Source organism: Kryptolebias marmoratus, linkage group LG8 (assembly GCF_001649575.2).
Source record: "Kryptolebias marmoratus isolate JLee-2015 linkage group LG8, ASM164957v2, whole genome shotgun sequence".
In the NCBI taxonomy this organism is placed as follows: domain Eukaryota; kingdom Metazoa; phylum Chordata; class Actinopteri; order Cyprinodontiformes; family Rivulidae; genus Kryptolebias; species Kryptolebias marmoratus.
The window spans coordinates 8280576-8350510 of record NC_051437.1 but is presented as its reverse complement, the minus strand read 5'-3'; the positions used below and the strand labels follow the sequence as shown (position 1 = coordinate 8350510).

General features: G+C 40.6%; 5 protein-coding genes across 6 annotated transcripts; 2 read left to right on the top strand and 3 right to left on the bottom strand.

Annotated features, from left to right (window-relative positions):
* Nucleotides 1–1220: 1220 nt before the first annotated feature.
* On the top strand, nt 1221–7955 carry LOC108237621 (transmembrane protein 198). The gene is made up of 5 exons (XM_017419162.3): nt 1221–1396; nt 2556–2859; nt 5116–5691; nt 5773–5897; nt 6030–7955. The coding sequence occupies exons 2-5, from the start codon at nt 2706–2708 to the stop codon at nt 6177–6179; spliced, it is 1005 nt and encodes a 334-aa protein (XP_017274651.1). The 5' UTR covers nt 1221–1396; nt 2556–2705; the 3' UTR covers nt 6180–7955.
* Nucleotides 7831–13017, bottom strand: LOC108237607 (matrix metalloproteinase-19). The gene is made up of 9 exons (XM_017419147.3): nt 12759–13017; nt 11538–11626; nt 11324–11454; nt 11035–11247; nt 9905–10150; nt 9713–9811; nt 9429–9593; nt 9184–9311; nt 7831–9101 (listed from the first exon to the last, which is right to left on the bottom strand). The coding sequence occupies exons 1-9, from the start codon at nt 12873–12875 to the stop codon at nt 8862–8864; spliced, it is 1428 nt and encodes a 475-aa protein (XP_017274636.1). The 5' UTR covers nt 12876–13017; the 3' UTR covers nt 7831–8861.
* A 3804-nt stretch (nt 13018–16821) lies between these two features.
* On the bottom strand, nt 16822–22047 carry pym1 (PYM homolog 1, exon junction complex associated factor). The gene is made up of 3 exons (XM_017419142.3): nt 21787–22047; nt 19186–19279; nt 16822–17906 (listed from the first exon to the last, which is right to left on the bottom strand). Exons 1-3 carry the CDS (start codon nt 21815–21817, stop codon nt 17366–17368), a joined length of 666 nt encoding a protein of 221 aa, XP_017274631.1. The 5' UTR covers nt 21818–22047; the 3' UTR covers nt 16822–17365.
* A 1830-nt stretch (nt 22048–23877) lies between these two features.
* On the top strand, nt 23878–43400 carry spats2 (spermatogenesis associated serine rich 2). Its single transcript, XM_017419261.3, has 13 exons — nt 23878–24025; nt 26969–27245; nt 29043–29122; nt 29796–29904; nt 30318–30367; nt 31832–32054; nt 32673–32852; nt 33074–33209; nt 34986–35044; nt 37274–37383; nt 37572–37674; nt 41925–42070; nt 42161–43400. The coding sequence occupies exons 2-13, from the start codon at nt 27221–27223 to the stop codon at nt 42419–42421; spliced, it is 1482 nt and encodes a 493-aa protein (XP_017274750.1). The 5' UTR covers nt 23878–24025; nt 26969–27220; the 3' UTR covers nt 42422–43400.
* Nucleotides 43401–47199: 3799 nt separating this feature from the next.
* On the bottom strand, nt 47200–56972 carry pan2 (poly(A) specific ribonuclease subunit PAN2). Of its 2 annotated transcripts, none has more exons than XM_017419100.3 (26): nt 56844–56972; nt 56320–56625; nt 56050–56219; nt 55812–55932; nt 55632–55709; nt 55285–55555; nt 54357–54702; nt 52962–53058; nt 52660–52779; nt 52405–52524; nt 52183–52311; nt 51890–52089; nt 51627–51775; nt 51433–51539; nt 51257–51355; nt 51075–51163; nt 50788–50932; nt 50558–50695; nt 50411–50470; nt 50239–50329; nt 49997–50154; nt 49171–49314; nt 48833–49012; nt 48602–48695; nt 47573–47776; nt 47200–47477 (listed from the first exon to the last, which is right to left on the bottom strand). In XM_017419100.3, the coding sequence occupies exons 2-26, from the start codon at nt 56605–56607 to the stop codon at nt 47443–47445; spliced, it is 3633 nt and encodes a 1210-aa protein (XP_017274589.1). In that variant the 5' UTR covers nt 56608–56625; nt 56844–56972; the 3' UTR covers nt 47200–47442. The 2 variants fall into 2 exon arrangements, with proteins under 2 accessions (XP_017274589.1, XP_017274591.1); XM_017419102.2 differs by having other exon boundaries at nt 47585–47776.
* Nucleotides 56973–69935: the final 12963 nt, after the last annotated feature.

Here is a 69935-nt window from a genome sequence, read left to right as displayed (position 1 = left end):
CACTCACAACAGACTCGTTGTGTGACATTTTTGTTTAAAACTGGTGGCGTTAACTCTGTCTGTCTGTCTGTTAACACAATATCTCATGAACCGCTGGATATATTTCAATGAAATGAACATCTACAGCTGATAAACTTTTGGAGTCAACCCAATTCAAGATGGCAGCCACAGCTAATTGACCTTAGCCAACACAAAAGTGGTTATAACTCTGCCAGTTTTGCAGATATTGAGCTAAAATGTGATAATGTAGTAGCTGAGTCATTCACAACACATCCTAATGAGATAAGTGTGACATATTATCATATCACATGAGATTGCACAAAATGTTATTTTTAAGGTTTGACCAAAATGGCTCCAACTCTATCTTTTCTCAAAATAAATAGATCTTAGTTTAAATTCCTGGCATGAAAGATGATGGGCGATATGCATTCCTTCACGCTAGATGCGAGGCTTTAATTTATTCCTGCTTTGTTTTTTGTTTTTTTCTGATTTAGACTTTAACTTGGCCCTTTGACTTTTTTTTATCAACTTTATGATGTTTTGGGGGAAAATAATCTTTTTAGAAGCTATAATAAAGTCCTTGTGCCCTTTTTGTTTTTGCAAATGTATGCAGATGTTTACATGCTTAGCAGTAAATCATTATCCAGCTGCTGGTTGGCTGGAAATGGCTTCAGTTTGACTTTTACTTTTGTGCTCAAAAACAATTCAGTGGATCAGCACTTTTCATAAAACAGTTTATAAGGTGGACATTCAGTTTATTCAGTCCAGATCAGAAAAGTCAGTTTTATGGTGAAACTAGAAAACAAAGACTTTCTTTAACTTTTATTTCCAAACATATCTTCATCAAAAAAATGTTGTGGCCCATAAAATATACTGCCAGCACTAAAATTAAGCAACTGGCTCAGCTTAAACACATACCCAGAATAATTTTCTTTTTACAGGCTACAGTATAAAAATGGCTTCAATTAAATTGTTTTGGAAAGTTTCAGAAGCGCAAAAAACAAATCTGTGTTCAAAAAGGCTACATCCTTTTTATCTGGAGCTGCTTTTTACCTTAATGAAAACTCAAATTGAATAAAACAATGATCTTACTGGGCTTCATGCAGAGTTGAACTTACTTGGCCTTGGACTTGGCAGCAGTGTGGTTCTAACGCTGGGGGCAGATGGCCTTCCTCTCAGGCGTCAGCTGTTTACAGGCACAGATGAGAGACTTACAATTGGACACTAAGTCAAACACACACACAGTTCTCAGAGGGAAAAACCACACGGTCAACACAAACTCCTGACAAGCTCCTGACTCCATGCTCCTTCTTCGCTGGAATTAAACAAACCAGTGAAGACACGTTTGTTTTCTCATAAAGTTTACATCCCTCTGTGAAGATATGAGTCAGTGCAGGTAGGTCAAAGGATATTTCTTCAATCTATATGTTCATTTCACACATTTACCTGTCAAAACTGCTCTTGAACCCTTGATTGTAAATAATCATACTGATATTACAGAGAAGTTTCCCTTTTTTGTTTTTCATGGTGGAATTTCACCAAATATTCAGAAATTAATAGAAAAAATTTTAAATTATATTTGCATTTTATCTTCTATCGTTAACACTTTTTCTTGTTACTGTATAGTCATCGGAAAGTGTTGTACAAAGGAATAGAGCTGACAGAAGAGTCACTGCTAAAGCTCCTCTAAGTCCATTTACTGAGTGTAGGGTCTGCCTGAACAGCTTTACAGTAATAAAAACTGGAGCTGAAGAGTCGTACTATCAGCCGAAAGAAAAAAAGTGTGTACATCTGACTTAATATGTCTGGTTTAATTGAGAGCGTTATGAATATTGCAGAGTGGTAAAGTGTGATTAAGTGGATATACTTGTACTTATTTTCATACCTTAAAATATATCAGTCTTCTGTTATTTAATTCAGAAACGTTGATAAATTTAGTTAACCCAGTCAAAATTACAGGTTATTAAATAATTATAGGTTGTTAAATGATAATGTATTTTTTGTTATAGGCATAATAAATATTTAATGCATTTATAATAAGGTTTTCATATGGGCTGCTGCTCTGCATAAGTGCTTTAACTTAATAATTGATAAAACATATCATTTTGAATGCAGGAGTCTGATTCTTTACTGTGGTTTTTTTATTATTATTATTTTTAATTTAATCTCCGAGCTTCCATCTCTGTCTGTCTGTGTTTTTATCATGTTGTCCAGTAAACAGATGACCAAAGCACATGCTCAGAACAATACATCTGAGCAGCGATGGCACTGAGTCATTTCCTCGTCTGCATCCTGTTCTTGAACACAACACAAACTTGGAGGGGACGCGCAGTTTCCCTCCCTGGTTCCTGGTTTGGGGAAAATGAACATGAAAAAAAAAAAAAAAAACATATCCTGTCATATATTTCTCCTAAAGAGCTACAACTAATGAGTCACCTGAAAACATGAATAAATGTCAAAGCGGAAGTGATATTTCTCCCCCCCCTGAGAGAAACTGCTATGATTTGTTACTCTTAGGTTGCATTCGCTGACTCTTGTGTCTTTTCTTTTTGCAGGTGCACAACAGGAAACATTTTAGTGCCTGCTTTGAATCCAGGAGCTTCCTCTTTCCTCGGACTCCACATTCAGGCCGTTCCAGTTTCTCTTCCCCAGTGAACCAAACAGATTCATGTCCGAAGCAGCTGCTGAGCACAGAATCCTCCAAGATGGCGGTCTCTTCACTCTACGTCACTGAGGAGCCAGGAGCTGGCTTAACTGAAGTAGATATCTGTACTTTTGAGATTAATCTGCGATATGAGGCGATCTCGTCTATTGTCTGCTCTGTTTGCCTTTCGTTTGGCCTCATCTACTGCTTTTTTGGTACGTATCCACAATGACGTAAAACCTCCATCCCTGGCGTCACAGTGACGACATGTAATAACATGCAACTGTTTGAAATTAATTCCTTTAAAACATTAGCTCACCTGGAGGTTTAAATCTTCGGCGTCAGGTGTTTGCAGGCTGCCAGGGGTTTAGTGTGGATAATCCCAAAGCTGGAGGAGGCAGATGGGAAGTTCTGTCTCTGAATTTGATCGAGGCAGCATCCATGAACCACCACCTGTTACTCTGAATGAAATCCTGCTGCTGTCAGCGTGCTAAAGCTGACAGCAGCTCATGTGGACTCAGTGGTTTTGTATTTGGGAACGTAAAAAATCTATTTGGATGCATCTGAAACAGATAAACTTCTGCCTGCTTTAACTGGGGGGAAATATGGAGTCAAAATCAGAACCCTGCTTCCTGAAACATGTGACACATTCTCCCACAGTGTGTTAGAGTCGCCTGTGATGACTTCTTTACGTAACTTCTGATGTTATCGTGTCACGTGTATCCAGTCCACATGGACACCAGAATGCCTGCTGTCAAATATGAACATAAATAAAACAAGCAGCGAGACACTCAGAACGATTTGCATCCTAACATGCAGCTCAAGTTTCTTATTGTCATTTATTTAGAGGATTCTGTTAGAAATTAAGGACATTTTTCTGAGTGTAGTTGCTCAAATAAACAACACGAAAAGATGCCAGTTTTTTTAAATTTGGCTCTTACTAAAAAAAATGTTATATATCTGAGTGGAAAAAATGGTTAGAAGTTGTTAAATGAGAGATGCTGCTACCCAGTAATACAGGGGTGTCCAATCCTGGTCCTGGAGGGCCACTATCCTGCATGTTTTCCTTGTTTCTCTTCTCCAACACACCTGATTCAGTGGTTAAATTACCTCTTCAAGTTCTGCAGAAGCCTGTTAATCACCGATTGATTCCAATCAGGTGTGTTGGAGCAGAGCAACAAGTAAAACCTGCAGGAAGGTGGCCCTCGAGGACCAGGATTGGACACCCCTGCAGTAATATCTAAAAAAATGAACAACTTGTAAAATAAAATGCACTTTAGCTGAATGTCATCTGCGTGTGCACAGCCAGCTTCTGTTGGTACTCCACTACAGATGTTTGTAGGCATTTATCATCAAAGAAAAAGCCGCCAGGAGTTTGACTGAGTTTTACTGAAGCTCAAGTCCTAATAATCTTATTTTCAGCCCCCTCGCTGAGACAGTTGTTACAGCAAAGCTGTCTTCTGTAGTATCACAATAAGAATTCCTGCAAACATATAAACAAACCAAATGATTCATTTGACTTGTTTAGGAATAGAAGGTGTCTCACTTTGTTTTAAAAGGGGTGATAAGAAATGAATTATTGTTATTACTATTGTTGTAACAATTTCTGTTCATTTTGACACCCTGCAGCTTAAAATGACTTTTGGTAGGAAATTCACAAAAAATGTGAGATATTTTCCCACGCAGAAGAATGGGATTTTGACTAAACAAGTGAGAAACCCCAGCCCTCTTTGTTGCTCTTTAACTCAACTATACGTCACAGTAGAAGCATCATTTAAAATGTAAATGGGTCAAAGAAAGCTGGACTTTACAGGACTTTAATTTTAACATCCTGAATACTTACTGCACAATCTCTGTTTAGGTTTTGTAACTTTTGGAGATTTTCATCTGACAAAGGTCTATGTTACACACTCACTCTTCAGCAGTTTAAACTGTCCCAAGTTTTGCAAACAAACTCTTCTTATGCCCACAACTTTTTTGTACATGTACAAATTATACACAACATGGATATTTTTGTTTTCTTTGACTCAGCGTATCTCTCAGTTTGCACTGTTTGAGTAAGGCTTGCATTTTGGTCTGTGTTTCTGCCTGCCTCTCTTAAAAGTGCAGTCAGGGAGTGAGAGACGCAGGTGTGTGGTTACCATGGTGGCACTGATGAGCCACTGGCAGCAGCTTTAACATTATTTTTTTATTTTATTATTGGTCCACTTCTTGTAAAGTTAGAATAATGAAGGCATTTCTTCTTATCTTTAACTTTCAAAAACTTGATGTTATAATTGTAGGCAATAGCCACGTTGGCATTCTGCAAAATGTCTTTAGAAAATTTCTATTTTGTTTTATTGTCACTCATGATGGGACTATTTTGTGCCTAAAAGTATGAATGGAGCTTCAGAAAATGTTGCAGATGATGCTGAATCTGTATGTACCAGATGAGGAGACATTTCCATCACAGTTTTCCTTCCTCTCCCCAGGATATCGCTGTTTTAAGGTGGTCATGTTCTTTTCGGGCTTCATGTTTGGCTCAGCAGCCGTGCTCCTGCTCTACCATAATGAGCCTAAACTTAACAGCCAGCTGAAAGTAGAGACCAAGGCGGGCATCGGTCTGGGTGTGGGAGTGCTGAGCGGACTGATGACCATGACGGTGTCCACCTTGGGACTCCTCCTCAGCGGCCTGCAGCTGGGAAGCCTGGTCTCCGTCTCCCTGCTGGTGATTATTGGACAGTTTTACAGCCTGTCGCCGGTGTGGGTGCCTCTCTGCGCCATACTGGCTGCCAGCATCTCCACCGCTGTGTTCATGCTGCAGTGGCAGAAACTTTTCAGCGTCATCTACACATCTGTGTTTGGAGCAACAGTCGCGATGCTGTGTGTGGACTACCTGCTGGGGACGTTCATGCTGCCTGATCAGGTGTACGATATGTTTTGTCAAGCCGCTCCTCGGCTGCTCTGCTGGTTCAACTGGGCGATCACTGGGATCTGTCCTGTTCTGAGTATCACAGGCGTGCTGGTGCAGTGGTGGCTGACTGCAAAGGGAGTCTCACACACGGAAAGTGAGTTTTGGTACATCAGTCTCTTGTTATGTGTAATGTTGTATTCATCTTTTAATTATACCGCCTTTGGCTGCTCCCCAGCTGCACATGAAAAACAGAAGAAACATCTGAAGCACAAATGTAGAGAATCAAGGAGAAGACCCCGACCATACCGCCAGCGCAGGCCTCCACCCCTGAAACGTTACGCTGGGGATGTCCTTGCACCGGTGAGTGACTGAATGAAAATGTAAAATGCAAGTCTTTGAATTTCTGAAAAAATAGAATCATGTTCAAGCATTGTCCTGTGTAGCAGATATTCAGTAAGGTAATGGTGTTTCTCTCACCTGATGGCCTTCCAGAGTTATCTCCAAAGACTCCAAGAGCATCAGATGGGAACAGGCTCCTCCACCAGCAGCGTCAGCACCATCACACACACTCTGATTGACTTTAACTATGAGACGGGCTCCATGGTGCCTCTGACTGCTGCTTCCCCCGTCTTTACAGTCTGAACAGACACAGCTGCGTCAAGAAGCTGGAAACAGCACAAACCTAAGAAACCTGTTGTGAGATCCTGTTGATTAAATATTGATTAACAATTGTTCAATTTCACAAAAGCTCTTCAAGCATTTCAACTCTTGGCTTGAATCCTGTCTTATTTTAGATGTGTGAACATCACTTCATTAGTTTTTTATAAGACAAACTGATGCAGCTTCGGCAATCATTAAGCTTATGATTGCAGTTTGTCTCTGTCTTCAAACTAGACAAACAAAATCCAACTGCATTAAACCTTTTTATTTTTTAAATTCTTTCCATTATAAAGAGAACTGTCCACTGGACTCATTCAGCTTATAGATTAAAGACATGTCTACATTTACTTGGTTTAATAAATACATACAGGAATGATGAGTGAAAATAAAAGGATATGGGATATGAGCAAATATTGTCTTACCTGTTGCAAATAGTTATTTTAATAACCTCAGTTTGGAGAAAAAGGGTTTAATTCTGACCGGACTGATGAGCTAACAGCTAATCTGAACACAGTCGAGACCAAAGTGGAACTCCAGTATATAAAATTTCACAGCCGTTCCTGTTTCATCTACCTTTACACCACCATCAGTTCCTCATGACATAGGTTTTTACAAAGAATTTTGTGGGAGGTTTTTGAAATTGGTTGTACCTCTTTCTGTGTAGCCTGGAGTCACTTTCAACAGGAATTTCTTAATAATTTTGTAAAATATTGGTGTAATGTCAAATTGAAGGTGGTGTAAAAAAAAATTAAATTGCAAGAATCACTCTAAAACTTTGAAGAGTGTTTTAAGATGGCAAAATCTGATTTGAAAGTGCATCAGCTCAGACTAGTTATTATTTGCCTACTTGTACTTTCTGAGATGGTCCACTTCCAAAGGAATTTTTCTCTCTTAGAACAACTCAGATCTGTAAAATTTTACAGCAGTTTGTGCAAAGATTATGATGTAAAGCTTTGCATCACCATATATTTTGCATTACACAGTTATTCTGGCAGAAATATTATGATATTCCTGCAGGAAGTGGCCCAGGATGCACTGGAAGTGCTATGTACTGCTGCTATTTGAATTTGAAAATAATCATAGAATTTTATGTAAAAATAGAAAAATGCATAGAAGATATGTGAAATTGATAGTGGTGTAAAGGTCTGTAAAATAGCACAACAGCAGTGACACAAACCACTAATAAAATGTTAAATTGGAGTTGTTTGAAGGTGGAAGAAATCCACTTTGTGTGCAAACAAGCTGTTGGTTCATAATTCCAGTCAAAACAAACCCTATTGCAAACTGAGGTTGTTCTAAGAGCTATCTATAACAGGTAAGATATTAATTATTCATAACCTTTCCACAGAACTGCACTTTAAAATGTTGTTGTAGAGGTTTTTTTATTGTTTATTTAAAAGTGAAGAAAAAACTCACCCTGGTTATGTTTTTGTTTGGTGTTTTAATATGCAAATACAAAACTACAAAGAATACATGAATATTTAAAAATAAATTGAGGGTTGAAATCTTTAATGGTTAACATAGAAAAAACAAAACAGATTCTGATCCAGTCCTCGGGAAGCTCACAGTTTGGAAATTGTTTTTGTGCTTTTTGTCTGAAGAAGAGTCTGTTGCTTTAGCAGCAGCTATCTGCTTTTTGTTTTGTTTTGTTTTTTTCTTTTTATGTCTGAGTAAGTCCAACATTTCCAATTATCATTCAAGAACTCAGGAACAAAAATGCCCATTTTATTTTTTAGAAGTACCAAACTTTCACTCTATTGTAACTGCAGAAAACCCATTTACCCACTTTGAAGAGAAATTATAATTGATCGTTTTTGATGCTGACTCGCTTTTACAATTCATTCATTCATTTATTTTTCAAGTAATAGAGACACAAATACACTCGAGGCTTTTTTCATTATATGTGGATCGAAAAGTGCAGCCAAGGTAGACGCAGACATTGGGAGTCTGATTTTTTCCTAACGGCCTCAGGATTCATCCAGAGAAACCTGCCAGCTGATCCAATCCGCCTGCATCAGGTCCGTCTGTTTACGTGTGTGAGGCAGACTTTCTCAGCAGGTAATCCTTATCCCTTAAAGACCCTGGATCCACCCACTGATTTCAGCTAAGCTGACCATCTGAGACACCTGCTCAGGTGAAAGTAGGATGGACAGCAGAGAAATCTGTGTGACCGTGTCAGACATGTTCTTTTATTTGATTAACTGATTTAAAACCACCATAGGATTAAAGTTTGCCAAAGCAGCTTACTTTATTTCCTGCTCCTGTTTTACAAAGTGTCCAGAAAATATATTTCTTATTGTTCACATAAACCACATTATAAATATGCATACACTAGTACAGTAAACATTCACCAGTTGCCTCAGTGTAACACATGGAAGTCTGCTACAGTCTACATAAAAGAATCTAATAAAGAGATCAATTAGTATTATTTGTCACATGTTTGATTATAAATGATCCACTGCTGCTACTGTTTTTTATGGTAATAAGCAACAGTCTGTGTTGATAGCTTTAAAGGTATATCTCTCAGAAACATGACAAACTATGAGTCAAGAGTTAAAAAAGGCAGATGTTAACCTTCACACCCACACTTCTCTCCTAACTGTGGTTAAACTGGATCATTGTGTGGCTCAGGTTAGTGTCGGGTCTCTGCTGTTCTCTGGTGGCTCAGTCATCACACTGCACCCAGTGTGAGGCGGTGTCCACAGGGTAGTTCTTCTCCACCGCCTGCAGCTTCTGGTTTACGCGCCAGTGCTGGCTGCCTTTAAACACGTAGACGTAACCATCAGTCCACGTTACAGCAGCATCAGCGCTGCTGGGGACCCCCTTAAAGAGCTCCTTGATAGGTCTGGGGTAAGAACGGAGGTTTGTCGGACTTATTTCATCCCAAGGCCAGTACCCTGAACCCTAAAATAAAAAAAGGAATTATTTTAAAATGAGGTAGATGTTCAGTCACAAAAAAATGTATAGAAATAAATCTATTTCTTACTTTAAAAAAGATCAGCTTTTTGCTTTTAGGATGGTAAAAGGCAGAGTCGATGTTTGCAGGGATGCTGGTCAAACGTTTGGGGAAGCCGCTGTCAAGTCTGAAGCCGTAGTACCTCCACACTTTGTCTCCTGTGAAGGGAACGCATGCTGGTGAGACACGTGGTATGAACACTGCAGCGACTGAAAAAGTTCTGAAAAAATGTAGAGATTTACATAAAAGCTTGCCAGCATCAATAATAGATCCACCTTTCAGAAAGTAGGACCTGCCAGTCCTCCGAGAGTAAACGGCTGCATCGAGGCTCCCCGGCAGCTCCCTCCACAGCGCAGAAACCACAGTGGGAGGGTTGTATCCTGAGCTGGACATCGTCCACACGTATTGTCCACTGAACATGTATGTTTTATCTGAAGGACCTGCAGGAGGGAAAGTACCAACAAAGTCACCTTCCTAAAAAAGGGAAACAAATGTTTTCTAAGGTAAAATATCAAAGGAAGCATGTTTCATTTCAGTCTGACAGTGTTAGACTCTGTACCCGACATCACTGCATCCAGAGAGGCCTTGCACGGATCTCTGGGAACTCCTTTTGGTACCACCTGGTTAGGATTTCTGGGCGGAAGACTCTTTGGCTTTCCTGATAAAAGGAACAACTACTGCATGTTGCATGAATAGTGCTTCAAAACAGAAACTTTTTTTTCCTGTGTGAAAACATTCCTGCATTATTTACCGTACAAAGCCTGGATCCCTTGAATGTCATCTGGATGTAGCTTGAAGTTGGAGCGATATCCGGCGTATATGGGTGCCATAAGTGCACTGTAGTACTGGGAATGGCCCAGGCCTAGAGCGTGGCCAATCTCATGAGCTGCCACAATCCTCAGATTGGAGCCGGAGCTCTTCCCCTCCGTCCACAGTTCATCCTCATCAAAGTGCACAAGACCTGACTCAGGGGCATCGGCATGGGCTAAAACATGACCTGTAGGCAGGAAAACACTTCTCACTGAATGATTCAGGATTATTTATTGATTACTGTGCTTAAGAGGTTTCTTTGTTGAAAGGGATAGTGTAATTATTTTTAAAGTGATGTTCTGTCAAACAGTTATCAGTAGTTAGTCTCTTATCAGCCGTGACATCAGTCATAGAGAAAGAGGCAAAAGTCTTTGTCCAGGCTAGGCTAATGGCTAGCCAGACTATCAAGGGCCCTTTTTTAAATAGTTTGTTCAGTCTTATAAAATAATTCTTTCTCAAAAGCAACATCTACACTTTTGCATGACACTGTTTAGTTTGTCACTGTTTTCTCCACCAAACTTCTGTGTTACTACACAAATGTATCTGTGTGAACCATAAATAGACCATAATAGTTATAAGCCGATGACGTTGAGGCTGTGAACTTATCAGGCCGCCAGGAGTCGAGTAAACCTTTGGACGTGTTGATCGGGCAGACTGATACAATCGCACAGCCTCGGTACCATCAGTATATACCTGATCTATCAATGCTTCAGCACACAAACATTTGCAGAGTAACACAAATGTTGTCCGGTTGAGAAAACAGCAACAAACTAAACCAAAGGGATTCATGCAAAAGTGTAGAGGTTTAATGTAGCATCCTTTCACACCGACCGGTATGTTGTTTTTGAGAAAGAGTTGTTGAGCCTGAAAAACAATGAACAACGTGGCTCGTCTGGATGAAGACTTTTGCCCTTTTCTTCATACTCTGTGCTCCATGATGATGCTGCTAAGGTACTAACTGCTGTTAACTCTTTAACAGAACATCACTTTAAAAGAAATATTAGACTATCCCTTTAAAGCACTTGGATAACAAGGTTGAGATGCCCTGCAGCGCTCATGTTGTTCTCGTACCTCGCCCATCGAAGGGCACGGGGCAGGACTTGTCTTTTCTGTGAAAGGAGATTTTGATGTCTGCTCGTCCTTGATGCAGCTCCCTAAACTGTAAAGGCGACACGTCGCTCCAGAACTTAAAGGCACTCTGGATGGCCTGACGCGTCTTTCCGTGACCCAGGTCAGGGGTGTAATTGTAGATGCGGTACGTCAGCATCTTCTTACGCCAGTAGCCTGTTCAGTGACAGCCAGAGTTAATATTTACAGTTTAAAGTGCAGTGATTGGAGGTTATGTAACAGAGCTACCCACCCATGACTCGATATTTGAGAGGCTGATTACTGAAAGAATCTTCCAGACCGCAGCGAGGTTTGCTCATCATTGTCAGCGTGGCTGAATCCAGTTTGCCCGACATCTGAATGTTGGCCACTTTCTGAAAAATTCTGAGGTGTACAGAAAATTAACTGTCTTTGATTGAAAGGAATCATGAGAAACAAATGATAGAAAGTACATTTATCATGGTCACCTCAGTGCATCTGTTATTTTCTCAGGTGGGTGGTTGAGATCTTTTCTGTCCAGTGAGATGTGCAGGTAGCCAAACTTCTTTAGATATGCCTAAAATGAAAGCAATCAGTGTAACAGTAGTGAAGAGCTTCTTCGTCTCTAAACCTTATATTTCATTTTTCTTTTAAATTCTGTTTTGGTTATAAATTATAGGAAATCTGAGGCAATATCATTCAAAAATAGTTTTGATCTATTTAGGGCCTTCTATAATGAAACAAGCAGGAACAAACTGTTTGCTATAGTTGAAAATAAAATGAACTTGTCTTTTTAATTTTAAAAAATATATATTTGATTTGCTAATTATTGTTTGCAATTAAAGTTAGTGTTAGTCATCCTGAAACAATAAAATCTAGCTGTTGTGGAGCTTTAATTATGTTCAAATCTGCATGATGAAATATAATGATTTAGCCATATGTGGACAATATTTCTACTCTTTACAAGCAAAATGGTGGACTTAACAGTAAAATACCAGCATCTGCAGTTGCCTGGGGTGATGGGATATATGGCTCTTTTCTGGGATCTGAATGATTTGGCTCAGATCACCAAAAAGAACCGACTCTTTTGGCTCCCAAACGGCTCTTCATTTAGTACTAAGACGAGCCGAATCAGAGCCGTTGGACCCATCACTAGTTGCCATAATTTACCGTAAAGAATAAATTATGAGAATTTATGTCAAAGTACTGTATATTTTTTTTAAAACTGTCAATTTCACATTTGAGAACAGTTAAAGCTACACTGTTATGAAAAAAGACGTATACCTTGTAAATCTGTTTATGGTAAATAACCTTTAAACGGCAGAAATATCATATATTTAATAACAGTCTTTAAGTTAAAAACATAAAAAATTAAATAGAAAAATGTAGTTGTTAAACATGTTAGGGTATTTAATTAAAAACTTCAAATTTACAGTCATTTGTGGGCAGCTGTAGTGGCCGGAGTTTTAACCTAAAAAAACATAATGACAGTATGAAACACGACAGTGTATGTTTTGAAAATGTAAATTTCACATTTGAGAATTTTTTTGCTGACATTAAATTATCATGAAAACAGTTTTTAAAAACTGCTTGTGGTTAATAACCTTTGGAGAAACAGAAATATTTGTGACGACAATGTTTTCTCTGTAAACTCAGTGCAAGTTTCTATTTTCGCTGTGGTTAAGGTTATATTTTCTCGGTTTTCTTACCACTGCTTCCCTGACGTCGTTGTTGCTCTGACCAATAGATGAGGCTGTTGTCAGCAAAACAAAAAGCACCATTAACTCCAATCTGCAGTCCATTTTCCGGTGCGAGTCTTTTTCCATTACTGAAGAAGTATCAGATTTAGATCCAAGAAAATGGGATGTTTTTTTTATATATCTCAAAGAACGTACAGCTGTTGTATCTTTCTAATCATAGCTGCAGCCATCCTTAGTCCTCCGGCACTGAAGCTGGCGTTTTAGTGCGGGGCATTGAGTTTTTATACCAAGTATTTGTCCCGGACGTGCCTCAAAACCGCACAATAAAACTTTGACAAGGAATGTAATGTGTGGACTGTCTTAAAAAAAAACAACCCTCAAACACATATTTCAGACTGCACAATCAGAACTGCCCCCACCACCATTTGGAGCTTTTTTGTCTTAAAATGTTTAAAATAACTTCCAAGAAATGTTTACAATAAAGAAAACAGATAAATTGGGATTTAAAACACTAAAAAAAAGGAAATCTACTGCCCACCAGTTAGGAAAAATGATGACCAACGAAGAGCTTTGAATTTGTGGTGGAAGAATCCCTTTTTTTGATACCAATGAAGTGGTTATACTTCACTCTTCGCATGTGTGTCAGAGAAATTCTGCTGCTGTCGCCCTGTTGTGATTTATATGTGAAAACTTTGAAGTTCCTTCAACAGAATCTTGAGCATTCTTTATTTTATAGTTACCACTCTCTGAAGAAAACAAGTAACCACATGTCCCCTATGGGACAACAGCGGCTAATTATAGTGTTCCTAATGTCAGAGCCCATAGAAGCAAAACCAGCGACGCCTCTGAGCAACCATTGCAACAAAATGTCTCAGACTGGAGACAGAGGACAACCTCTTTGTTTCAGTTTCATCACAGTAAATAATGTCTCATAAAAACTCAGAGGGGGGAGAGGCTTTGTTCTTGAAACATGGGCTCATGTTGAGGATCATGAACAGGACAGGCTCTGTTTTCTCTCCAACAGAGGTGTCCTGAGTCTGATACCTGTCAGCAGACTTCTTTAGCTCCTATAGACTGTTTGTCAACCTACAACTGATCTCACTGCTCATCAAGACCTGATTCCTTCTTTCAACTGGACTTGGGTCCGATTGAAAGATTCACCCAAGTCTTTGGGTGACTCCTTGCCTCAAGCGAAGGAGTTCAAGCATCTGGGAGTCTTTGCTCCAGCTGGTCGTGGTGAAGACGAAGCTGAGCTGAAAGGCAGAGCTTTCCGTTTTCTGGTCTGTCTACACTCCAACCCTCACCTGTGGTCATAAGATGTGGCTACAAGCTGCTAAAATGAGCTTCCTCTGTAGGGTGGTAGGGTGAGGAGCTCCTTGAGCCAGGAGGAGCTCAAAGTAGAGCCAGTGATCCTCCGAACGTAACTCTCCTGTGGCCTTCAGGTGGAACTGACACAAAGTCACAAGGGCTTCTCTAATTCTCTCTACCTCTCTCTATCTCTTTAGAGGGCTTCAGGAGGGTTAAAGCAGTCGGCTGAGGTGGTTCAGGCATGTCTGCTGGGTGTTGCCCTCCTGGGGTTTTGCAACAGGAGACCCTGAGGTAGACCCAGAACACTGGAGGGATTATATATCCTCTCAGTCATGGGAACGCCTCAGTATCCCCAAGGACAGAGCTGAAGTTTGTCACTGGAGAGAAGGATGTGTGGGTTTCCTGCTGGGCCTGACCACAGATACAAGGGAAAAAAAAGATAGAAGCATGGATGGATTAAATTAGAGCTAGTTTATATAAAAACAGACTATCCAATACATCATCTTCAATATAAATCCACGTTTCAGGAATAGTCTGCCTTCTCTCTGAGCTCCATATTTTACTGCAGCTTGTTTTCACCTCGAAAGTTATATTTCTGCACAAGTTTATACTGCAGTTAGTGCGTAATTAGTTCTCTTTTTACTTACTTATTTCATACACTGAATTTGTATTGTTTGGCATTCATTGAGGCAGCAAAGAAAGAATTTTAATGTATAGGGAAACATGCATGTGCATATGACAATGAATGGGTTAAGCTGAGTTATTTGGCATATAGCTGCCCATCCTGGTTCTGGTTCTGGTTCTGCTGGAGGGTTCTCCCTGTTCAGAGGGAGATGTTCCCCCCGCCTTGTGCTTGCTCAGGATGAGGAAATGCATTGAAGTGTAGATTTGTTGCAATTTAACTTTTTTTTTTGTGCCCGGAGATGCATTTTGTCCTGAATTGGCACAAAACAAATAAACTGAACTGAGCTAAATTTAACTGATGGTCAACTTCAACTCAGTAAAAAATCTGGAAAACCATTTTACTTTTGGAGGGATTATTTTGGAGGCTGTTCGTACTTTTCGCTGAACTAATTCTGATGAATAAAAGTGTATGCAGTTCTGTAATTAAAGCATTAAAGCCACAGTGTTAGGTGAATGGATGTTGTCTCATGTCGAGTTCAGAGCACTCTTTGGAAACTCTTTAACGGATACATTTCTGCAATGCTTTTCTATTCTTGTTGAACAGATTTTACAACACAAACCACACTCCGCCGTCTGCACACAATCAAACTCTGGTTATTTTATTCTTATGCACTAAGCGTGCAGACCACAGCTCGCACATCAAAAAAACGAAAAGAGAACCAATGCGAGGCTCAGTGCTTCATTAAAAGCACTTAGAAACAAGTATCATTTCATTAAGTCTTTGATTGTTTTACAGCTGTTTGGATCCCATTTCTATATTTTTTATTTTTTGAAGTGCTGCTAATCATTATTAGTTCTCGTCTTTCAGGAATTTTCCCTGCTGCACTTAAAATGGCCGTCATCAAACTACTTTAAAAAGAAAAACAGTCTAAATGCAGCTGTAATCTCCAACTATAGGCCCATTTCAAACTAACAATTTCTTTGCAAATACTAAAAAACTCATTACACTTAGAATAAAAATAGTTTTCAGTTTAACAATGTCAGATATTTATCAGTCTGGTTTTTGCTCTCACCACAGGACAAACTGCACACGCAAAGTTTGAAGGTTGAAGCAGTGGTGCTGTTTTATGTAATTATTCTGTATTTGCACTTTCATCTTGAGGTCCACGCAGTAAAATCTAATTCTGTCAGACCACCTACTATTTTTTCATAAAGTCAGGTAGCAAGGGCATTTTTTATCCCAGATTTGAGATTTTTTTTTTTTCACCAAAACTCTATAGTTGCATTTTTTTAAAGAGTAAGATTAGTGCTGATATTGCTTTTTTAAAGATTGTTGCAGTGTTGTCTGTTATTTGGCCAGTTGTGAAAAAGTACCCTAAGCTCGCCACTTCTGCTGTATGTTCTAATAATCATTTTTCTAACACTTTCAGCTGTAATTAGTTATTTCATGCTTCAGAGAAAGGTTATGTAACGCAATGATTGTGTGCACAGGAGAAGGCAGGACTTTAACCTTGACTCTGGCTCCAAAAATACAACATGGCAGCTTCTTCAAAACGGTTCCTGCTGGCTTCAAGTCCCAACAAGAGAAGACGGTCTACCTGAGACCTCCTCCTCTGTTTAAAGTTGGCTCTTCTCGTTTGATGTGGCTTCACTTCCCTTTCAGATCATCTTCTCTGTCTAAAATATGAACATTATGATCCTCAAAAGTGTCAAAACAGAGTTCTGTTCTGAAGAGCTGTATCCGTTGAGAAGTATCCTCCTGAAAGCTTAGACAGTGCTGAGGTTTGAAGGCGCTTCTGACAGAATAAACTAAACCCAACACCAGAAACCATCCTCCCAAAGCTGCTGTGTTGCACTCAGAAAAAGTCTTTTTCACTTAAATCAAACCGCTACAAACATTTAGCACAATCTATTTAAAAAGCACCAAACCTTAGCTCTACATAAAATACTCTTTCAGTTATTTTAGGACGAGCCTTGTTGACACACACACATATATATATATATATATATATATGTGTATATATAAAACCACATTTATTCTTTAAACACTATTCGGTTTCAGGATCTGGTGTTTCTTCTTAAAATTTTCATCCAACTTTCAAAACATGTCTTTTTCTGTGAACAAAAAAAAAGGAAGAGATTAATACTTAAAGCATCTTAAATTTTAATGAATGGAGATTTGACATTAGTCTGACAACAAAAGGCCATCCAGTCACTGACATATTGTTCATTTCTAAAACAGAAGGGTAAAAATGGAGAGAACAGAAACAAACCATCTTCAGTTTCACAGAAAACACTTTTCTTTTTTTGTTGTTTTTCTACCTCATGTGTTTCCTGATGACATTAAAAAATACAAAATAGAAAGAACAGACGTGCACAAAGACAAGTCACAATGATCGGTTTAAAGGATATTTATAAATGAGAGGCTTGGCTGATGCATCTGCAGACACAGGAACCCAGTGTTATGTAGACATCTTAAAAAATACAAGTTTCTCCGCTGTGTAGATGTAACGTCTGCCACACAAACATCCTGTCCGTAATTAGAGCTGCGTTTGCTTCCGTTGCTCATACTGAATGTCAAAGTGGCGGAATATTTATGGAAGCCATGATCTCCAAGCTGCAAATGTCTTTTCCTGTACATAATTTGTATGTTTAGTCTGACTCTTCTGTTGGCCTTTATTGCTTCAACAATCCCTCTCCAGCTGCTCTAACTCTTCTCGTAAAGCCTCGGCTCGGCCCAACTTTTCCAGCTGATCCTTTGTTGGCTGCTTTATTTCCCCCGAGTCCACTTTTTGCTGCAGCTCCTCGACCTGCCGCAGCTTCTTTTTCATGTTCTTGATCTTCTTGGCCTTTTCAGCCGCCGCTGCTGAAGAGTCCTCGGGAGACGAGACGGAGGTCAACCCCTCCGTCTTGCCCGCGGCCTCGTCTCTCTCCGAGATGGACACGTTCTCGACGGCGCTGCTCACCACCTCCACCTCTGCGTCGCCGTCCTGGTCCTCCTGCTGCTGCTGCTGCTGCTTTCGCTTTTCTTTACGCTTCATGTTGCGTTTGGCCGACTTTGAGAGACCGGCCATCTCGCTGTCCCCACAGCCGGGGATCTTCTGCTGCTGCTGCTGCTGCTGCTGCTGCTGCTGCTGCTGCTGCTGGGGAGCAGCTTCAGTCGGGTTCAGGCCGGGAGGCAGGTCTGGTTTGCTTTTAAAAAACTTGACAAATTTGTTTTCATACCTGAAGACATCAGAAACACAATGTAAATGTCAAATGCTTCACCTAGCTTTATTTTGCCACCAAAAAACACTTATTTTTCAGCTTTCGAACTAACTATAAATTTGAAAAAAAATTTTATATTTCAGAAATTAAACCTGAAGCACTTATTGAACATTTTAATAGTTTTTGCTCTTACATAGATTTAAAAGGAAGTCGTTGTCGTAAATGTACGATGTGATGGACATCATATTATTTTAGGATTTAAAAGCAAAGAAATGTTACGATGCATTCCTCTTACGTCTAAAGTCAAAACACAGCCTGGTTACCAAAGAAAACAGTTAGAAAATCCTATATTTTCGAGATGCGGCCAGAACAGAATTAAATTTAATTAAATTTAAATTTCTATTACTTGCAATACAAGCCGATTATGCATTTCTTGTGTGTTGAATTTCAACAAGGAACAGACAGCATCTTGTCAGAACATGGTGGCATAAAAAACCTATTTAAGAAAAGATGATAAGGCTGATAAACTTATATCATTACTTGCAAACAGAGACACTGACACTGAAATAGAAATACACTGGAATGAATGCCTAACACTGTTTAAACGTCAAAGTCACACACTGTTATCGCCCTGCATACTGTACGCTGGTTCATTAGTCTAAAAAAAAAAATAATGGGAATAGCCTTATTTTGCATATATCACGCATATTGTGAAACAGGAGAAAAGTGTATGATGGAATGAGCCTCCAACCGAGCCCCGTCAAGCATTAGTGGCAGCAAAACACTGACACAGTTACATCTACCATGATAAAATTACCTGTTATTTCACCACTATGTAGCACACATATACATACATATATATATATATATATATATATATATATATATATATATATATATATATATATATATATATATATATATATATATATATATATATATATATTAAAGATGAAGCTTTATTTTATTCAGACATCCATGGTCTGTAACGAAGTAGCACCTGCCAACATGGCGGCAGGAACTCTGGCCCTGTCAGCATAGACTGAGCTATGGTTGGCCATTCCAGTGTATTTCTATTTCAGTGGACCCTGACACTTAAATTTGAGGAAAAGTCAGTTGTTTATGCGTTGCTCTCTGCTTCACGCTCCACCCGGCCTCCATCTACACTGAACTGAGTCCGTCCTGCGGTGACAGGGTGACAGGGCGTCAGACGTCGACTCGTCTGAGTGAAAACAGTTCATTGATACTATGAGTGGAAAGCTGCGAAAAAAACAAAAAGAAGAAGAGGTGCACGTACACGGGGACCTCCTCCTGAGGCACGTAACCATCCTTCACTCGCCTCGGCTTCCTCCATGTCCCATCAGGTCGCTGAGTGGCAGCGATGTATTTACCTGAAAAGCAACAAGCACAAACTACTTTACTTTGGGCAACCAGTGAATCTATGACAACAAAACATTATTTTCTTGCTTGTTAGATTATTTTAATGGTTTAACTAAGACACAACACTGCACCAAGTCCCATCAGCCTCATATTCATATAAATATTAGCAATCTTTAAGTCCAGCGACGTTTATACAATTCAAACCTCTAAAACAACAACAAATTTGCTACAAAATGCCAGCTACAATTATCAACAGAGCCTGAAACATATTTACAATGAAAAATATACCCTATTTTAGCACATGAACAAAAAATATTTACACTGAGAAAGGGATTTATTAGTTATTTCACTGAGTCAAAGTAATATACGAGTTGTCTTCCACTCCTATGGAGTACAGGATCATATAGATTTAATTAAAAAACATGAAGGCTTCTTTGACTTTCATTGCCAACATGGGACTGCAACCATAAAACTGCGGCGGGTCGTAGCGCAGGCATGAAAACATGCTGTAAGTTCAGGAAACCACAAGATGTCGCTGTGCAGGAATTTGATTACATGAGGCTAATCACAGTCTGAAACCACAGGTGCAGAAAAAAGCATCTTATTAAAACATCAAGATTATTTGAAGGCAACAGGGAATCATTGAATTTTGATCATAGTAATATTTACACACAAATGGTGGGCTTAAATACACTAAAATATGCAAGAAAAACCACTTCACTTAATAGTTTTAGGGGAAACCACAATAACTACAACAAAAATCACTGAAGTGCAACTTTAAGCAGCTGATGATGCGATCTTACTCTCCAGATCAACACAAAAAAACACTAATTAACCACCAACTTAAAATAAATATGATGCAAGTCAGGAATATTTGTTCATACTTTGAGCTTGAGTGTGTTGTAATTGATATACACGTTCACTGAGCAAGTCTGTGATGTTAACTGTGCGTGAACAAACAGTAAGACGACCTCACCGTGTCAATCTGTGTTAGCCTTAGGTCAAAATGATGTTAACGTAGCCACATGATTGCAGCACATTCTGAAGGTTTTATGTGCGATTAAACTCATCTATACCACTTCAGACATTTTTATAAACTTATATTTTGTTGTTGTTCGTTTTTCTTTCAGCTGCTCCCTTCTCGAAGGGTCGCCACGGAGAGCAAACTAACGTGGAAGATTTGACAACCGTTTCACGCCGGATGCCCTTCCTGACCTGGGCTCAAACCTGCAGCCTAACGGTTACAAGACCTCGGCACCGACCACCGAGCCACCGCAGCCCCTATAAATTTATGTTTTACTCTTTGTCCGTGCCTAAAGATGCTCCCAAACTTGTTTATTTACCCTTGTTACCGTTAAGTCAAGTCAGACTTTATTTGTAAAGTGCATTTCAATCTGAAAGCAACCAATGTGCTTTCCTTTGAGAACTCAAACCATAAAAGAACAAGGACTTTATATACAAATTCATAGACATATTCACACACACAGAACCACTAAAAAGTTCAAACAAAATATCCAAACAACATGAAACCCGATTGTATTTCAACTTTTCTTTCAAACATTCACAGTGGGGCTTCTCTCAGATCTAAAGGTCATTTCGTTGGAGCACAAACACAGAAAGCAGCTTCCTCTGATTTGGAAAAGATATGAGGTTAAGTAACAACGCTGTCTTTTAAAATTCAGATCACCATCTATCACTACACCGAGGTTTTGTGCTTCATTTTTAGACTCCAAAAACAGAACTGAGATGAGCTGCGACTTTCTGTGAGTCTTTGAACTAAAGATAAGGATTTATTTATATATGTATATATCTTTGCTTAGCTGTAAGAAGCTGTGTGACATCAACACGTTAGTATCATTTACCGACACAGTACTTTTTAAATTATTTTAATGTCAAAGCATAGAACCTAAAGGTTAAAAACTACCCACAAGTAGTTTGTTACCATTTGGACATAAGACAGCTGAAGTTACAACTGAAGTTACTATTCATTATTATCGTTGTTTAACTTTTTAAGAAAACAATTTTTAAAATACAACAACTAAACAATAGATTATATCTAAAATACTGTTTATTGGAGCTCTATCATAAATAAATAATTCAATGACCGTCTTGTCAGTTGTTACTAACACACAACATTAGCACAACATTAGCTCCACGGCTAAGCTATGCTAACAGGCTAACGGAGCAAAAAAGGTGATTTAAACTCCTCATACCGCAAAGTCACACAGGTGGCGATGGGAGTGTGCTCCTGGCAGCAGGAGGTTTCATATAAAACATTATTTTTATGCATTAGTAGCTCCTGCGGCGCGACAGCAGTAAGCTAACAAGCGATAGTGGAGAATAGCATGTCGGCTAGCAGCAGAACTAAAACACAGACTGAGGGTTTATAAATCAGTAGCAATTAGTGTTAAAATGGAAAACGTATTCTGAGCTCATAGTGTGCTCATGGTGTGGTTATGTTTAGATGAGTAGATTGAGTTTCAGTTAAATAAATGTATCCCACATGCAGCAGCCTTACCCGATTCATCTGTAACATAGGGGGTTGCCATTTTGGAGTAATAATCTGCTCCGCTCGCCTCGGTCGGTCGGTAACTGTGCTCCCCCCAAACGCCCCCTGACTCGCTCTGAGCCCACGCCGCACAACAAGCTACAGTCTTCTAAACATTTGCTCCGAAGTTGTTTTGTTTTGTTTTACTTGAGGTGAAAGTTGTCATGGCAGCTGCTGCAGACAAATATTAAAGCCTGCGGCGGGCGGTGCCGGCTGGCGAACCGAGCGAACCCCTTTATTGGACTTCGGAAATGACGACGTGGATCGTGGGTTGCCAGGTTGGAAGGATTAGATGCTTTATCGCGCACCTGATGCGTTTGCTGAACAACTTTCAAGTCATTCCGTCAGGTAAAAATAAAACATTTTCACTTCAGCAGTTTACTAAATAAAAGTGGGAAAATTATGTATCAGAGTAAATTGTTAATTTCAATTTCAAAACCTCAAAAACCCTTGACAACTGTAACTAATCCCCATATGCATACATATCAAAGAAAATTTCATGCAATATTGTGAGATTCCATGCTTAAAGTATGTGTTACAAACAACTCTCAGCTACTACTACATCAGATTTTTGCTCAGTATCTGTAAAACTGACTAATTGTTATCCATTAATGTTGATTACCCTTGGCAGCCATCTTAAATTGACTCAGTAGGTCATCAGTTGTAGATGTATTAGATGTAATGATTACTTTCTGCAAGCCTCATTTGAAAGTTTGCCCAGTGGTTCTTAAGATATTTTGGTAACAGACAAACACACACAGACACGAGCACAAACATCATCGTCCCCCTTTTGGCGGTGGGTGATAACAACACACCTTACAGCCGGTGTAACATTTAAATGTCTTGTTTCTAGCACGCACCACGCTGGGCATCTTATTCATATCATGCATAGAAGGTGTCTGCAGTCGTTCAGCACAGGAAGTACTGGTGAAACTACACTTGAGTGATTCAGCTGATTCAACAAGATGAAAAAGAAAAACAATCCTAACTGGTGTTAATACAGAATTGGTAGAAGGTAAGGGATATGGGATTTCTATGAGGCATTCTGTGGTGATGCTGTGGGAGGATGGGGTACCAGCGTTCCTCCTAAGGGCTATCTGGTCCTTGTATTTGTCTCAGTCCAGTCAACCTCATTCGCGGTGTGGGTTGGACTCCGCCGGGGCTGCTCCTGGTCTCTGATCCTGTTTGTTGTGTTGAACAAGATCTCAAGGTGCAGTTGTGAAGAGGAGGGTGTTCGGTTTGGGAACGTCGTGGTCTCGTCTCTGCTTTTTACAGATGACTTGGTTCTGTTGGCGTCTTCAGGCCACGACCTTCAGCGTGTGCTGGTGCAGTTCGCAGACGAGTGAGAAGCAGCTGGGGTGAGATTCGGCTCCTCTCAAGTCTGAGGCCACGGATCCTAACCTGAAAAAGGTGGACCTGGGGTGGGTCTTTGACTCAAGTGGAGGAGTTTAATCATCATCTTGTTCACAAGTGAGGGCAGGATGGAAGAGGAGATGGATTGAGGTTTCATCTGCAGTTATGAGGATGTTGCTTGGGTCTATCATCAGTTTATTGGTTCATCTGGCTGGAATGTAAAAACAAAAGATACTGGATACAAGGACTAAAACTGGCTTCCTCCATAGAGTGGCTGGGCTCGGCCTTAGAGATAAGTTTAAGAGCTGCTGCTCCGTCAGCTGAGGTGGTTCAGGAACCTGATGGACGTGTCCCACGGGGCATCCCTCTGGAAACTTCCTGGACATGTCCCATGGGAGGAGACCCTGAGGCAGACCCAGAACTCATGGAGAAATCGTTTCTTTTCTGACCTTTGGGATCCCCAAAGAGGAGCTGGAGGGAGGGATGTCTCAAATTAATGGTCTCATAATCCTTCAGTGGTCTCTTGTGTAAACACCTACATGTAAAAGATAATTCCCTAAAAGACTCTACAGTCAGCTGAAACATTGATGCCTCGACATTAAGAGACTAACGTGGTGATACGCATTGTTTTAGTTTAGCGCAATCAGCCGTAGGACTCGATGGTATCCTCCATCGGCACTGGGACGTATTAAAAGGAGGGTTCTCCGGTTCCAACCTGGCAACCCGTGGAGGAGTCTGCTGGAGGAAAATATTGGCCACAGCAGCAGACTGCTCTGCATTAAAGACGGCTGGCTGGCTCTACGAACTGCGGTTAGCTGTTTCCAGAACCTACCGTCCTCTTTGCTGACGACTTCAAGTACGTATTTAACAATGTTCGGCCGCAGGCCCGGCGGGCTTCGTCTCGGATTAAAGCAGGATGGATTAAACAGCAGCTTGAGCTATTTTCCGTCAAAGTTGAGACAGACAGAGAGAGGCAGCACGGACTGCTATTTGCGGGCTAAAGCTAAAGCTGTGTGCAAAGGTCCACCTCGTAACAAGGCGTCTGTGCCGTGCGCTGCAGCTCAGTGCTGATGTGTATTTTATTTTAAAACAAAATGAGCATAAATAATGGCGGTCCGTGTGTGTGTGGGGTGGGAGGAGGGGGAGAAGCGTCGCTGAAAACTGAACCACGTAAATGTTGAGTGTTAGCATCGTGCTAACGGTAACCAGACTGATGAGCTGCCCTGAAATGAAGGTCCGAGGCGTTCAGTTTGTCACGTCTCTGTAAAAATAAAACAACCAAAATAATAAAACCCCGCAGCGCGTGTGAGAGCTGGAGGAAGCCGACGTGTGAGACGCTCGGCGGCGGGGTCCCCCTCCTCTCTGCCCGGCGGCCGCTAACACCAGGGGGACGGTCAGTCTTTGTCGGGGCTGCTGCTGCTGCTGCTGCCTCACAAAAGATGAGGTGGTGTTTCTGCGGGAGGTGGAAACCCCTCACAGTCTCTCCTCCGTCTGCCTGTCAGGTTGCTGCTGTGAAATCTGGACGCCAGCTCGGCTTCGGATTTCGGAAACGCATTGCATTAAATAACGAGCCGCAAAGGGGAGATTAAATAACCTGTGAAGGATTAGCCAGCTGCCCTTAACACTTCCTCTTTTTCTTGAGGTAATTATGTTTATGTAGTTGAGTTTGACTGGCTGTGAGCCGGACTTCTCTGTTCAGACACTGATGATTGGTGCTGGAGTCCAGGAGGCATCAGGACACTTCACTCTTTGGTTTTCCTGCAGTGTGGTTTAATAAAATATGCAGCTCACTCCGGATTGAATTGAATCAATCCAGGATGGGGGTGAAAAAACCCCTGTGATGTACTGTTTGACACACCAGGACACATGTCCCATGTTGTTTTAATCCAGGCTGAAGTCTGCAATCTTGCACCAAATTCACTTTTTCTTTTGTTATTTAAAACAACACAAGGTTTGGCTTGTGGTGCGTGTGGAAACCACTGAGTTTTCAAGGCCCCGCCGACGAAGCACCCAATATTTGATGACATCTTGATTTCAGCAGCTGATACGTTGTCATGAATCGGATGTTGTGTTTTTGATCGTGACCTTCATCTGTGGCTCGTTTCACCAAGCATGGCCAGAGCTCGCGTGTCACTCGCTGACCTCCAAACGAACACACAAAAAAAAGGACGACAGCGCAGCCTCTTTTACAGATATTGACCTAAAATCTGGTGTGGCAGTAGCTGAGACTCGTCCCTAACGTGTAGTTTGAGCGCTCAAAGATGGTGCAAGACACTTGCCATTAACTATTTGGAGTCAGCTTCATCTGAATTGGTCTCATGCACCTTTCAGTATCATTGGCCATACATTTACAACTGATGAAGAGTTAAGATGGGCGCCACTGCTAATCGACACAAACTAGGCTATATTTACAGATATTTAGCTCAGATTTGATGTGGTAGTATCCGAGAGTCATTCACAGCACATACTCTGAGTGTAACATCTCGCATGAGATATTAAAACCCATTTATCGCTTTACTTTTTTGACCAAAACGGCTACAACTGCATCGTTTCTCAACGTCACAAGATCTTGGTCTAAAATCGTGGCGTTAAAGGCGGCGGGCGACGTGCATTCCTTCAAAGACTGCCGTGCTTTTACTTCAGTTTGTTTAGTTTGGTTGAAGCAAACAGCTTCATTGCTTCGACACAAGTGCACCTGGCTCCCATGAATATTCAGGCACCATCCCTCTTGATAAACAGGACGCATGGCGGCGTTCGCTTGAGTCGCTTCTGCAACGTCATTTTGTTGTTTGTGCGACCGGGACTCTGACGTCCGTAAAGGTGTGGTGGAACCGGGACTGTGACATGCCAGGTCCTAGTCAGGAGGGTGTTGGTCTGCGGAGCCCTTTTTAAGTTTCTCTTTCTAGAAAAGTAGGAATGAAAAAGGAAACCTACTGAGAGGGAAACAGCTGCTCTGTAAATCTGGCTCCAGATTGCCAGAAGTCTGGTTGAAGTCTGCTTCTTTTTTTTTTTTTTTTTTTTAAAGAGGCCAGCGTGGACATTGATGAAGAGTTTGCAGGGTTCTTCTTTTTGCCTTTTTCTTTAATCAGATGTCTGTTTAGTTTTATTAGTCTGATCGCCGAGTTTCGTTTTCCAGCTTGCTGTTTCATTTACCACAGGGAAATCGAGTTGTAAAAAAATGTCCAAAGGTCAAAAACTTTTTTTTTTTTTTCACACAGAGTGCTGACATCATCAAATGGCAAACTGCACCATCAGTTATAAGTGCAGCTGAAAGCAAAAAAAAAAAAAACAACAAACAAAATGTTTGAAGTGTTTTTCTAAATTTTGTGAAGTTTTTCAAACGTGTGAAGCCAACCCAGCCGAGGTGTGGAGGTCCTGCGTCGCCCGGAGTCATTATCACCCACCACTCCTGCTGGGAACTGAAAAACAAGAAATACCCTTCAAAGCTGCAAAACACTGTCACCCTACTAATCTTTTTTCTTTTCTTCCACTTTAAAGTAAATGCAGCTTTTCTGCCAAGGACATTATTAAAAGCAGATTTTGCTCAAGAAAGCTCTGCTAGACAGACAATAATTTATTGAAATCTGTTTCTCATTTATATTTGACTGCCAGAGGAAACGGGGTTTCATTTTGTTTGCATTCAGTTTTGTTTTTTGTTTAGTTTTTTCAGATCGTGGAGGTTTGGTAATTGTGTAGTCTTACTGTGCGCAACACAACTTTAATTACCTTCTGAAGTATTTTACTTATCTTTTGCGAGATCATTTCTGAGTATCTTTTTTTTTTCTCTCTCTCTTCACAGGTTTGATTCATCTGGATCGAGTGAAGAAGGGAAAACCCTTGACTTCTGCGTAAATGTTGAAGGCCTGGATCTGAACCACCTTCTTTCTCTCCACCTGCTGGTTGTGAGCCTCGTTGGGATCTTTCTCACCAAGAACTCCAACTTAAAGTTCCCCCACATTGAAGCCTTTCTTTGAACACTAGGTTAAAAATATTTAAAGGATTAAATCCCAGTTTACAACTGAATCTTACCTGGATTCGTCTGTGGGACAACATGGCAAAGAAAAACAGCCAAAAAGGTATTTATTTATCTCATTAATGACCATATTTGTATTTTATTTCACAAATAAGTGTCTGTGTGTGAATTTTTTGTCATTTGATTCATGTTTGCGATGTTTTTTTTATTACTGTTATTATGAGGATGCACATTTGGACTTGTACAGTAAATTTGAGCTTTGGATATTTGCAGTGACATTAACCTGCTTTCACTGCATGAAGAAAAACAACTTTTCCAAGGACTCAGCAGTTCCTGTCATCTTTAAATGGCTATAGATTAACTTTGGACTATGCTCTGAGTGCTCACACTCGACTTTATAAAGAGACCTCTGAATGGCTCAGCTGTTTCATGAATCAGCTGGTTTTATACTGGCTCTGGTTTAAAAAAAAAAAAAAAATAAAACACGAGGTTTATCCTTTTGCAGGGATGTCTTTTTGAGGTCTGTTGTTTTTTAATTCGTTTGAATCGGTTGCCGAGTGTTCTGGCACAAATGTGCTGAAGTGTTTGCTACTTGTGCTGCTTACTGAAGGGTTTGTGCTTAAATGCCTCAACAACAGGTCCTTCCACCTCCACGGTTCACTGATGCGGGCATCTTCATTTTCACTGTGCCTCCGTGTGCGCACATGCATGAAACACAAGTATTTTCAGTCCGTACATCGGCACAAATCTTGTCTTTTGTGATGGGATTTAAGGCCTCATCTCACAGCAATGCTTGTTGTGAATACGTGAAAGTTTTCTACACTTTCAGCCTTCGATGCACGTGGAAACTGCGATTTAGGAGCCCCTAAACTATGTTTAGGGGTGAAACGAAGTGGGGGGAAAAAATGTTGCTGCATCTGGACAGCCAAAAGACCCCCCTCTAACCTAACCAATGACCCCAAGCATGATAGATGCATCAACAGGACTGTTCGGTGTTCGTGTTGCAGACCCTCGTTTATCAACTACAGCAAACCTTTCATATGCTGTATTACTTCAACGAACAGACGAGGCTGATTTATAATAACACTGCCTTTAAATGGAGCAGAACAGAACCCCCTCAGTACACCAAATAATCCAAGACCAAAAGGATCTTATCTTTTTATTGAATGTCTCTGTCAACAATTCAATATACAAGCACTGCAGAAAAACTACAATATACATCAGGCATACATTTAAAGAATGAGGGAAATTGGAATGGTTTTAAAATACCGACACTTGTGTTTGAACGTCACGAGGAAAACCCTTCCTGCCAGCCGTCTCATGCTGGACGCTGAAAAGTGGACACTCTGTCCGTGAGTTTGGACCGACACGACTCCCGGTCCACACTGTCCTGCACTTTTATGGTCTTGTAGTTTAACGTGACACAAAGCAGAAGCTCCACAACAAGGATTCAGTTCTTGCTCTTGTTATTTGCCAGCTGTCTTTTTCTTCCTGGTGTGTTTACAGTTTGAGGCCTACAGCCTGTGGCTCTTACCTGTAAGCTTTATGGGCACGCTCCACACCTTTTTTTATTTCCTGTTTTTTGTTATATTTATGTGGCAGCATTGCAGCGCCACATACAAGCCTGGCATACTTGGTTTACTGCAGCATTTGGGTCGTTTTCTGTGTTTCTGTTTTTTTTTTTTATCGTTTTTTAATTGAGGAAGGGGGGAAAAAAAGCAAAACGTTCCAGTCATACAAAGTTTTCCCAGGAAATCTCTGCAAAGAGGTCTGGTGGTTCTTTTGTTTTGCAAATTATGTTCTACCGTGGCTTGCAAATCCATGTCAAGGCCTCGAACAGGCAGTGGAGACGAGTGATTGTGTTTTTTGTTTTTTGTTTATTTTGTATATTTATTTGCAGATACATCCGGTGTGGTGTTTGACACTCGCTCCAAAATGGTCATGTCCCAGGGAGGAACGGCGGAGAGGATGAAGGAGAAGGTAAGACGTGCCCGGGCTGCTCGCCACTCTCTCTGCGGGCGTAATTTGAAACACCAAGTGACAAAATTTGGGTTAGCTGCTCCCAAAGCTGCACACTGCTAAGATTATTTACATTCAGCTTCACCGATCCTGAGCTGCTCTTTCCTAAAGAGCTGCAACAAAAACTCCCAACATTTGGAGCAAAGTTTCACTCTTTATGTCTTAATCCTTTTGTAATAAGAGTTTATTTACCCGTCTCCATGAATAACCTGAATTTCCTAGAAAAGTGACTTTGCTTGTGGTACAACAGTGAGCCTCTTTAGAGAAGTTTATCTAGAAAGGAGCAAAAAACAATATATACAGCAGGTAATGGTTTTACTGTGGCGGTGTGATGTTTTTATGGCTGGTTTATAGGGACTGGAAAGCTGAATGTGGATTACTTTCAGGAAACTGGGGGGAAAAAAATTAGCTTTACAAGCAAATGTTTTGTTTTAAGATGCAGAGTTGCAGAAAGCTTCAACTTTAAATATTTTAACATTTTTGCTTGTCCTTCACGAGACAAGCGTCCTGTATAAATATGCGTGCTGCTGTCTGTAAACCTGACGTGGCCTCAGGGCGGAAATGTCCACAGTGTAAACGTCTGGTGGAAAGTAAATCACCTTGAGTAAATCTTTCTTTCTTTCTTCCTTCACAGATCAGCGCAGTGAGGGCAGTTGTCCCCAACAAAAGCAACAATGAGATTGTGCTGGTGTTGCAGCACTTTGAGAACTGTGTCGACAAGACTGTGCAGGCTTTCCTGGAAGGTATGACGACTTCTGGGTTCAAAGTACTCAAAGCGTGTTTCCTATAAGTGGCATGTTCACCCGGCAGAACTCCACTTTTCTTCTTTTCCTTCCAAATATATTTCTAAAGCTACACGTTTCGTTTAATGTGCACTTGTCCTGACATGTCACCCTCATGTTTAAGAACCGTGAGCAACTTTTTAAATCTTTTTTGTTTCTCATGCCATGCTCCGAATGAGTGTCATCTGCGTGCATGCAGTTTCACAGGTTTAATTATAGAAAAGTTGTCCTCATACGTCACACCGCTTTGTTCCTTATTTAGAGGCATCCAAAAACCGCCACGCAGCATTCTTATATTGTGTTGGTATTTACAAAGCTCCAACCTGTGGTGTGGCTGTACATACCTGCCGTCATTTGTGTGGTTTCCGCTACAGGGAGTGCAGATGAGATCCTGAAAGAGTGGAATGTCACCGGCAAAAAGAAGGTGAGAGTCAGAGAACCTGTTCCTTAAAATGTCCAAGTCAGCATATTTTTATAATCCTTCTTTTTACAGCTGCCAGTAACAACAGCTTCTTATTTTGATTCGTCTATTGACTAGTCTTTCTCTAAAATTCAAATTAAAAATTTTATTTTTATATTTAAGTAAACTTTGACATTTATAATTGGCCACTAATTAAAATGTAAACGAAGACTGAATTGAATTAAAGCAGAAAATATAGACCTAAAGTGCCAACTCCTGCACAACAAAATAAAACAAAGCTCTCATTTGTATATTAAAAAATGAAAAGCCTGGATAATTAGCATGATGTAAATGTACTTTAGGTAAGAACTGCAGCAAACTGGTGAGAAATCCTTCTTTTGCAGAATTTCAGTCACAAGTCTCTGCCGATCAGAAAGAGGAGAGAAATAAACAAAACAACTATTTAAAATGTTACAATGAAGACTGTAACATGTTCTTTTAACTTGGCACACACTTTCACATCATGTATTATATAGGAACTTGTCTGGTTTAATTTTTATTCATTTAGCCGTTAACATTAAATGTGCTTAAAACGTGCAGAAGTCAAAGGATTCAGGAAAGCAGCACATTAACACACTGGTGTTGTATCAAGATCTGTTCCCTCACCTAAATATAGAAGATTTTCAGCCATCAGGTTGTTTCCAGATGAAAAAAGGAGCCAAAAAGATGTCAGGATCTTTGCTCTTAGCATTTTATTTTAAATGTTGTCACTTAAAATAACAGAAAAAGAAGAAAACAGAACAAAGCCAGCGGGGAATCATCAGATCTTCACGAGGGAACAAAACTCAACACAACACTGGCACAGCGTCATCGCGCACTGGCCCAGATTCTGGTCTAAAAGTTTCCACAAACATTTATTCACTAAAAAAATGTAGATCGCAGACAACCTGTCTAACTTCGGAGTGCATGCTGAAGCTTTAAAAATAAATTTAAAAAAAAAAAAAAAGGTACAGAGGTTGTAGTTTTTTCCGCTCGTCTGTCTGTCTGCAGCTCTTGTTCTTCTGCCGCTGTAAGCCAAGGAAACCTTCCAAAACGCATAAACCATCCTGTTATCGTCAGCTAACCTGAAGCACTCCAGTATTTTAGACCCGATAGAGGCCGAGCTTATTAAACGCCATCTAAGCCTCTCTTTGCCCTCATGATAGCTGGAAAGTGAAAATGTAGCTCTGACGGATCCGACCAGAACTCAACCGACTCCTGCGGTGTATATTAGTGGCGTGGAGAAAGGATGAGTTTAGACAAATTTCCACAATCCGTCAGGTCAATTGTGACATCTATCCACAGCAGCTCTGCTTCTTTTGTATGAAAATGTTTCTGTAATTATTGCAGTTGTTAAAACTTAAGTTATTTTGCTGCCCTTTTGTACGCACCGATTTGGTCCGACGGCTCAATAGAGATGCGTTTTGACACTGATATATCCATGTCCAGCCCAAGAAGAAAAAGAAGCCCAAGCCTCAGCCCGAGGTCTCCGCAGAGCCTGCTCCGCCTGAGGCCACGTCGCCCGAAGAGGGCAAGGACGAGATGAACGGCTTTCACGCCAACGGATCGGTAATGGACGGAGAGTCTCTGGATTCCCTGAGCGAGCAGCTGGACTCTGCTTCCCTGGATGCAGCCGAGCTGGACTCTGAACCCGCTACATCCGAAACCACCGGTAAACACGACTCTCCGTTTAAGATGCGAGCAAAAGGAGGAGCAGAGGTCATGAGGGTGCTGTAGGAAACTACCTCAGTGTCTGTCCAAATGATAGAAATGTCTGTTTTTAAATTTGATCTGTTCTGGATGAACACTGATACAGAGTTTAATGTTATTTATAAAGCAGACCTATTTTTGTCCTTTTTATACGTAAAACGAGCTGTGGTGACATATGAATGGTCTCTGTGATGAGGTCATACATTTGACAGGGCTGTGTTTTGTTTGGCTCATGACATTGTTCCTTCAAAGCTCAGTAGCTTCAGGGGCTAAAATAACAAAATATTCCCTATTAATAAGGATGACCTGAATGAGTTTTGCTCTGGAGACACTTTATTTCCTTAACTTTCTTTTCTTAGGGTTGTTTTTTTTCCTGTGATAATTTACTAATGAAAAGTCAGAAACACTCACTTTTTTTTTTCTTTCTTGAATGACCCACCTCCTAGAGTTTTATTATTATTTACGGTGGGTATAATACACTGTTGCTAATGTACAGTATATGCTAACGCAGAATAATCCATTTGTTTTTGTTGTTTTCCCACTGATTAAAACAGGAACATGTTTTGTTTTTTTCCCCCAGGTGCAGAAGCAGAAAGTCAAGGTAGCGCTCCAAGTCCCGCTTCCCAGCAGGGAGGGAGAAATCACCAAGTTCCCAGAAGAAACAAGTCACGACACATGACGGGCTCAAATTTACACCCCTCCTCCTCCTCATTAGCATCCAGCACTGATGAGCAAGGATTGTCAGGAGTAAAGAAAATGGGTTAGAAACTTTAAGCTCTAATTTTTCATGGTGGATGTAGCTTACTCTGTTTGATAACTGCAGTGCTCTTCCAATCCCTGCCCAGGCATGGGTAACTTGAGACAAAATGTGTCATAGAAGCAACTCACAGATTTGGCTTTAAGGAAATACACACACACACACACACCCAGGGCACTGCAGGAAAACACTCACCTTAGTAACCTTTAACATCTCCTCCTCAGCTCCCAACATCAACCGCTCTGTGAAAGACCTGCAGAGATGCACCGTGTCCCTGAGCCGCTACAGGATGGTGGTCAAGGAGGAGATGGACTCCTCCATCAAGAGGATGAAGCAGACATTTGCTGAGCTCCAGAGCTGGTACGTCAGTTTCCTGCAAAACCTGTCTGCAGTCATTGTGACAATTTAATGCGGAGGTCATTAAAATAAGCACGTTGAAATGAGAATTGCAGAACATATCCTTGTAGTTTGTTTTCACTGCAAGCACCAACAACTCCAAGGCACCTCGGTAATTATCTCTGCATATCTGCATTTTATTCTTCCTTATACCAACACTGTGTCAATCACATCTCTGTAAATGCACCTTGAGCTTTCAATAGCTTCTGCTTTATTTTATGGACGTTGTGTGTGTGTTTTAAATTATTGTTGTTTGTTTGTTTGGCAAATAAATGTAAGTGCGCCACATTTCCGTACCCAGGCTGAGAGCAGATCGTGTTACAGACACCAGCCCCAAAACTGCCTTTTGGTGGAAAAAGGGGGAAAAAAACGTCTGGAAGTGACTCAATACATTAATCTCAGATGACTCATTTTAATCCACAGTAAATACTAAAAAAAAAAAAATCAGTAAGTTGTTGTTTTTTTTGTTTTTTTTTAAATCTTATTATTTCAGGCTGTATTTGTTCAGCTAGCTCTGCTCGACTGTGACTCTAATGAAAACTGTGTTTAAAGAAAAGTCTGAGGACAATGTGTCCTGATTTATTGTTAGTCAAGTTTAAGAGGTTGAGAAAAGTATTTTTTCCATTTCTTTTCTCTTTTTACAAACCTTAAATGGCTGAAGTTTGCTTGAATTGTGGACTGATTTGACTTGGTTGAAATATATATATATATATATTACTTTTTAATGTGAATTCTCACTTTTTTTTTCTACATTTAAAAAAACACAATGGCCCCCCCGCTCTTCTAACCCTTTCCTCAGGAATGAGAGGTCATATGTATGTTTGAAAGAAGCAGAAAAGGCTTTTTGTTGTTCTCGTTACAAAGATGCTGAAGTCTTATTAAACAGAAACCGTTTTGGCTCAGCTCCATGTGCAGCACATCCTCCGACTGCCCGAAACGTTTTGACTGCGATCTCCTGGAAATACCTCTTTGCCTATAAATCGGTGTAAAATAAGCACCACTTATTTAATGTTTTTGACTCTGAAAGCGCAGAAGTTAAACACTCATAAGTGCTTGTCAACATCACTAAAGCAGGACTCTGAAATGTGTTATAAATTGGTGTGTGAAGATGCTCACACTGGACCATTTAACGTTGCAAACGTTGCTGTAGCTCCTGATCTGATATATTTTCCCAGCTCTGTCCTCTTCTATTACTCAGAAGGTTTGATTAAAGACTCTGCTCCTACTTGTTGATCTCATTGTAAAGAATGTCTGCAGCGAATGTTGTTTTATCACAAATGCATCGTTCATCTGCGTGTCCAGAGTTAATGGTGCACTCCTTTACATTTTAATTTTTTTAATGTAGCTTTCACTCAGACGTTTTATTAGCTAGTAAATATTTTAGGATTGCAGTACCTGTGCTTGTACAGTAAGTAATATATATTTTAGATCTTCCTATTCGGTAGAGCAAACACTTTTTTTAAACAATTTTTTTTCCTCTCATTGTGTTTCTTGATGGCGGCTAAACATGCACGTGCACACACACATGTGAAAACGTTTAAAGAACTTCATGATTTGATAAGAACAGTAATATTCAGATTTATGTCATGATTTTTGTTTTGCATTGTCGTTTATTGACAGGATCGCAGTTTTGATTACAACCAGGGTTATTTGTGAAAAGTTCTTTCAAAGTCAGGAAACGCAATATTTATTGTTGTGGTGAAAAGTTAATTGACACTTTTTTTCTTTTTTTTTTTCTAGTCTAATGGACAGAGAAGTGACTCTATTGGGAGAGATGGACAAAGTGAAAGCTGAGGCCAGTAAGTACTTCTCCCGTGTAAATATACTAAACTCTGCTCGCACTTACCAGTAGAGCTGCTATTATTCTTCCATAATATGATCGCCTGACTCAAAGGCCTGAAGAATCTGACCTAAATCAGTCCCAGAGGAACCAAAAGAGATTGTTATGGAACAACAAGTCCCAGTTTCCTCAGAACTGCAGTGATGCCCTTAGGGTGCTGATATACCTAGAGTATACTTGGTGTGTTTGTGTACCTGCAAGTGTGTGTGTGTAACATGACAGAGCAGGACTCCATATTTGTATAAGTAGGTCAGTTTCTCTTATTCTACCCTCAGTGTGGAGTGTTGTGTGTTCAAGCCCTGGAAAAACTGAATAGTGTCAGGTGTCAAGGGAGCTTCAATGCTGTCTTTGTGCGAGGTGTGTGGCGAGTTGAGAGGAAAGCAAAGAAACTCTAGTACTTCTTCGACATTACGTTACAAAAGCAGTGTTTCTTCAACATTTACCATTTTCCCCCCCTCATTTTAGGTGACAGTTGTGTTACTTTATTACATTTTTCTCCTTAAGAAAAAACAACCTAAACAAAACCATGATTTTGTTTGTAAAATCCAGATTATGATCATCCTCACCTCTCAGGTCTCTTTTAACAATAGCTCCCAGTAGTCCTAAGATTCTACGAGTGTTGCCAAAAGCAGCAACATAGTGCTATTTATTCCTCTCTTTTTCTATTTTAAATAGGTTTTTGTTTGTAGCAGTATTTGTCCTCCATATTAAGAAGCAGGTAAAGATGTGTGTAATATGGGCATGTTGTGATGTCTAGGTGGCTGGATCATAACATCTCTTGCAGCTCTGATGGGATGTTTTTGGTCTGTGTAAGGCTGATGATCCCACGACTCTCTCCATGACCTAAACAACCTATTAAAAAATGGCTGGATTGCTTTAAATTCTGAAAGCCTCTTTGAATATGAAGCCAACTGTGATGCTGCAACACTCTTAGTACTTGCCAAATAGTTTTTTTTTTTTTCCTGCTAAAGTCCACATCTACAAAATGCTTCACTTGCTCTCACCACACGCTATATGCCCGCCTGGCACAACGCTCTTAAATCGCGTCAGGAAGTGGCTAGAAGCGAGAAGATCACGTCCCAGCATAACTGCACCACCGTGGGCACTTGGTCGTTTCCATGACCAGTCATACCCTGAGGTTTGAGACCAGTGTGGCCACTCTGGTGCACGTGGGCTCCACGTCCTGGGTACGCTGCCACCTTGCTCCACCCAGGACCTTGACAGCTAGAATGATATCAAATCATCACAACCTTGCTACAGAAGTATTGTCCCGGGTTTAACAAGGAGCCCTCTAGGTTCCTATTACAGCCCTGAAGACCTCACCAAGCTGCAAAGACCATCAATGTTTTGGCCGTTTGTTACATTTTTGCAGGGTTGTCATTCTGTCTGATGGGGGTGGGGCTTAAGAAAGACCTGTGACCCTCAGGGTCATGTGTCACCAAGACCCATTGCACATGAGGAAGGTTGACCCAAGATGTCCGATCCACCAAAAGAGCTACTTTAGCCCTAACTGCCGAAACTGGCATTGGTTCAGGTTGATGTCTGGAGCTACGCAACAAAGGTAGAGAAACATTCAGGCTCGTCATGATGTGCAAGGTGAACCAAGTTCAACACCAAAACCACCTTCACTGGACACATGAGAATGAGAACTGGACCCCTGACGAGTTGAAGAACTGGTCTGATGAATCATGAGGTTTGTGAGGCTTTAACAGCCCATCAGCTAAAAGCATGAGTATCATGTTGGAAATGTGGTTCTGTTGTTGAATAACTTCTCAGAACTTGTGGTAAATGTTGTCCAGCTGATATCACATGGAGTGTATGAAGCTGATTGAAAGCTTGAACCTGTATCTGCAGCTGGTTGCAGCAGTCACACACGTATTTATTCTGTCTGTATAAAGTCACAGGGTTCTCTTTTTTTTGTCTATCAAAGCTTCAAAACAGAACAACAGTGGAAATGTCCCAAAGGAAACGAGTTTCAGACTTTAGTTGAGGTTTGGAAATGCACCTACTGCTTCCCAGAGGGGGTTTAACTTCCTGTCAGACCTGTTGAAGATGCAGCACATGAAGACATTTAACTGCCTGGTGAAGTCCTTCTGAACGGGTCCTGCCGGATGGAGATGTGTTGCGCTCGGATACGGAGTTGGTGGTTCCGTTGCTGTAAGGGTATGACTGTGTCGCTGTGTTTCAGTGATGATTCTGGACGCCCGGCAGAAGAGAGCGGAGGAGCTCAGACGGCTGACGGACCAATCTGCATCCATGTCCGAGGAGCAGCTGGCAGAGCTACGTGCAGACATCAAAGTACCTCCTGAAATCTGAGCTTTTCATTTACTACTTTAGGTTACAACTGACTGAATGAGGGAATTTTTTAAATTTTTAATGTAATAAATGCGTCCTTTTTTCTTTTTATGTTTATTAAAAGATGAGACCGTATATATCTGTGTTTTGAGGCACACACAAACTTGAGGTCTGGTTTGTTTTTTTTGCAGCACTTTGTGAGCGAACGGAAATACGACGAGGACCTCGGGAAAGCTGTCAGGTTTACATTTGACCTTGAACCTCTGAAAACGAGCATCTCTGGGTTTGGATCAGGTACTGCATCCACTTCATGTCTTTTTAGCAATCATTGACCCTTGCTGTGATTCTCCCTGAATGTTTGAAAAACGCATCAATCTCAAAATCTGAGACCAGACCACTAAGTCAAGTTATCCACAGCTACACAGAAGTTTAATTCGAGTGATTTAATTACTCATGATATACCAGAGTGCATACCCAGCACAGATGAAGAAAGCAGCTAACAAGTTTGCATGCAGATTATATTTCATGCAGTAAAAAGTTAAGCAGGTAACTTTGATTTATTTGCATCCTAAATGTAAAAATCTGTCTGTAATTCTTAATAAAATACAACTTTCCTCCCTGCACTAAGATGGCAGCTGACAGGCCAGCAGCACATTGTATAAACATCACATTTATATGAATAAACATTACATGATTTTAGGACGGTAAGAACAAATTTCTAAATGTTTTAGAGTTGTAAACTTCCCAAACTTCTCTAAAGTATCGGACTTGTTTTCTGATTACATAAACGGTCTGCAGCACAAACATCAACAAAGTAAAACTGAAAAATCATGTTTGAAGCTTCATAAATTCAACAATATGATTGAAACTGTTTATTTGGGATATTCTAATCCAGTGGTTGTAAACAGGCAAATCAATGCTTTTCTTATTAAAAGCAAACCTATGAAACGAGGACAAACATTTTATTCTTTGGAGCTTCAGTAAGTGATATCCTCCCGTAAAGGTGGACGATGACGGAACAACTGAGCAGGGTTTACTGTCCCAAACTATTTACAGTGTTTGTTTTGACACATGCCAACAAACTGGGGACACCAAAAACTTGTTTCTCCTTTTACTCGAGGTGTAACACTATACTGCACACTTAAGATCCCACAAAATCTTTTTTTTTTCTTTCTCTTTGTTGAATTCCATGGTTTATAATTAAACTCAGTTTTCCAGCTAAAACACGTCTTTTAATACAGTTTTAACAAATTATATTAGGAAAATATTCAAAAGTTTTTAAATCTTGTCAAATTTGAACAAAAATACAATCATAAGTGTTTCATTTAAACAGTTTTAGTGCAAAGTAAAACTCATCTGTTTTTAAAAGAAAGCTATAAAAGACAATACATTTTGTTAAATCAAAGGGTCACACAAACCTAAAGTTCACTCTGTCATAAATAAGCTGTATAGCAGGGGTGTCAAACCCAGTGACGCAAGGGGGCCAAAAATAAATACTTGGTCCTAGCCAAGGGCCAATCACGATCAATATTTAATAAAAATTACGTAAATTAAACATGGTTTTATATGTATTATTTCAAATCATTCGTATAGAAATATCAATGACCTTCTCCCAGTTACAAATTATACAGAATTGAGAGCAAACATACTTTAATGAACACAGACAAATAGATCAAACTTCAAAAAGCTCATCATTAGCAGCTTTTAAATTAATTTTTTTTAATATTAAAACATTTTTTGAAAAAGCCATCAACAAAAACCTGATCATACAGAAATTAAAACTATATATTGTTGGCTTCTAAGTCCCTGTCAGGGAAAACTTCACTATTAAGGCTCAGTTTTTTTTAAGCAAAATAAGAATCAGCGACTCGATCCGTCCCAGACTAGAGGGGCGGACCTGATGAAATCTAAACGTTATCTTGGGGACCGGATGAAACGTTACAGAGAGCCGGATCTGGCCCGCGGGCCTTGGATTTGACACGTGTGACACTGTCATGGATTTCACTCACTGATGATAAGGATGAGGGCATCTTTCACAACTGTTTTATTGACCTTTTATTTTATTTTATTTTATTTCATTTTTGATGAAAAAAGCTGCCAGCTGCTTAAATTTAGGGATTACCTGGTTTCGACTCAGACTATAATTGTGTTTTGGAAAAGCTTTTCCTAAAATGAATGAGGCTTTATTCTGGTTTGTTTGTTTTTTTCTTTTTTTTTTTAAATCTCATCTTTTGAAGGACATTAATTGGTGCATATAGGTGGCGTGTTGACTTGTGTGATCTTTAATCCAGAAACCTAACCTGCTCCGGAGCCAGTTAGGTTAACCTAATCTAGGTTAACCTAACTGGCTCCAGAGCAGGTTCTGTGACACTGAAAATCCCACGCTGAACCTGCCCTTACCTCACTAAAAGGCATCTGGGAGTTTAGGATGACACAAACTTCAGTGAATGTTCTGGTTATAAATGAACAGGTTTGTCCTAAACAGGTTTTTTTTTTTTTAATTTTCTGCTGCTGTTTTGTGCAGATGAAAGGATATTACTCAGTTCACTCTGCAGCCATTGATAAACTTTCTGATTGCATTTGTGACACACAATGCTTTGAGGACACACCTAACTCTTTAAAGCATACTTTAAAGTTAAGTCAATTTCTTTACAGGTTTCTACAGGAAATCATGGTAATGTTTTCTGAGGTTAACAAACATCGATTTTCCCACAATGAGTTGTGATGATTTGCCTCATCATATGTTGGTTTAAACATTAGTTATACAGACTATAAATGAGATACTAAATACACTACATAGTCTATCGTTTGCCAAATTATGGTAAAATAGTCATTTTATTCTTAGAAACTTCCTTTTTAGATCCTGTCTGCAACCTTTAAAATCAAAAAAGCCAAAATCAGAATCGTTCAGGGCTACAAATTTAACTTAAAGCTTGAAATAAAGACAACACAACTCATTGCTATATAAATACTACATATAAAAATAATAGTTTGTTATATTTGAAAACAACCTGTAGTTCATAAAACTAGAATAAAATGTTCATTGATCCTCCTTTTTTATGTTGGGACAAAGGAAAAGACTAAACTCATAAACTCTTATTTCTCCACCCTTTGATCAAATTTAAATGCCGAACAGTACAAGTTATGAGTCATTTCTCGTTATATATTAAAATATTTCACTTTGAAATAAAGTATACGTTTGCACCCTAATAAATAATTAAAGTAGACTTAAATTATTACTCAGTTTGTTGGATATTTAACAGACATCCTGAATTTCTTCTAATTAAACTTTAATTTATTTTAACTTTTAGTATGTTTTTATCAAAGGCAAGCCTTTATTTCTTATTTCTATTATTCCTATTATCACAGTGTCTTAATAGGAATAAAGACATTCATTTCAACCTTATATAAAATATTTGTCGTATGTAGGCAGAACTACAATTTATTTCTCCTCAGGGTCTTAAATATGTTTAATTTTCTGGTGGATTTTAGGGAAATTTTTACACTGTGACTGGAAGATTGATGCCTAAAGTGGCTAACAAATTATTAGTACAAACTGATTAATATGTTCCTACCAGGTATCATTCTGTTACAGAAAATGTTTGCATGAAAACGACTAAAACCAGATTTTCCTATTCTGGTTACGCATATAAAGATGATTGATTCCAGTTTGATTTGGGGCAAAGTTTAAAGATCCACTGCAGAGGGACCAAAGAGCCACATGCAGCCTTCAATTAGATAAAACACAATCTTAATCTGGTCTTAATCAAATCATTTTATTTACATATTCAAATTGTCAGCATCTTACTTGGGCTGCAGGAGTTGTATTACTTGTCAGTGTTGGTTTGTGTTAGAAGTATGTATGTTCAGATTTATCACTATGATTCGGTGTTCATAGAGAAATGAGACTGACTGAAAGGCTCTCTGAGATGTCCTCGTCAGGTCCTGTAGTTCGTTTCTGTTCACCGTTGGGGCACGCTGCCCTCCAAGTGACGACACTGGTGGCGTAGGGTTTTACTGATAAGCTTTGTTTAAATCAGCTCTCTGACAATCTGACGTGAGACGGATTCTACCGCTCGGCTCGGTCTAATCCCTGGGATGTCCTGCAGGACGTTTCTTCTGTAATAAATTAAAAAATCAACAAGCTGGGTCTTCCTGCCTCCCTCATCTCGCTACAACAATATCCAGATTTAGAAAACCTGGTTTGACATTTTGGGGTTGATAACTGGTGACGTCTTGATTGTTGGTCTTAGTTAAGCCAGATAACCAGAACTTTCTGGACTTGTTGAACTTGTTTGGTAATACAGGCCCCCAGTGAATTGTGTCATACAAATAATTTAATCATCAAAGTTTGTTTTGCTTGTCTCACTGAGGTAGACTTTCCACAGTTCCTCTCCAAGGGACAATTAGTGACAAACTGATTATTTTATCATTTTATTTATAAGGACTAAGTAAACCTGTGACCTCTGACTAAATGTTCAAACTTTTCAAGAACCGAATGTTTGTGGTTTAGACGAATCTGACTCTCCTCCTTTCCTTGACAGTGTACCACCCACGAACAGGCTATTCCAATCGCTCCCGCTGTAGCTCCACGTCCTCCTCCATCGCCAGCCCTGGCCTACAGGAGACCCCTCCTCCCACCCAGACCCCGAGTGCCCCCGCTGAAACCCGCCCTCCCCCAGCCAAACAGGTCAGCTGGAAAAGCAGCCGTCTGCCAAACGCGCACGTCCCGAAGGTGCCGATTTGAACCAGCTGACTGGCTGTCTCCTTCCTCCCCCAGATTTTCCAAGGGAACCGGCGCACCTTCCAGGGACCAGGGTACCACTCAGGAGGACAGCGGTTCAACGTCAGCTCCCATCATGACAGGAGCGCCGGACGCGGGAGCCATCGCCATCAGAGCGACGGGGGCCCCGCCGGCCACACGTCGCAACACTTCAACAGCTCCAGAGGCCCCGCCCATTCCTCCACGTCCTCCCACAACCAAGAGCGACCTGCTCACAACGGGCTGCCCCAAAGGCCTCCTCGAACGCACTGCCCTTGACATCGAAAACCCGCGGCTCAGTCAGACCCCTCCCCTCCTGTCCCCTCCCCCTCCCCAGCCTTCCTACTAACTCCTTTCAATGAAGAATAGTATACAAGTTTACATAATTCAGTCAGTTGAGCTGTAGTGCCACCTCTCTACATCAGTCCATTCATCCTTCAGACTTGAAAAGCTCTCACTGTTCTGTAATCGCTCTTCTTCTTCTTCTTCTTCTTCCATTTCTGTCCTCCTGGTTGCGGTGACAGTTTCTATCTTTAGACCCCCTCTGAGAGAGTTCACTGCTCTGCTATTGTCGGGTTCTGTCTTTAGTTTCTGCAGCGAAGCGGTCTGCCAGAGACTGACGTGATTACCTGCAACAATCTGTGCACTATTGAAGTTGAACTCTTAGTACTTTTTCTATTTCTGCCGTGGCGCTGTCAGCTCTCTGATTTGAAGCTCAGATGTTTTTTGTTTTCTTTGTTTTTTTTGTTTTTTTTGTTTCTCCTCCAAGAACCATTTCAATGCCTTCACCGTGGAAAGCGTTGTGAAAGTGCAAAAGTAGTTCTAGCGTTGACAGGGATCTCTGTCGTCTGAGTAGTAGACGTGCAATCAACACTACAGACTGTGGTTAATCATCGTTGGGTAAAAATGAGACATATCAAACTAATCCAGAGCTTTTTTTTGTATGGCTGCTACAAACTATAGGGATCTTGTTGGGACTTAGACCTGTTTAGACACAGACGTTTCCTCTTAAAGTAGTAGTTTAACGTTGGTTGATATGCTTACTTCTTTCTTCTGCAGAGTGAAGCGCTTAAATGGGCACCCTGAAGCTGGAGCAGGCGGCAGAAATGAGCTCCGTTCGCTCTCTGAATGTCGTTCAGGAAGCTTACGGTCACGTGACTGGGCCTTCGGTAAAATAAAGCAACGGGCCTGAGGTTTTCCCTAAAAGAATCCTGTTTCCAGTCCTGACTCTTAAGTAAATAATCTGCTTTCTGTAGCTCCACATTTACCAAAAACCCCACGGTCCATTTTCTCCTAACTCTGCAAGGAGTAAGCACATTTCCAAACAGATTAAACTATTTATTTGTCATCTTTGCCTGCAGCAGTGATGTCTCCCCTTACCACATGTCCTGGGGGGAGGGGTTACTGCGTGTGCTGTTGTTCTTGGCTTGCTGTCCATTATTTTCTAACTAAGAGAGGGCTTGTTACCTTTTTGTTTGTTTTGTTTATATATATATATATATATATATATATATATATATATATATATATATATATATATATATATATATAAATAAATAAATAAAAATTAAGAAAAAAAAAGTTAACTCTTTAGACAAAAGGCTCCTTCGATGTACACAAGCTTTCATAATCCTGAACATTTATTCAGCTGGACTTTCTTCTGCACGTGCAGTTTCTCGCTTTCTTTCGATGCACACAGATGACATGTTAATGTCGTGCTTGCCTTTTAGTCACAGACTTCACATCTGCCTTTCTACAACCATGGATGTCTCCATTGTGAATGGATGGTACTCGTGGAGCGACCGAGGTCTAAAACCCACCTCCACCTTTTTACGAACCCGCCAGGCCCAACAGCAGAGGGAAATGCGTGAAAATTACCGAATTCGTTGGGGAGTTGTCGACTCCATTGATGCTTTATTTTTATTTTATTTTTTGGCTCCTGTTGGTTGAAATGTCCTCTCCGTGTCCACCTTTTCGAACAAAATGACAGCGAATACCTCAAAGCTGATCCTCTCGCAGCCCGTTTCAGTCGGTTTTCTTCCGGTGGGCTCCTGGCGATTCCTCATCTCTTACCTTTTTATTGGAGTTGTGTACATATACAGAGCTACCAGTCGTGTTACTTTGCTGCTTCATAATGTTTCTTCATAAAGTGTCGTCTTCCTTTTACAAAGGTTTTTAGGGAACAAAGAATTATGAAGTATTTTAGTTTTTGTTGTTTTGTTTTTTTTCTTCATGGCTTTCTGATCATAGAATTTGTTTTTTCTTATTTGAGATTAAAAATGACTCTAGTAATTAAATTAGTCAATGTGGAGAAAATATTGCAGGTTTGTTTGCAAGCTTCGGTATAGAAACGCTGAGCGGGCTTGACTGAAAGGGTTGGTTGGTTCAGTGTTTTGGGAATGCACTCGTTGGGTTTTCCCGTCGAGCTCCAGAGCGCTGTGAGGGTTTTTTGCGAGCCGCCGGTTTACTTTAACGCAGGTTCAGGACGGGTGCTTCTGTTCAGAACCGTTATTTATTCACCGCGCAGCAGACGAGCTCAGAAGTGTCTGTCTGCAGCTTTTTCAGTCCAGTTGGCTCAAAATCAGTAAGTCTTCAGCCTTAAATCTGGAAAATGGTTTAAAATTCACCTTAGTGTTGGGGGCTTTTTGCTGCTGCTGACTTAAATGGTATATGAAGATTATTAATTACAAAACAGCTCGGTTGTTCAAACCAGAGCGAAAAAAAAGAAGAAAAAAAAAGTGTTTAAATCTGTGCTGTGAATGGAGGAAGTTTCCAACAAACAGTGGCTGGAAATGTCCGCTTGTTGCCTGGGAACCTCCCAGTAGTCTCCTCAAGCAGCAGATGTTCAATTGTACACTTAAAGGGGGGTTTTTGTTGCACAAAACGGAAGCTTTGCTTATGTTGGTAAGTGAGCCTCAGACGTGTCTGCAGGTGGGTTTTGTCGCCGTTGGTCGGGCAGCAGCTCGGTGTGTTTTGACGAGGTGACTGGTTGTATCGCTGACACCTGCGGACTGAAGCCGCACCGAATTCCTAAGTTTTCCTCAACGAGCGCTCATGTCCCGACCGAGGGTGGGCTGCGCCGTGTACTAATCCAAACGGCAGGAAACGAAGCGCTGGCTTCAGTCAGCTGTGATTTCTGCTGCGGTGTCAGTTTTCACTTCATCCACATCGTTTTGGTTTGCGTCCCAAACTCCACGGAGATCAGCCGAAGTTATGATCTCATCCCATTAAAACGGACAGCCTTTTATTTGTCCCCTGCCTGTTTAAAGAAAATGTCTAAAAGGGATAAATCCAACACTTCGCCCGTTTCCTCTTTCAATCCTGCTTTTACTTCAGATTCTTTACTGTATATACATATATGTAGCTTTATGATTTTGTGCTCACATAGGGCATTTTGTACGTGATATTCATACTAGGCATAATTGAAGGTCAAACATCTGCTTCATTCATTCTTCCAGTAGACTTTGTCCTTCTCGAAACTATTCTGATACAACTGTAAACTCAAGTGCCTTCTCTCGTGTCCCGCTGACTCCTCGACATTTTCTCCACCAGAGTATGGACCAAAGACATCAACCGTCCCAGACTGCCCAGCCCTCTCTTTTCTCCCCCCCTCACTGAATGGCACACTTTTCATTTACTACAAATAAACTGTTTGCAATACCAGCTGTGTATTTGTGTTGTTGAATTTACACACACTCATCTAAAACCACCAGTCATGCATGTAAGTCGATATTACGTGGGTTTTGTAGTGAGTTTCGGGTTTCACAATGGTTCCTTGAAGGTAGGTTTATGTATTGAATGAGCTAAAACGACTCTTCACACAATGAGACATAAATAAATGAGATTCTTAAGATCAAAGCAAAAATAATTAGTGAAGGAATGAAGGTGACAGGGTGTGCAGTACTTCAAACAACCAGCAGGTGGAGCCATAACGCAATTTAAACATGAAAAACAGGAGCTCTGATGGGATGTGAAGTAATGTACTTCAAACTTTACTATAACCTTTTTGTTTTTTTGTTTCTTTTTTTTATATGACACAAAAAGCTAAACATGAAGCACACATAAATGGTGCTTTTTATGTGAAGATAAAATTTTCCACTTTTTCACCCTAAATGTGAGGTCACTTTATAGGTTTTATAATAAACCTCAGAGGATGTGATTTGGTGAAAAAGATTTTAAAATAATCTTAATGAACCAATCTCCATTTTGGGGTAAATTTTGGTCTCTGTTTTATTAAATACTAGTTGTTTTGTCACTTTTTTTGGATTTTAAAGTGATAGTTCAGATCGTTCAAAGAGGGATTCTGCAGGAAAAGTTATGAACTAATAGCTGCTGTAGGTAGAGATGAGTTGAATTCTGACTGATGAGCTAACAGGTAGTCTGAGAGGTCTTAAAATGACTAAAATAAGTTATAGCAGTTAATGCAAACACTAATAAACCTGAACACTGCCATCAGTTTCACATTACATGGATAATAAATATAAACTGGTGCTCTTATTCAGGCAGACTAGCTTCTAATATTTAATTTCTTTATTTATTTTTAAATAACTAATCATTTAAAAACATTGTTTTTCTTTATGCTCACAAGGTCCTAGTCATCCCAAACAGCTGGAGGATTTTATAAATGCCCCGCCAAATTCCGGAGGTTAAGACGGCATCACTTGGGCTCGTCAATCAAGTCCAAACTGTTTAAAGAGCCATCTACAACAGGTGAGATATTAACTGTTCATAACCGTTCCACAGAAAGGTGAACTGGGTCAGCGCTTCTCTGTAGAGGTGAACAGTGAGGTAATCTGAAAAACAACCTAAGGAACTACCTTCACCTGTGTCACTGTGAGAAGTATTTTATCAAAACTGAATTTACATTTTCCACTTCTTTAACCAACAATCTCACGGCACGCATTAAGAGAAAGGAATGTTACTTTAAATAAGACGTGAGCAAACACATGTTTTGCTTTCAGAGATATGAGACGGGTTTAAAATGCCACAGAGGTCCCTGAGCTCCAGAAGCAGGTGGAACTTCATGAACGGACTTTTTGAAAAACAGGGCGCAGACGACTAAGATGGTGCATTTATTCAGATGCCACGAGAGTAAAAACTGCAACGAACGATTCAATATATAGCTTAAAAACTTACAAAATATAAATTCACCTAATCTTTTTGGTGTATATATAAAAAAAATGGAAATGACAGCTGCTGAGGTGGACTGTACACACTTTCAACAACACTGTACATAATGCAAACAAGTATAAAATGAGAAGAATGAAAAGATCTCGAGGGATTTTAGGTCAGAGAGCAGCTCACAGCCCCATCGCAGAGGGAAACACAGCAGCGCCTGTTGGAGGAAACAAAGTACACTCAGTCCACTCAGGCTGGTTTATTCGAAGCCCACATAGTGTTACTGACACCGGCCTCCGTTGGACTGCATACTTTTCGTGCTACCTTGACTCTCTCCTGTATCGGAATCTGGGACTTTCCAGTCCAGCTGGCGGCCTTTTTCGTAGAGTCCCTTCAGGACCTTCCTTACGTCGTCGCTCACACCTCCGCGGCTCAGCTCCAGGTACTTCCTGTACAGCTGCAGGGCGGTGCGCGCGTCCTCTATGCTGTCGTGGGTTTCCCCCTGAATGTTGAGGTCTGTTGATTCAAGAAAGAAGACACTCAGGGAGGACGAGATGGAACGGTTCCCATGGCAGAATTCCAGCAGCGCAGCATCAGTTTACTGTACCGTCTTTTTTCTTTTTTTTTCAGGAATGAAAGACGAGAGCATGCAACTTAAACGTCAGAGGAAAGAAGCTTTCTCTATGGGAAACATTTTTGCTCGAATTAAATCAAATTGTTTTCCCAACAATCACCTCTCTGCCATCGTGCTCAACAGCTGGTATGAAGTGTTTGTGTTTTACCAAATGTGCTGCTGAACATTATGGACAAATATGTCCACTTTTGTCTCCTCTATGACTCCAAACGTCTTAAGATGCTGTTTTGTAAACGTTATGTTCTTCTTATAGGGAAAAGTCCGCCTGAAAGCCCAAACAAGCCAAACTTGTTCAGTCTTTTTCCAACTGCACTTTCATGAACTTTACCGTTCAACCTGCCAGCTGAGGCCTGCGGAGTCTGAGGTGCAGCTCTGGGAACTTTATGTCCTCTCGCCAAGAGGCCCAGAAGACTGGCAATAACTGTTTTGCCTGTCTGTGTTTGTAATGTTAGCAAAATATCTCATGACCGACTGGGACGTCCACTCCTGGGAAGATCTGAACGATTTAGAGAATGGCCTTCTGAACCTTAGTTTAATTAGATGTAATACTGTGTCATTGTTTTATGTTACTATTTGTTTAAGGTTAAATTGACCTAATTTTAAGACAGGTGTATGGATTTGTTTTTATTTTTTGTATAATAGGCTCTGAAATGTAAATCCTTATAAACCATTTTGTCTTTCTTTTTTTTTATTAGATCTGGACTAACCAAGAAAATACCAAGCGAGGAATCTCAAAGAAATCATTCTCTTGCGGGGCAAGTGGAACAGGTAGACGGTGTCAATGACTTGATCCTTTGGAACCTTGAACACAGAAAATAATGCGCTTATTTCAATACTAATACTTCAAGAACAAGTTTGAAGTAAAGTGACTGAGTTTATGTTTACGCTGCTCTAGCTGGAACAATATGCAGGACGTAAAGTTGGTAAAAACGGCGTACCAATAGGTTAATAACCCGGAAGTCCTTCTGCAATCCATGGCCCACAAAGCGAACTCCTGTGTCGATGAGGAAGCGCAGCTTTAGATAGGTGGACTTCAGCGTGGTCAAATGCTTCGAGGAGATTTTAGCATCCAGGTCTCCCGGTTTGATGCCAGAATACTGCGTCAAATAGTCGACGACCTAAAAAGAATGAACGGCCACGTGAATTTACCACTGAATTTACAATTCTGACGAAGAAAACGAAGCAACTCTTTCACGTCAATACTTTCAAAACAGCTGCTGTCTGACTACAAGAAGTCATATTGTCTTTTTAAAGATTTAAAGGTGGTGTCCTTTACCTGCTCCTGTGTTGAGATGTAGTCATCGATGAAGGGAACGCCCTCGTTGGGCCCCTGACCCCTCACACAGGTGATCCTGGCCACAGACATCTGACTGGGCTTGATGGTGGACTTGGTGCCGTCGCTGCGCAGCTCTGCCTCTTCCTGCAGACACACAGTCACAGAACAGTCCGAATAAACCTGCTTTATTCACCAGCTGTCTGGTTTTTCTGTCAGTACTGACGCCCTCCTGGGTCTTCTCCCATTATGATCCAAACTGTGACGGACCTCGAGCTTGGAGTTCAGCTTGGATGTTTTTGGATGGTTTCTTTGGCTCTTTTTCTATCTGTCTGATCAACCTGGGGTTGCATTTCCTCTTGCGTCCACGTCCTGGGAGGTTAGCTACAGTCTCATGAACCTTCTACTTTTTAAATATATTGGCAGCTGTGGTCAGAGGAACATGAAGCTGCTTGGAGATGAACATGGATGTCTCTAATCTTTCTGAGCTTCTCAGACAGCTGTCGTCTTTGCGCTCAGTGTGGTGAACACAACCATACCAACCTGCTCAGGTGGCACATTTGTTTCATTTAAAACCTGTGATACTAGTTCAAGTTAAACACGACTATAATGCAAAGATTTCCAGTCTCTTTAAGGGTACCTACAAACCTATTCTCACTATTTGAGCATGTTTTTGTTGACTGCAATACATACTAAAGGGGCAGCGATATGCACAGACAATTGCTTTTAACTGAAACACTTTTCAAGAGAAATGAAGCGTTATGTCAACGAGCTGTAAACTGATTTGCGTCTGTATGTGTGTGACAGTGACACGGTATGACAGGCCCACCTGATTGAGTGTGACAAACTCGGCGTCCAGCCCCACCAGGTCCCCAGCCTGCGGCATCTCGCTGACCATGAGAGGGATGAACGTGGCATGACTCTTCCTCTGCTTCCGAGCCAGCGAGGCCTCCGTCAGCAGCACGCTGGCATCGATGGGGTTCTTAACTGGGACGCGAACAGTGAAGTCTGAGTGAGCTGAATGCGAACCCACAGGTAAAACCTTTTTGATTGAACGTCCGTGAAGCTTACTGCGCAGGTCGTATCTGGTGTGGTAGTTCCTCTTGGCGTAATAGAGGATGGCTGGCACTTTCCAGCTCACGTCAAACTGGGCGGCTTCAGTCTTTGACAGACAAAAACAGGAAGATTCAACTGGAGCTTCAACACAGTGCCTAGCTAATTTATCAAGAGGTGAAATATTTACCTTATCAATGGGTTCAATGAGGAAATCATTAAAGAGGTACCACTGCTGGTGTGTGACTCCCTGAAACCCAAACATCGTTTTAAATGTGACATTTCACATCAGCCAATTAAACTGTCAGGCTGAAGCTTCAGATCCTTCTTAACTCACCTCCTTTCTTTGGTGGTAGGTTTCGCTCACTTTGATGTGTGCGACCAGGTTTCCACCTGTGCGAGCGTCCTGGATGTGGGGCACCGTGACCACCAAGTCGTACAGAGAAACCCCCTCCGCTTCTTCAGCAGCGCTTACCTAGTCGACGAGTCGTTTTATCGAGTGATTTCAATGCAACTCGTAACACCGTGACGGGAATTTCACAGGCAAGGCTAAACAAATAGGCTCACCTCCTCCCCCTCGGAGCAACTGCTGATCTCCAGTCCCTGGGTTTTACTGATGGACATTTTAAGAGTAGCGGGGACCCAAACGTGCCGCAGATCTTCCGCCCGCGTGTCGAAGGTGAAGCCCTCCATGCTGCAGACTTCCTCCCCGCTGAGTGGAGAGGGATGAGTAAAAACGAGGTTAAATTACAGTCATCCGATCCAAACAGTCCCAGTTATGAAGCTAGAATCTATTTATTTGACTTTAGTCTAAACAATGTCGATTAATCAAATGAAAATCAAGAACTTCTTACTTTAAGCACCACTCTGTAGGGATGGGTGGGGGTTCAGTGGGTTTTGCAGGTTCTGTTGTCTCTTTCTGCATGGCTTTATTAAAAGCGTACTGTAGAAATGACAAAAAAAAAAAAAACCACAGAGTTTAGGTAACCAATAAATGTGTTACAAATATACCATAAAGTCAAAGTGACTGTGTTACCTCTGCTTGAACTTTCCAGAATTCGGCCTCTTTAGCGCTGTTCACCTCACAGTTTATGACCAGGACATCTGGCAGGCACCTGATGTTACGTGTTTGGACCTACAGGGTTGAATAAAAACCACTGTAATCCCACTGAATGAACTACAAGTCGTGTTTGAATCCCGGCTCCAACTCACCGTGGGCTGATACTTCTCACAGTTCTCGCACCACGCCTGAGTGCTCTGCTCCAAACAGATGCTTTTCTTCAGGATCTCAGCAAAGTCATACGCCTTGATCGTTTTTTCTGAAATCAATATATTGTCAGCAAATATTTCTCTGCTCCTTATCAGTCTGAGAGTCGATCAGACGACTCATAAGACTTTTAACTCACCCTGAGAGTTCTGCTCTGGATAATGCATGGTGAAGAGCAGCGTGAGGGAGGACCGCACTGTTTCCTTCCCACAGCGGCACAGGCTGCTGTTCTCAACTTCACAGCCGAACAGCTTTCCGATGACCGACTCCCCCGAGGAGCCCAGAGAGCTGCCACATGTACAACAAGAACACCCTTTCATTTCATTTCACTTCCATCTGAGCTTCCATCACTCTTTTTCTGACTGATTCAGGCTCCGCTGGGTTTCCGGAGGCTGCTCTGACCTGCTGCTGGCCCCCCTGTAGGCCTGCGGACCCTCCTGCTCCTGCGTCTCCTGGTGGAGCTGGGTCAGGATGAAGCGATTCCAGCTCTGGATCAGGCGGCCGAGTTTGGCCTTCCCCGTTTGCTCGTCTGAGTCTGCGAGGATCAGTCCCAGAGCTGAAGCTTCGGGGATGGTGCGAAACGCTCGGAGGAAGTTACTAGCCTGAATGAGGGGAAGGAGTTTGAACTGGTTGGTCGGAGCACCATCTACAGCTGTTGTGATACGGGAAAAAGAAAAAGGAAACAAAACAGCTACCTGACACGGATCTCCTCGAGACAAATCCAACATGTGGAAGAGGAAGCCGAGCTCACAGGCCAAACAAAACTCCTTCTGACACAAATGATTCTGTACGAGACACCGGATTGGCTCCAGGAAATATAATACCTAATATGCCAAAAAAAAACAGCCAGGGATCAAAAATGTATAATTTCATCGTATTAATACTAAAGTTTGATTGGAGGCTCTTGAGTGTTTTACCTGAATCATGCAGTTACAGTAGGCATTGGGGATGTGCGGCTCCAGGCCAGCAAACAAGGTTTTGTTGTAATGTTTGAAGTCAAAATCCTCAAGTCCAAGTTTAGAGTATTTAATAGTGACCTGATGCAGCACAAACACATTCTCATGAGATATTTAAACAAAACCTGCTGTTCTGCAGTGACACTGAACACATCAGTTATCTGATGATAATCTTTCTGCTGTGAAAAAAACAGAATAAAATAAGAATATGCCGACCTTTCTGTACTTTTTGGCTACCATGCAGAGGTGTGGCTCTTCTTCACGGCCGATAGGAGACTCGGGGACCTGGTTGTAATTGTCATAATCAAGCTCCACGTCTTTAATTTTATAGGGAACCTGAAAACAACCCAAAACAGATTTTCGAAAAACATTGCATGAAAATTATTTGTCCACTTGTATCAATTTATTAATAAAAAACACAGGAATATAAAAAGGTTGTGACCAACATGCATCATGTATAGATTTGTATAACTTAGCGCTTAGAGTATTGTGTAGCGACTAGTTAAATGGACGCCTGCCTGGTTTCGAGGGCGTGTACGAGGGTTTGGTGCATAACCAATGAAGCCGACAGTTTTCATAGTACGAAGGATTTCTTGGTCCACAGGAGGAGCACGCCTGTATTGAAAAAAAAAAATTGTTTTAAGATGGAAACATTTATCAAAAAATAAATAAATAAAAGCTAACAAATAGCATCATACATCTAGGTGCTACCTGGGTTTAAAAGGAGTTTTAGACAGCCAGCATCTTCATACTACAAAACTTCAATCAAAGGAAGTAGAATAAACAAATAACTCAGCTGCACCAGAAACTATGATTGATCTCCAAATTGTTCACAGACAAAATTGGAAGATTTCAGCCAACACAGCAAAAGATCACGGTCCTCTTCCCACCCCCCCTTTAAAAATTCAAGTACAAATTTCTGCATAAGTTTCAGATTTTCCACTTTTTTTGTTTTGTTTTGTTTTACACAGACCAATAAAAAAACAAAAGCAACAATGTGGGTTTTTTTTCTGTCAGTTTTTTTCCCGCTTCCCTTTTGTTTCTGTGGCATTCGGTCCCAAACCTCTCGTTCCTGTTGGTTGTTGTGACAACTTCATAACAAACAAGCGATAAATGTACTGTTTCAACAAAGACACGCGGTGCCTGTAAAAAGTATTCACCCCCCTTGGATGTTTACGCCACCACCAGTTACAGAAATTCTCCCATCAGAGATCAGGATATCTCGGCGCAGCTCATCTGCAAACCTTTGCTTTAACTCTACTTCTGTCGACTCCTCACTGTTTCTTTACTGACGAGAGAAGAACTTTACATTTTTGACCTGTTTGTCTCCGATTCCTCTGTTCTCCCTCTGACTCAGTTTACATCCCTGGGATTATTTTACCAAATCAATATCCATCGAGTCCATCTGAAGTGAACGGGTCAATGTTTGAATATAAACAAACGACTCGTAATTGTTGGCAACAAAACCTGACTGCTGATTTCACTCATTTGTTACATATTATGTGGAAGAGTTTATTAAGTGATTATTTTTATCATAGATGATACAGAGGCAAAAAATTCAAATCAAAAACACTGAAAAAGCGTGTATTTTGACAGCTATTGTGATTTTTCTTGGCATTACTTAATGGAAATCAGTTTTCACGTTGTCATTAAAGAGTTGGTTTTTTTTACTTTTATTGTCAAAAAGGTCAATTTATATTGACTAATTTATGTCAACACTATAAAGCATAAAACATCAAAGGGGTGACTACTTTTTATAGGCTCTGTATATTTCCTAAAAATGACAGGAAGTGTAACTTTCAGCTCATGTATTTTTTTTTTAGGACCTACTTTCATATAACACCTCTAGCAGTATAAATATCTGTATACTAAACTTACTCAAACTAAGGGTTCTTGTCATCAACTCGTCTTACCTGGGGCTCGGTGTAGCCAAAGCGGTGGGCCAGTCTGACAGCAGCTGCTCGGTGCTCGTCAGCGGCATGGGGATGAGCGAAAGGGGCAGAAGGTCGTGGTTCCAGTCCAGCTGAGGCAGCGTGTCCACGAGGCAGGGCAGAGCGAACTCTGTCTCTCGAGAGTAGTCGTTGAAAGAGACCTCGGGAACGTCTGACCACAGGTGCACGCACCCCCCCGAATCCCCAAAGGCCAAGGCTTGTTTGCTGGATGACACGTCGAAACTCATGAGCAACTGGCCCACAGTGTTGACGTGAAAAATGTCTGCCACGTTGGCCAGACCAGTGGGCTCACAGAACTGACACTGACCTGGAGAAAGACGCAGAAAGTGGACAGTTTGAGCATTCTCTTAAAAACCTGGAAAAATGGTTCCTAAACACAGATAAACATGCACTCAACAGTCACCTATTCAAACAACTGTTACCACAGATAGCTAATCAGCCAATCACACGGCAGCATCTCAGTCCCTTTAGGCATTGTCATGAAGACAACTTGCCGAAGTTCAAACAGAGCATCAGAATGGGGAAGAAGGGGGATTTAATTGACTTTGAACGTAGTATGGTTGTTGTGGCTCAAATAGCTACAAATAACCAGCTCAAATAACCAGTTGTTACAGCTGAAGTATGCAGAATACCATCTCTGAACACACAACAAGATGGGCTCCAGCAGGAGAAAACCACACCAGGTGTCACTCCTGTCAGCTAAGAACAGGAAAAGCTACAATTCACACAGAGTCACCAAAACTGGACAACATGAGGACAAACACTGCCTGGTTTGATGAGTATATTTAGGAAGCTGTTCCATGATAGTATGATGATCGTTTCAGCAGACAAAAGTATGAGCCTACAGACAAACTGACTAAAGATCTAGATAAGTTCGCTGCAGGAATACCTGTCTGTGAGATGATCACAAGACGTGATGTGTAAGTAGGAATGAAGCGCAGGAAGAGGGGATCCACGTGCACTTGAAGTGGGGTTACGGCACGCATCATGCGGAGGTCATAGACCATCAGGAAACGGTCGCACGCCAGCCCGTTTAGTCCACGACTTGAAAACCCGCACGCAGCAAGCAGGTTCCCATGAACATCGAAGTCTGAGAGGCTGCCAGAGAACGCATCAAACTCGTGCTCCATCTTGAAAGTGCGCAGGTCACGAAGGGTTATCTGTCGCAACAGAAGGCGAACGGGTGAACAAAACTGAAACAGATCTTTACAGCTGACATCACTGAGTCTTCCTCACCTTGCCAGAAGTGTGCCCACAGAAGAAAAAACGATTGCTTTGACGCATTATTGCCACTCCAGGTACCTCAACTGTGAACTGTCAAATACACAAGACCATAACCAGCCAGGCACTTGCTTTAAATATTCTTTTATATTAAAGCAAACCACCCACATACAACCCTGAGGCCCAGTGTCTCACCTTTTGAGTTTCTTGAACCGTATTCAAGTCAACTTCCACCACATAGTTTTGTAATCCACCCATGAGCAGCATGTTGTTGTCAGTCATGAAAAGACTATGCATATCGGCTCCTTCCTCCATGCTGGAAAGCAGACATCTTCATAATTATTTATAAGAAACATGTGAAAACTGCAGATCTTCTGTGTTCAATATGAGCTTAAGAAACATTTGCTCCAGTTTTTTTTTTTGCATTACTTACGGATAATCAAACATAACGAGGCCCCCACGAGTGAAGCACTTGAGGTTGCATTTCGAAAGGAACAGCACCCCTGTTTCCAGACTCTGAATGTGTCGGATGTCATCTGTTGAATGCACTTGGAAAGAAGAATGGCGACCCATTGTAGGTCCGAAGTAGGACGTAACATGACCCTAAGGAGGGGGGATAAAGCAAGAAGTCAGAATGACAGCAGCTAGAAAAGTCATTGTGTGTAAGCTAAACTGACTTTTACTCCAGCATTAAGACTCTCACCCTGTGGTTCCCCATCCAGAGCATCTCCTCCTGGAGGTCGAAGTGGACCGCAGTCACTGGGATGCCAACTTCTGAGACCACGCTGTGCAGCTCAGAAAACATTCCCTCCATCAGGTGCACAGGCTCGGGTACTGTCACCGCCAGCCCCTCCGGGTCAAGCTCCACAGCCTGCAGCAAGTTTGGGTTCAGGTGCGGGTCCATGGAGGGCTCCAGTCCTGCATCCAGAGTCCCGTGAAGGCTGGCTGAGTACTCCCCCATCCCAGGGTCGAGACCGTCAAAGTTCATCATGGAAACAGCTACGGCAACCTACAAACGAATAACATTTCAATTACTCACAGCAACCAAGCTACGGACCCGTTAACGGAAGGCTAATTTAGCTAATGTTAGCATCGTAAATAGCACACAAAAGCTGCAAACACTGTCAATGTTTACGACAAAAACACTTGTAAAACTGGAAGGCGTGCGACATTTCATTAAACCATAGCCAAAGGTATTTTTAAAAAACATTTAAAGCCTTTTCCTACCTATTATTTAAACGTTTTAGCATGTAAGTGCCCATGCTAACAAGTCACAACAATAACACAAAAACGTTTCCGGAGTGCAGCACGATGCGTTCAATAACAGCGGAACTTTCGGTCTTTTCTTTGTTTGCATTGTAGCTTTTTGGACACTGGACAAAGCAGTTTGTAGAAACACTGCTCCCTATTGGACATGAGTGTGGGACGCAAGATTGACGGGAAGAAAAGGGATAAATGTGACATATTTTAGTCTTTGTGAGAGTCTTGTTCCGCTTTGAGCTCGTTCCGTTTTCTCTAGACTTTACGGTACAGCTCGAAGCGGACAGTTCTGCTGAAGCCGTAATGTTTGAGTGAAACGGGCGAAGCAAAATGGGCAACAACTACAAAATTCGACTTCTGTAGGGGTCCTGAAGGCAACATCATTATCTAAACTGCAGGTTTGAGAGACATAATTAATGAATTAATCTTTTGGATAGCTAAAAGAAAATGTTTTTACTCTTTTTTTTTTACTTTACCCAATTATTATTCAGATAAAGTATATTTTCCTCTGAATACAGTAAAGTAAAATCACCTAAAACATGGAAATAAAATCATACTTTTTAAACTGTTAATTTTATATATTGTTTTTTTTCCGTGTATTTTCTGACATTTTGGAGGACTTGTCAAAAAATAAGTAAATAAACATTTTGAAAAGGAGATGAATCACAAATATAATTTATTTTATAGCTACACACTTAAAACCTCTTTAATACATACTCCTTATCTTTCATTAAAGCAATACCTGAAATTGACTGATAAAGAAAGATTGAGTTATTATTTTCAAAGATTTATTATTTCAGTTAGGACTTCAGTGCTCCGAGGGGAGTGTAGTTGTGGTTTTTGTTTTTGTTGTTTTGTGTTTTTATCAGACTACCAACCAGCACCGAAATTAAAGATAGGCCTATATGCAATAAACTGTCTGTACATTTTTAGGTTTCTAAAACAGAAGGACAGAGGGAAAACATGGGGAAACAGACATTGGTTATATTATCCTGTTCTTGTCTGAAAATACCTTCATAATAATTTAATTTTACCATGAAATCTATGTAATTTTCCCATAAAATGTGTAAATTCCATGTCAGCTGCAAAGGTTTTTCTGGCTTCATTCATTGATTCTGTGTTAATCCGCAGTGGAAGAAAATAGGAAGCTCTGAGGACTTTTTTTTTTAAATCTCTCCTAATAAATGAACAAAGAAAAAAAATGACATGAGGCTCTTCCCCTTGCTGGTCGGTGCATTTAATGATTGCGATGCTCTGATCTTAGTCACCAAACTAATTAGTGACGTCTTGTCTGTTACCAACATGTGTGAAAAAAAAACCACACAAACAACATATTTGGGAAAAAAGAAGGAAGTACAACAATGTCTCACCCCTTCCTTTCTAAGTGTCAGAAGAAATGTAAATGTTTTTCTTTGGTAGAGAAGAGGGGCAGCTCTCGCGCACAGATGGAAAGTTTGTCAGGTCTGTGATGGAGAACCCAGCTTACTGTGGTCCTAATAAGGCTAAAGGTCAGTCTCACTTCCTCGGTGAGCCCTGTTCACATCACATTGATTAATCATCTTAATTGGAGCCCCACAAAGCCGCAGCAACTGTCTCTGTCTTTCTTTTATTGGCTTGTCCCCCCCACATCACTCCGCGTTTCCTTGTTTGTGAGTGACGCAAATATTTATTTGCACTCGCTGTGAACTCACCTGAGAGGCTGGAGGAAACCCCTGCGGTGAGTCACTGCGTGCCGCAAAGTAACACACACACACACACACACTGCCACAATATTTAAAGCAAGCGCCGCTTCAGTGCAAAGCGCATTCACAGCATCCACCTCCCACAGCCCACAGGGACCAGCACTCTCCTCCGTCTCCAGCCCGTCTTCCACGAACACACGCGGCATGGCTCGATTCTCCGACGCGCTCCTCCTCCTCTTCCTCGCGCTGCTCGCGGCCGTCTCGTGCGCTCCGACCAGACACCAAGATGCTTGCGCTGAGGTGCGCAGCAGCTCCCTGGATCTTAACCACTTCGCCAAAACTGCATCAGTGAAGGTGAGTGGCTCGCTTTTTATCAACTGAATTAAATCTTTAGGATCATATATAAATATATATAAGTCAGACTCAGATTTCCAAGCTGTTCCATTAGATGAAAGACTTAAAGTCCACTAAGCTCAGTCTGTTTTAATGCTTTGTAAATGTTGCTTTGTGTCCGATCTTTTGCTGTTGTATGCTTCTTTTTATTATTTTGCGAGCTGTAATGACATTGTTTGTTTGTTTCCAAACGCTCTGCAGGCTCGCAATGGGTCAACAGATCTGGCAGGTTTCTCCAGCTCTCTGGTCTGGATGGAGGCAAAGGACATGTGTGACCCCGAGAGCCTCAAACTGAAGTCTATGGTAATAATGCCAACAATAAATAGATTCAGTTATTATGTGAATTGGTGCATCTGAAGAGGTCAAAGAAATGAAATGGTGATATTGACTGTTTTCTTTCCTCCTCACTGTTCCTCCTCAGCACTGTGTTGGTAAGATCTTCAGTGTCCTGACGAGCTACGACTCTGCTGTGGAAAGGATTTCTGGCTTCGAAAGCTGCTCCGAAGTCACCAGCATCGTGAAGCCGGCGCTGAAGAAACTCCACAGGGACATGAGCAAGTGTGCAAGGTCCCTTGGAGGAAAGCAAGAGAAGGTGAGCTTGGATCCAAAAAAGAAAAAGTTCAAAGCAAAAACAACTGGACTTCTATTGTTTGTAGCTGTTTTTTGGATTTACCATGTCCTGGATGACTGAGAATCTACACCAGCGGCTAGATTGAATGTTTAAAATGGGTCTGATTGGAGTTTCTAATCTCTAAAATGTGTTTCAAAAGGAGCCCGATGTGAGCAAAGACAAAGAGCCTCTGCCCACTGAAAACTGGAATAAGACCTTACTGTGCCGCTACACGATGGACCGGCTCTTCTCCTTCTCCATCCTCACCGCTCGGGTCTTTGCTGTCGGCGACCCGACCCATCACATGGAGGGCTCGAGCCAGAAGTGCTCGTAGAGCCTGAGGCCTCTCAGTGTTGCCGGCGTGCAGCAGATTGTATGATCACACTGATCAGAGCGTGCTCCTGTCATGTACTCATGGAAGATCGTATTTCCCGTGGAATTAATATTATCTATTTATTCAAAGTATATTTATTTTATTTATTTGGTTAGTGTTCCTATCTTGTGTCTTTTTATTTTATAAAGAAGAAAAGCTTTTATAATAAAGAATAACTCCTCATGTAAGCTTGTGTTGTGTTTCGTACATGACGTCACAATTCTTTTGTTTTTCCTTTTTCTCAGGAAGAGTGATAGATAATAACTCTAAGGACAGTTGTGAATTTACCTTTAATGAGGAACTGCTTTAAAAATTGGGGGGGGGGGGGGAATAAATAAATGAATGAATTTAAACTCCAGCATGGCACCGTAAGAAGGAAGCTGTGCTTTCCTAAAACATTCCTGCTACTCTTTGGAGATCCACAGCTTCCTGCATACTTCCTCCCCTGACAAGCAGACATGCACGCTTTACATTACGCAATGTTAATCCAATGGTAATTAAAAAGAAAAAAAGGAAGGTGTCACATTCTATGGGGAAGAGGAAGTAGCAGTGAGCTCAGTGTAAAGGCACAGCGTTGCTCAACAAGGAAGTTTCTTGTCTGAGTGACTTCATTTCCAGCATTTATTCAACCTGCCCTCATATTCCGCCCACAGGAATCCAGTGAATGCAGGTGAAAAACTCCAGCTTGCTGTCCTGAAGTCGAACCTACCTGTCCAGGAATTTTTTTCATTTAACGATTACAAAATAAAAATTTAAAACATTGCAAAACAGGAAGGAGACAGAGTGAACGGAGCGATGTGATCAAAGATTCACAACCTGAGGGAAGGAAATAATGACAAAATCTAAACAAAGATGCATCAAAAGTGACAAAAAAAAAACATCTTTTAAAGAAAAAGACAAAACCATCAAAGCAACAAAATGAACCGGGGACTCTGAAATTCCCTCTGCAGAAGGAAAAACAAACACAGCTGGACCTTTAAACTCATTTATAGGATGTAATTTAAACATGGACTGATTAGGAACAATAATCTCAGAAGTGTTTATAGTGAACATAACAGCCCAGACGTCAGAGTTACGGTAATATGATAACAACAGTGTCTTAGTGGAAGGGTAATATAATCAGGTTATTCAAGACATTACAGTAAGAGAGACTTATGATATAATTTGTAGTTGTCCTCATATATATATATATATTCAAAGTGTAGCATTTTGTGAGTAGAAGCAAATCAGGCTCTTCAAATATTCTGTAAACAACACTGAGAAAACTACTTTGAACGCATAGTTCAGTAAAGTATTTGCAGTTATGGTCAGAGGTTTCTATCTGCTCATCATGGGCACACGTGTCATATTCATGTTGGTCTTTAAAGATTTATTTCCAGGGTGGAATGATCTAGTTTTAATGATTTTTAAAAACAAGAACAGGTGCAGAAGTTTAAACTTACAGTGGACTTTCTGTAATTCAAACAGAGTAAAAAAAATAAAAAAATAAACATACAGGCTCAAAAGTTCAAGGATGTCTTTTAAGTTGACAAGGGATTTTAACTTCTCATTGGTGATCATGACTGACTGCAGCTGGTTGTTTTGCTTTGCCAGCATAAAACATGTTTGACATCCCTTATTGGACTGACCAATAAGACAATGTTTAGTTTGGCTGTTAGGCTGATGCAAGTTAGTAAATGAAAGTTTATTTCTAATCTGATCCTTCCTCAAACTAATCTGATAATCTGGCAGAATTATTAACATCCTTCTGACCCAAATTCCAAAATGAAAGACTCATCAAATTCTTGCACATCCAAAAACCTAAAACTTAGATGCTAATTTCAAACATCCTGTTCAAAAGATTTTCATGCTTTAAATTAATTTCTAACCAAGTCTTCCCTTAAATCAGAGGTCTCCAATCCTGGTCCTTGAGGGCCACTGTCCTGCATGTTTTACTTGTTTCTCTGCTCCAACACACCTGATTTGAATCAATGGGTGATTAACAGGCTTCTGCAGAACATGAAGAGGTGATTTACCCACTGAATCAGGTGTGTTGAAGCAGGGAAACAAGTAAAACATACAGGATGGTGGCCCTCGAGGACCAGGGTTGGACACCCCTGCCTTAAATCATAAATGCTGCAAACTGTTATCCTTGTTAAATCATTTTGAAATAAATATAACTGTTTAAACTAGAAAACATTCAGCTTAAACATTACTTGATTCTAAAACTCAGAATATTAGTGTTGATTTTGTTGTGTTGATTTATTGTTTGTTTGTTAACTTTATTTTGATTTATTTACATTTTGTAATAAAATCTTTAAAAAAGGCACATTTCGTCTTTTTTAAAGGCATCTTTTATGACGACAGCTCTCTGTAATGAATTAATTCAGCTCTCAGATGTTGAGATCTGATAAATAATTAGGGGGAAATAAATAAAATCTGTTATTGATCGATAAATTCAATCTTTTAAGCTCTCCTGTTAACGAGAGCTTAAACCAGCAGTAAGAGTAAGTACGCCCTTCTTATCATCTGCCACACAAGCTAAGAATAAACGTCTTTCATGGCCGTCCCAAAGTCCCGACCACAACCATTTAGATTTGTGGATGACTATTCTCAAATCATCATCATCTTCAACAACTTTATTTATATAAATGAAGTTGTTGATGACACCAATCACAGCTGAAACAAAGTGCTGAACATCAGTAACAAATAAAATAAGCATAAAAATAAAATAACAAGGCTAAACACACAATAATGAATTAATGACGCAGTTAAACCAATAAAATCAATACCAATAAAAATGAAGTAAAATCGAGTCTCAGTTGGGTTAAAGGCCAGTGAGTAAAAATAAGTTTTTAGTTGGGTTTTAAAAATGGACAGTGAAGGGGCCTGTTGAATGAGCAAAGGCTGAGCATCCCATAATTTAGGGGCTCTAACAGAGAAGCCCCTGTCTCCTCTAAGCTTCCTCTTCCACCTGGGAACGACCAGAAGCAGCTGGTCATCAGACCTGAGTGACCGAGAGGGAGTGTAGCAGTGAAGAAACTCTGTTAAATAAGGCGGGGCAATGCTATTTAAAACCTTAAAGACAAACAAAAGGATTTTAAAATGAACTCAAATACACCGGCAGCCAATGGGTAATGTGTTCTCTCTTACGTGTTCCTGTTAAAAGACGTGCAGCAGCATTTTGCACCAGCTGCAGACGTGTGAGTGAGGACTGGCTGAGTCCGAGATAGAGGGAATTACAGTAACCCAGCCTAAAAATGAGGACATGGATTACTGTTTCAAACTGTAGCCTTGAAAGAATAGGTTTTACCTTTGCTAACTTTCTCAAATGTTAAAAACTAGACTTGACTGTGGCCTTTATTTGACTGTCAAGTTTAAAGTCACTGTCCATCTTAAAACCAAGGTTTGTAACTGTGGACTTAACATACGTTGCCAGGGGGTCTAAGTCAACTGGAGGGCTCGGACATGCTCCACTAGGTCCAAAAACAAGTACCTCAGTCTTTTTTTCATTAAAATGCAGGAAGTTTAAGGCCATCCATGCTTTAAGATCCTCGAGACACAATAAACGAGGTTTAATGGACCAAGCATCAATTCGCCTTAAAGGCACGTAGATTTGGCAATCATCAGCGTAACAATGAAAGGAGACGCCATGTTTTCTGAAAAATGATCCTAGAGGACAGATGTACAAAGAAAAAAGCAAAGGCCCCAAAACTGAGCCCTGGGGAACTCCACGTGACAAAGGAGCAGAACCTGATTCACACCCTGCAATTTTTACAGAAAATGTTCTGTCTGCCAGATGAAGTGAAGTGAAATTTATTTATATAGCACTTTTCAGCAACAAGGCGATTTAAAGTGCTTTACAACACAGAAACAGCAACCCTACCCCTAACCCTAACCACTCCAGAGCAGTGCCACAAATGCCTACTTGGTGCTGAAGACATGACAATAAAATGCTGTGGTCCACTGTGTCAGAAGCAGCGGTTAAGTCCAATAACACAAGAATCACATGAGCCCCAGAGTCACAAGCCAGGAGAACGTCATTAAAAACTCTCAGCAAAGCTGACTCTGTGCTATGAAGAGTTTTAAATCCAGACTGGAACACATCCCTGATATTATGTTCATCAGGAAAGGTTTTTAATTGTGAATAAACAATTTTCTCCACGATTTTGACAATAAGGGAAGCTTAGAGATGGGCCTAAAATTTCCCAACACAGTGGGATCAAGACCAGGTTTCTTTATCAGGGGCTGCACCACAGCATGTTTAAAATTAGCAGGGACTACTCCAGATAACAAACTGCTGTTAAAAAGGCTGAGAACCAAGTGCCCAAAAAACAGGGGAAAACCTCTTTAAGAAACTGTGGTGGTAGAGCATCACATGGAGAACCAGAGGGCTTAATCTGGGCAACCATGTCCTCTAAAAATGACCCAGTCACTGGCTCAACCTGACTGAAAACAGCTGAGCAGGGGACACACACAGAGGGGTCAGAGTCCGGGCGTAAAATGGAAGTCCTTACGGAGGTAACTTTATCAATGAAAACACTGCATAAAATTATCACACAATTGAACGGAAGCTTCAAAACCAGCAGTCTGTGAAGAGTTAAGGAAAGAGTCGATTGTATTAAAAAGAACACGAAGGTTGTGACTGAAGGATAAAATGACGTCAGAAAAATATCCCTTTTTTGGCCACTTTAGCTGTGTCCTGGTAACTCTGCCAACAGTCTTTGAACAAATGTCAGGTCTGTGCCAAACTAAAACATTAAATTTAAATTAACTCTACCAGTTCTGCCAAAAAGAGTGGTCAAATATCAGACAGAATCCTGCCAGAAGCTCACTGATGGATGCAAAAAGCATGTGGTCGAAGTGCAACATGCTAAGAGACATTTAACCAAATATTAGTGAGGATATGTGTCTAATTCTGACCATGCGTGAATATAAAAATCACAGTAAATTAAAACTTGTGTTCTCAGTTCTTTTGTTTCTTTCTTTTATTAAACTCTGGAAAAGAACGGTTCAGATCAGTCATTAAAAGTCTAAAATTAATGACATTCCTGCCCACGATGAGTGTATGTAAACCTCTGATCACAACTGCACATCAGTGATGATGGTCTTCAAGGGGACACGTAGCAGCTGTTATCAAAAAGACCCACCAGTGACTTCACGTCCTCATGTGCCTGAGGATGGTCCAGATGTCCCTCACTGTCCTCACCAGCTTTAACAAGTGTATTCAAGATGACTCAACTCGTTTAGCAGAAGCCATTTTAAATGGTCACTATTATCTTTAAAGTGTTGCTGCTTCTGTTCATAATCCACATTTACAGTGCCTATATTAGAAATGTTCATGTTTTACCCTTTTATTGCAGTCACAAATTAGTAATGGTCAATATAAGCTGACTTTTTTGACAAAAGAACTCATTCAATGACAAAAGGAAATCAAAAGTAATGCCAACTAAAAAAATATGTAATGTAAAATAGGTGATTGCGTAAATATTCACTCCCTTTACTATTTCAACTCAGAGAAAAGGATATTGAAAAGGATAAGCCAGAAGTGTTGATTGACTTTGGAGCCTTCAGGCAGCTGCCATGGTGTCACTTTGAGGTAATTAACCATTTGGAAACCTATTGTCACCAAACAGAATCTGCTGCTGCATCCAGAAATATAACCCAAACATCAAATCAGCAGGGTTGACAGGGTTCACCTCAGAAGGACAGGAAAACAGCGGGCACATGTTCTCTGCAACTTTTAAAAAAAGATGTCTTTTCTGAGAGGTCTATTCTTATTTTAAACAGAATAATGTCAGAGGTGATCCTGGGAAACAGCCAACAACAGCATCCTTTATTTATTCACAGGGACAGAGAAAGTATACCTGGATTTTGTTTCCTCTTTAGGAACTTTTATGATATAATCATCTACCTTGTGAGGACCAGCAGTCCTTACGGGGACCAGTCCTGATGCAGTGGAATATCAGTTTTGGATTAGGGGTTAGGTTTAGGGCTGATCTGTGAATTTAAATTAAGTTAGGATTAAGAGTGGAATGGAAGCCCATATCATGTTCTAAAAAGAATAGAAATATGAACTTGTGTGTGTCCTCTGTTACCAAACAATTAAATATGTAATTAATAGTGAAATGGTTCTAGCTGTACCTGTCAGACAGAAGTTTCTTTGTTCACTTGGGGAAGAAACCCTCCACTGTGTCGCCTCTTGATTCTGGGGTTCCTCAAGGCTCCATCCTAGGTCCCATTCTGTTCTCTTTATAAAATATATTATGAAGCATATTATGCTTCCCTTTGGGTCCATTTTCACAAAACACATCTCCTTTCACTGCTTCTTTGCTGATCTTCAAATTGATTTGTCTACTCCAGCAAACAGTAACATCCATCAGACTCTATAAAATCTCAGAGAGGTACAAACAACGATGAAAACTTCTCAATTTGAAAAAAACAAACAAAAGAGAACTCTTTGTATTTGAACAATCTAACCTTTAGCACCTACAGCAGTGCCTTTGACTCATTAGAGCCTTATTGTTGCTTGTCAGACAGAAACTTCGATGTGATTTTTGATTCTGCCTTCGACAAACAGACCTACACTCCACCAAAACTGTTTGATTGATTGATTGATTGATTGATTGATTGATTGATCAGAAATAATAGTGCAACACAAATATAAATGTGCCTCTCTCCCATCTATGTTTGAATGTGCTGGCATCCAATTCTAAACAGTTTATTTTTGTTTCGATTAAGAGACAGTAAATCATATTATTTGCACTTGCATCTGTTGAAAGGACTTCAAACGTATAAGTTGCAGACTGCAGAAGGTTTTGTTGTAATAAACCTTTCTGGAAACAGGGTTTGTACAGGCAGAGCACAATTAAAAGTTTACATAAAACATCTAAGACTTAGCAAACCAAGTTCTGCACCAGTAAGCCACTGGTTATTCACTGAATCACCTAACACCTTACGATACGGCCATATTTATTTTATACTTGTTACTGGGAAACAATTTCCTGACTGTACCAGTAATTGTTTGTTTTGTTCTCGTTCCAAGTCCAAGCACCATTCAATCTTTCCACGAGGCTGTTCCTTTATCAGCTTTATCACCATTCTTTAGTTGTTTTTGTTTTTTTTGTTGTTTTCATAATTAATTTTTACACGGGACTTTACTGATGAGTTCAGAGTGATTTAATTTTTGTTAAACATTACTCAGAGCCACTGCTGTGTGGCTATTAGAAGAGATCCCCTTTGTTGACAGTATTTCTGCTTTTCACAAAAACAGCAGGTGTTTGCTGACATGAGATCAGCCCCTTCTTATAAAAATGATTATCTTATCAGCAGCATCATAGTGGTGATCAGAACAACAGAGACACGATTCATGTTTCCTTAAAGAAATGCAGGTGTCGTTGCACCTGTTGCACGTACACAACATTAGGATTTTATTGTTTGGAGTAAAAACTCCTCTCCTCGTTTGTCAGGTCTGTTTGTTTTTGTCGTTTCTCTGTTTCCAGGCAGAAAGAGAGCACAGGACTGATGAATTCTGACAAATAATCGTTGGAAACGAAACTCTTCCCTCAGCGTTCCACGTCGACCGCACTTCGAGCTCAGTTCCTCTGACAAACCAACACGCCTAGTCATGATCTGTCAGGATTGTTTCAGGTCACGATCCATCTAAATTCAGCTTTAAACAAACCGAAAAATGTCTAATTGTGTAAATCAAAAATCTAATTATAAATTGGTGCTTCTGCCTGAACTGAAGTAGGGTTCTGCGGAAAGATCGTGGACAGTTAATATCCTCCCTGTTGTAGATGGCACTCTAAACAACTCTGGAGACAAGCTGACGACTCAAAGTTCAGGAAAATTCAAATGAACTCTGAGGAAGCTGTGCAGCTGCATTTTGAACAGCCAGTTTTTGAAAATCAGGCCTATTTTTGCGTGCGTGGCTTGCATAATGGTCCACAATGTACCCACCTTGGTAGTTCTCCCCACCTTTATGGTTAATCTACTAGAGTACACTTTAGAAATGAAGACAAGCAGATGTGTACCAGGGTTTTTTTCTTTCTTTCTTTATTGATTAATATTAATCATTGGTGTGGTTTTAAGAACTGGCTGTTTTCTGTCAGAGGAGAGCTCCTATAGGTGTCAAAATACAGCTCTACAGCTGAAGGATTTATGAAAACTAAATTGAGAAGTGGGTGGAACAGTGGAATAGTGGTTAGAGCTGTCGCCTCCCAGCAAGAAGGATGCGGGATTGATTCCCAGCCTGGGGCCTTTCTGGGTGGAGTTTACATGTTCTCCCTGTGCTCACGTGGGTTAACTCCAGGTATTCCAGTTTCCTCCCACAGACCAAAAACATGCATGTTAGGTTCATTGGTAACTCTGAAAATTGTCCCTAGGTGTGAGTGTGAATGGTTGTTTGTCTCTCTGTGTCCCTGTGATGGACCTGCGACCTGTCCAGGGTGTCCCCCGCCTCTCACACAGTGACTGCTGGAGATAGCTCCCCCCATGCTCCCATCGACCCGGAAAGATAGAAGTGGGAAAGAAAATGGATGGAAGAAGAAACTGAGAAGGATTTGCAACAACTCTGTGACAATTTGAGAGAATATTTGTCACACATTTAAAACTCAGGCAACAAAACTGCAAACCTCTGCAACTTACATGAGTGAACTGAGAACCCTCACAAACGTTTTGAGACAAATAGGACACTTCCTAACAAACTGAGATCACCAGCAGTCGTAGCCCAGTGAGATTTAACAGCCCTGACGAATCTCAGGACCAAAACAGGTGGCTGCCATCCTAAACCCCACTCACCAAAAATTTTATTTTACGTGAACGCTATTTCATCGACATTTACACCGACATCAGTGTTGCATCGCACGATCATTTAAACAGAATCCTGTGGCGTTTTGCTAATGCAAATAGCTGCAGGAACAGCTAGCTGTGACAATTTTGGTGCAGCAAGGGACACAAACAGCAGAAACTTTATTATATTTCTGCTGAAATAACCATGTAACGCAAAACTGACAGAAGCGTAAGGTTTATAAAATAGCATTTGCACGAACCGCTATGAAATTTCAGGGACTGGAGCTATTTTAGAAACAGTAGTGATCTGATTCAGAAGCGCGTCGGTGGACTCAGACATATCTGAGACAATGAGCTAATAACAGCTGAGAGGAATCACTCCTGAAAATAAACAATAAACGCTGCCATCTTTAGAATAACTCTTCAAAATTTCCTAGCAGTTTATGCAAACACCTTTAGATGGTAATTTTATGAAACTCCTGCTGAAAGAGACCCTGGGCTGCTCCAAAACAGCTACAGCTAGCTGCTGCTACTAATGTTTGCAAGTAATAACAAACTTTTATGTAAATAATCATGCACTGAGAAATTAACTGCAGTGTAAAGGTCTTTGAAACAGCATTAGACTGGACTACAATAAAATGATGGTGTTTTAAGACGGCAGCAGTCCTCTTGGGTCAGATTATCCTTCATGTTGAACATTACCTCCGTATAAGGAGCTATCTACAACAGGTAAGATACTGATCATTTACACAGAACCCAAATAAAAATGGTATAAATATTCCTTTGACATCAAGTCCTGCAATTAAGAACAAACACACAAGTGCATTAAATTAACTATCATGTCAAATACCCATATTTACAGTATTATTTTACTATTTTTACCTGCATGTTCTTTTTTTGGTGCTTTATTAAGCCTCTATTATAAAGACAAGCTTAAGCCAGCCGTGTGGTTATTTTAAGTATTGTATGTTACAGATTCTATCCTGTATAATACTTATTTTACAATTACTTATCTTGTGTTCAGTAATAAGTTTAGTGAATAACTGCTCTGGTGACGCAGAGCTAAACAGCTCCTTTGTTTACAGAGTTGCTTTGATGGGATTTTATCTTCTCAGGTGAATTACTTGAAACTTCAGTCAAGATTTTACAAAAAAGACCACACCGTGAAAGGGGGCATCCTGTGTCCTATTGGGGATTTATTTTGTTATTTAAAACCATGACTGTCCCTC

Coding starts and splice junctions, on each gene's coding strand:
- LOC108237621 (XM_017419162.3), top strand. CDS start 2,706: ATGGCGGTCTCTTCACTCTACGTCACTGAGGAGCCAGGAGCTGGCTTA. Junction 2,860..5,115: donor CCTCATCTACTGCTTTTTTG/GTACGTATCCAC, acceptor TCCTCTCCCCAG/GATATCGCTGTTTTAAGGTG. Junction 5,898..6,029: donor CTGGGGATGTCCTTGCACCG/GTGAGTGACTGA, acceptor ATGGCCTTCCAG/AGTTATCTCCAAAGACTCCA.
- LOC108237607 (XM_017419147.3), bottom strand. CDS start 12,875: ATGGAAAAAGACTCGCACCGGAAAATGGACTGCAGATTGGAGTTAATG. Junction 10,151..11,034: donor CGTGCCCTTCGATGGGCGAG/GTACGAGAACAA, acceptor TCCTGCCTACAG/GTCATGTTTTAGCCCATGCC. Junction 9,812..9,904: donor AGGGATCCAGGCTTTGTACG/GTAAATAATGCA, acceptor TCCTTTTATCAG/GAAAGCCAAAGAGTCTTCCG.
- pym1 (XM_017419142.3), bottom strand. CDS start 21,817: ATGGCAACCCCCTATGTTACAGATGAATCGG. Junction 19,280..21,786: donor CTATGTTACAGATGAATCGG/GTAAGGCTGCTG, acceptor GTTGCTTTTCAG/GTAAATACATCGCTGCCACT. Junction 17,907..19,185: donor CCTCAGGAGGAGGTCCCCGT/GTACGTGCACCT, acceptor TGATGTCTTCAG/GTATGAAAACAAATTTGTCA.
- spats2 (XM_017419261.3), top strand. CDS start 27,221: ATGGCAAAGAAAAACAGCCAAAAAG. Junction 33,210..34,985: donor TTTGCTGAGCTCCAGAGCTG/GTACGTCAGTTT, acceptor TTTTTTTTCTAG/TCTAATGGACAGAGAAGTGA. Junction 37,384..37,571: donor AGCTACGTGCAGACATCAAA/GTACCTCCTGAA, acceptor TTTTTTTTGCAG/CACTTTGTGAGCGAACGGAA.
- pan2 (XM_017419100.3), bottom strand. CDS start 56,607: ATGATGAACTTTGACGGTCTCGACCCTGGGATGGGGGAGTACTCAGCC. Junction 49,315..49,996: donor AGTTTGTCACACTCAATCAG/GTGGGCCTGTCA, acceptor GTGTGTCTGCAG/GAAGAGGCAGAGCTGCGCAG. Junction 47,777..48,601: donor CCTCGCTTGGTATTTTCTTG/GTTAGTCCAGAT, acceptor TTGAATCAACAG/ACCTCAACATTCAGGGGGAA.